Consider the following 72089-nt stretch of genomic DNA (forward strand, 5'->3'; position numbering starts at 1 on the left):
TCACTCACTCGCCCGCCTGCCCCTCCCCTCCTTCCATGTAGGCAAACAGACAGGGAGGCACCAAAACACACGTGAGAGAACGCACACACACACACACACACACACACACACACACACACACACACACACACACACACACACACACACACACACACACACACTAGTGGGTCAAAGTTCAGGCATCTTGGCATGGGTAAATAATTAGAGTGAGTGTGGTACTCTAAATCTCAAAAAGGAAGGGATGATTTAAAGTTCCATAGACGTAGAAGTGTCTTAGAGAAGATATTCATAGTTTGACATTAAACATCACTGTCTATCTGTCTTCCCCTGCCTCTCCTCTTAAACAGAGAAAGAGTTGGAGGGAAGGGAAGGGAAGGGAAGAGGGTGAGAGAAGGTGAGAAGATAGAGGGGGATAAACAATGGATCAAAGAGGAGACTGTCACTGAGAGAAGAAAGAAATAAGAAAGTGAGCGGATTAAGGAGACATTCTGTCTGTTGTGCTGGAATATGCTCGCATACAAAAATACGCTCACACACGTACACATACTCAAACACACACACACGCGCACACACAAACACAGGCATGCACCCCAGCAGGTTTAAAATAGAATAGGAAAACACTGGCCCTAGCTATCAAAAAATTAAATCAGCACCATGGACAGAGAATCAGCTAAGCGAAAACAGAGAACAGAGTGATTACTATAGTAAAGAATCAGCACCACGGACAGTGAATCATTCCACTAAAGAGTGAATCACAGACAGAGAATCACTCAAATAGAAAGTGAATAAATCAAATCAAATCAAATGTTATTGGTCACATACAAGTGTTTAGCAGATGTTATTGCGGGTGTAGCGAAATGCTTGTGCTTCTAGCTCCGACAGTGCAGTAATATCTAACAATTTCACAACATATACCCAATACACACAAATCTAAGTAAGGAATGAATTAAGAATATATACATACAGTGGGGAGAACAAGTATTTGATACACTGATAATTTTGCAGGTTTTCCTACTTACAAAGCATGTAGAGGTCTGTACATTTTATCATAGGTACACTTCAACTGTGAGAGACGGAATCTAAAACAAAAATCCAGAAAATCACATTGTATGATTTTTAAGTAATTAATTTGCATTTTATTGCATGACATAAGTATTTGATACATCAAAAAGCAGAACTTAATATTTGGTACAGAAACCTTTGTTTGCAATTACAGAGATCATACGTTTCCTGTAGGTCTTGACCAGGTTTGCACACACTGCAGCAGGGATTTTGGCCCACTCCTCCAAACAGACCTTCTCCAGATCCTTCAGGTTTCGGGGCTGTTGCTGGGCAATACGGACTTTCAGCTCCCTCCAAAGATTTTCTATTGGGTTCAGGTCTGGAGACTGGCTAGGCCACTCCAGGACCTTGAGATGCTTCTTATGGAGCCACTCCTTAGTTGTCCTGGCTGTGTGTTTCGGGTCGTTGTCATGCTGGAAGACCCAGCCATGACCCATCTTCAATGCTCTTACTGAGGGAAGGAGGTTGTTGGCCAAGATCTTGCGATACATGGCCCTATCCATCCTCCCCTCAATACGGTGCAGTCGTCCTGTCCCCTTTGCAGAAAAGCATCCCCAAAGAATGATGTTTCCACCTCCATGCTTCACGGTTGGGATGGTGTTCTTGGGGTTGTACTCATCCTTCTTCTTTCTCCAAACACGGCGAGTGGAGTTTAGACCAGAAAGCTCTATTTTTGTCTCATCAGACCCCATGACCATCTCCCATTCCTCCTCTGGATCATCCAGATGGTGATTGGCAAACTTCAGACGGGCCTGGACATGCGCTGGCTTGAGCAGTGGGACCTTGCGTGGACTGCAGGATTTTAATCCATGACGGCGTAGTGTGTTACTAATGGTTTTCTTTGAGACTGTGGTCCCAGCTCTCTTCAGGTCATTGACCAGATCCTGCCGTGTAGTTCTGGGCTGATCCCTCACCTTCCTCATGATCATTGATGCCCCACGAGGTGAGATCTTGCATGGAGCCCCAGACCGAGGGTGATTGACCGTCATCTTGAACTTCTTCGATTTTCTAATAATTGCGCCAACAGTTGTTGCCTTCTCACCAACATGCTTGCCTATTGTCCTGTAGCCCATCCCAGCCTTATGCAGGTCTACAAATTTATCCCTGATGTCCTTACACAGCTCTCTGGTCTTGGCCATTTTGGAGAGGTTGGAGTCTGTTTGATTGAGTGTGTGGACAGGTGTCTTTTATACAGGTAACGAGTTCAAACAGGTGCAGTTAATACAAGTAATGAGTGGAGAACAGGAGGGCTTCCTGGCACCACACTCCCAGAGCCCTCACCTCCTCCCTGTAGGTTGTCTCGTCATTGTTGGTAATTAAGCCTACTACTGTTGTGTCGTCTGCAAACTTGATGATTGAGTTGGAGCGAAGTGGAGGTGTTATTTCCTACCTTCACCACCTGGGGGCGGCCAGTCAGGAAGTCCAGGACCCAGTTGAACAGGACAGGGTTCAGACTCAGGGCCTCGAGCTTAATGATGAGCTTGGAGGGTACTATGGTGTTGAATGCTACGCTATAGTCAATGAACATTATTCTTACATAGGTATTCCTCTTGTCCAGATGGGATATGGCAGTGTGCAGAGTGATGGCGATTGCATCGTCTGTGGATCTATTGGGGCGGTAAGCAAATTGAAGTGGGTCTAGGGTGGCATGTAAGGTAGAGGTGATATGATCCTTGACTAGTCTCTCAAAGCCTACTGAATCAGCACCATGGAGAGAGAATCACTCTAATAGAAAGTTAATCAACCTACTGAATCAGCACCATGGACAGAGAATCACTCAAATAGAAAATGAATCAATAAAGAGAGTCACAGATATTTTTTTTTAGCTCAATAGAAAGTGAATCAACCTACTGAATTAGCACCATGGACAGAGAATCACTCCAATAGAAAGTGAATCAACCTACTCAATCAGCACCATGGACAGAGAATCATTCCAATAGAGAGTGAATCAACCTACTGAATCAGCACCATGGACAGAGAATCACTCCAATAGAAAGTGAATCAACCAACTGAATCAGCACCACAGACAGCGAGTCACTACCACTGAAATTAGGATCCAGTGATTTCCAGCCTGCTCCTCTGGCCTCTGCCCTGCCCCTGACTGCCAGACCTAGTTAGCTAGAGGTGACTGGGGAGAGAATAGGAGAGGAGAGCTGAGCCAAGACTGGAGTAGATAACAGCTCATCCACATTGTAGAGTGCTCCAATCTTGTTGTTAACACATCCACAAGGCTATACTAACCCATGAATTCAATAGAATAGGTGCTGTGTCTGAATTCAAAAGGAGACCCCACAACACTCCCTCCCTCTTTCCCCCTTTCTCCTGCATGCAATAAAAGGCTGAAGTAGTAGCAGGTGTCAGCCAATTAAATATATACACCTCCCTGGCTTCTATCCCCCCCTAATGCACAATTTATCAATGGTGCCCTCTTCACTCCTCTCAATTCACATTCAAAGCAGGCTTTATTGGCACCACCGATGTGTTATAACTAATCCTGCTGAGTTAGCCCCGCCCCTTTCCATCTAGCTCACAAAAGGCTCTTTGTTAGTATGACCACACAGTTCAGTCATGTCAGAATTAATGCAGAAACCTTCACTATCAGTCATATCTACAGAATGAGTGAGGAATATCTGAATCTCTCTCTCTCCCTCTCATGTTCTCTCTTTCTCACTCTCCCTGTCAGTAAGGGCTGGGGGTTGGAAAGAGAGAGAGAGACACGAGCTTTGTCATATTTTCATTAAAAAGCTACGCTTCACCGTCTCGTTCTAACTACAGCCCTCTCCCCTAACTAATCCTGACCGCTTACCTCATCCCTCAATCATCCTTCCTTCTCCTCCTCCTCCTCTCCTCTGTTCTGTTCTGTTTGTTGATGAAACTATGACCTCCAGACAAACCCCCAGACTCTATTCTTTAACTCTACTAACATTTACAATGAGCAATGAGGAGGAGGAGGATGGGGAGATAGAGGGGGTAACAGTCTATAAGTGGAGGAGGAGACAGAGAGAGGGGGAGGAGGAGAGATGGAGGGAGATAGATGGACGAGGACAGACAGAGGGAGAGGGTACAGTCCAGTTGTTTCCACTACATTGGGAGCACGTCTCTTCTGCTCCACTGGCTGCTCTGTCCCAATTTACCCAGTGTGACTTTAAACAGTAAACACTGGGGGAGGGGACAGCGACCCCACACAGAGACTGATAGGCCACTGTACAGGGAAACATTATAAGGACACAACGTCCTCGTAAACCACCATATCTATACTGTAGAAACTATAGGCCAGGGACATATGCACTGCCTTACAGATGTAGGATCTTAATTTGAGTCAGTGTGCTACAGCAGGACAATAATCCTGCAGCAACAGGAAATGTGAATTATTATGTGGATTATAATAAATTGACATTTTTGTAGGGGTTGATACATTTTTCTTGGGGGAAAATCAAGTCTGAAAATTCAAAGTGGAAATTACAAACTTCAGAAGCCTTTTTAAACCTCAAAGACACTTCAAGGTTAAAATGTTCTGCATTGCAGGAAAGTTCTCATGCAACAGGGTGATCAAATTAAGATCCTACATCTGTATAAATACCTAATCAGGGGCACAGAAAATAATACTGTACAGAAAAATAATCGAGGGTCACAGTGTCCCTGCAGACCACTATAGACACAGACAAACTGGCTATAGGACACCCCTTCAAAGACTACAGGGACCTTATAAACACCTAGTAACAGACAAAGAGGATAGATACATAAAGCAGACCTATAAATATCAGAGGGAGAGACGTAGAAACAGGGCTACATAATTCATGATGTGTGTTTCATGTGCCTGGTCACATATGGGAGGGCAGTGCTAATGTGAGTCCCTGGAAAGAGCACACACACGCACATGAGCAACAACAGTTGACAACATTTTACATTTTAGTCATTTAGCAGACACTCTTATCCAGAGGGACATATAGAAGCAATTAGGGTTAAGTACCTTGCTCAAGGGCACATCGACAGATTTTTCACCTAGTCGGCTCGGGGATTTGAACCAACCTTTCGGTTACTGGCCCAACGCTCATCCCGCTAGGCTACCTGCCGCTCCACAACACACACACACACACGCACGCACACATAAAATGAAACTATACATACATTTGCAATAGCTGTAGGATGAACAAACCTCATTAAGTATAAACATCCCACGGTCACTGGCCATTGCCCCCTCCTCCTTCTCCTCCTCCTCCTCCTCCTCCTCCTTGTTTTGATTTAGAGAGAGGGAGAGAGATGGCCACATGGTGTGTGTTGCGCTGTGCCCTGGCCTAGTCCATGGCCTGGGGCAGTGGGCTGCATTAGCTGCACTGAGTGAGTTGACTGGTCCCTCCCTATTAGAGCTCTGGTGGCAGAGGAGTGTCTCAACCCAGCCAAGAGGGACAGCTCTCTCTCAATATCTCTTTCTTTCCCCCCCCCCCAAGAAAAACTCATTTTATTGGTCACATACACATATTTAGCAGATGTTATTGTGGGTGTAGCAAAATACTTGTGTTCCTAGCTTGTGTTTCCGCCATCATTTCCTATGACCGAAAAGAGCTCCTGGACATCAGAACAGCTATCACTAACCTCCATTTGGACGAGGACTTCTACTTTAATGAGTCGGAAGCGAAAGACATATTGATTATCCCGGACCAGGTCCAAATCCCTGACACCCGAAGAAGGAGGAGATGGCACTATAGAGACCGGCGCGTGGGCACCCTGATGAGACTACGGCGGCGAGTGAATAAATCACCTCTGCCCTCTGTTCTATTGGTGAATGTACAATCGCTGGAGAACAAACTGGACGAGCTCCGTTCGAGACTATCCTATCAAAAGGATATTAAGAACTGTAGTTTAAGTTGTCAGACCCTTTGCTATGAGACTCGAAATTGAGCTCAGGTGCCTCCTGTTTCCATTGATCATCCTTGAGATGTTTCTACAATTTGATTGGGAAATTAAATTGATTGGACATGATTTGGAAAGGCATACACCTGTCTATATACGGTCCCACAGTTGACAGTGCATGTCAGAGCAAAAACCAAGCCATGAGGTCGAAGGAATCGCCCGTAGAGCTCCCAGACAGGATTGTGTCGAGGCACAGATCTGGGGAAGGGTACCAAAAAATGTCTGCAGCATTAAAGGTCCCCAAGAACACAGTGGCCTCCATCATTCTTAAATGGTAGAAGTTTGTTTCCACCAAGACTATTCCTAGAGCTGGCCGCCCGGCCAAACTGAGCAATCGGGGGAGAAGGGCCTTGGTCAGGGAGGTGACCAAGAACCCGATGGTCACTCTGACAGAGCTCCAGAGTTCCTCTATGGAGATGAATGAACCTTTCAGAAGAACAACCATCTCTGCAGCACTCCACCAATCAGGCCTTCGTGGTAGAGTGGCCAGACGGAAGCCACTCCTCAGTAAAAGGCACATGACAGCCCTCTTGGAGCTTGTTTTTCAGCGGCAGGGACTGGGAGACTAGTCAGGATCGAGGGAAAGATGAAAGGAGCAAAGTACGGAGAGATCCTTGATGAAAACCTGCTCCAGAGCGCTCAGGACCTCAGACTGGGGTGAAGGTTCACCTTCCAACAGGACAACGACCCTAAGCACACAGCCAAGACAACACAGGAGTGGCTTCGGGACAAGTCTCTGAATGTCCTTGAGTGGCCCAACCAGAGCCCGGCCTTGAACCTGATTGAACATCTCTGGAGAGACCTGAAAATAGCTGTGCAGCGACACTCCCCATCCAACCAGACAGAGGTTGAGAGGATCTGCAGAGAAGAATGGGAGAAACTCCCCAAATACAGGTGTGCCAAGCTTGTAGAGTCATACCCAAGAAGACTCAAGGCTGTAATTGCAACAAAGTACTGAGTAAAGGGTCTGAATACTTATGTAAATGTGACATTTCAGTTTTTTTTTTTTTTTTTTTGACCTGTTTTTGCTTTGTCATTATGGGGTATTGTGTGTAGATTGATGAGGGGGGAAAAACAATTTAATACATTTTAGAATAAGGCTGTAACGTAACAAAATGTAGAAAAAGTCAAGGGGTCTGAATACTGTACACCTAGTGTACAAAACATTAGAAACACCTTCCTAATATTGCGGTGCAACCCCGTTTGCCCTCAGAACAGTCTCAATTTGTCGGCGTATGGACTCTACAAGGTGTCGAAAGCGTTCCACAGGGATGCTGGCCAATGTTGACTCCATTGCTTCCCACAGTTGTGTCAAGTGGGCTGGATGTCCTTTGGGTGGTGGACCATTCTTGATACACATGGGAAACTGTTGTGGTGAAAAACCCAGGAGCGTTCCAGTTCTTGACACGGGGTATGGTAGTAGGTGCCTGGCACATACTACCATACCCCGTTCAAAGGCACTTAAATATTTTGTCTTGCCCATTCACCCTCTGAATGGCACACATACACAATCCATGTCTCAATTGTTTCAAGGCTTAAAAATCCTCCCCTTCATCTATACTGATTGAAGTGGATTTAACAGTTTACATTAATAAGGAATCATAGCTTTCACCTGGATTCACCTGGTCAGTCTATTTCATGGAAAGGTGTTCCTAATGTTTTGTACACTCAGTGTACATCTAGCTGTTTTTTCTTTGCATCGGCAGGACAGAGTGGTAGAGTCTGGTAACATCAGATGTGTGTCTCTTTGTTAACAACAGCTGGAGTGCAATCTCTAATATTAAGGAAATCTTGTGGTTCTGCTTGCCTGAGTTAGAATGTAGACCATACTATTTACCAAGAGAGTTTATCTGTATTTTTTGTAGCTGTCTATTTAGCACCACAAACCAATGCTGACTGCACTGAACGAGCTGTATAGGGTCATAAGCAAACAAGAAAATGCTCATCCAGAGGCGGCGCTCCTAGTGGCTAGTGATTTTAATGTAGGAAAACTGAAATCTGTTTTACCTCATTTCTACCATCATTACAGCTGTGCAACTAGAGGAAAAAAACTCTAGATCACCTTTACTCCACACACAGAGACGCATACAAAGCTCTCCCTCGCCCTCCATTTGGCAAATCTGACCATAACTCTGTCCTCCTGATTCCTGCTTACAAGCAAAAACTCAAACAGGAACTACCAATGACGCGCTCAATATGAAAGTGGTCCGATGAAGCATATGCTAAGCTACAGGACTGTTTCGCTAGCACACACTGGAATATGTTCCGGGATTCATCCGATGGCATTGAGAAGTTTACCACATAAGTCACCGCCTTCATTAATAAGTGCATAGACGACATCGTCCCCACAGTGACTGTGCATACATATCCCAAGTAGAAGCCATGGATTACAGGCAACATCCGCACTGAGCTAAAGGCTAGAGCTGCCGCTTTCAAGGAGCGGGACACTAATCTGGACGCTTATAGGAATGCCTTCTATGCTCGCTTCGCGGTAAGCAACACTGAACCATTTGAGTACCAGCTTTTCAAGACGAGTGTATGATCACACTCTCCGTAGCCGAGGTGACTAAGACCTTTAAAGAGGTTAACATTCACAAGGCCACAGGGCCAGACGGATTACCAGGACGCATACTCAGAGCATGCGCTGACATTTTCAACCCCTCCCTGACCCAGTCTGTAATACCTACATGTTTCAAGCAGACCAACATAGTCCCTGTGCCCAAGAACGCCAAGGTAACCTGTCTAAATGACTACCGCCCCGTAGCACTCACGTCGGTAGCCATGAAGTGCTTTGAAAGGCTTGTCATGGTTCACATCAACACCATCATCCCAGAATGGCTACCTGGACTATTTACATTGACCCCCTTTTTATTTATTTATCTTAATTATTTTGCACTGACTCCCTTGCACTGGCTCTATGTACACTCACTAGACTCTACCCACACACTCACACATACTATACTGACACTCCAACACACACACAAATACACACACACACACACTACATACGCTGACACACACAAAACACACACACACATGCATATTGACACGACACACACACTCACACATAGACACACTTTCACATACTTCACACACGCTGCTGCTACTCTGTTTATTATATATCCTGACTGTCTAGTCATTTTTACCCATACCCATGTACATACTGTATTACCTCAACTACCTCATACACCTGCACATTGATTTGGTACTGGTACTCCTTGTATATAGCCCCGTTATTGTTATTTTATTGTTACTATTTCCTTTTTTATTTAGCAAATATTTTTCTTACTTTTTAACACTGCATTGTTGGGAATGGGCTTGTAAGTAAGCATTTCACAGTACAGCCTACACCTGTTGTATTCGGTGCATGTGAACAATAAAATTGTATTTGATTTGACTGCATGTGAGGTTAGAGAGTGGGAGGGTTCACTGTTCAAGGGTCACCAAGGGGCCTGGCTACCAGCTGCTTTGTAATCATCTCTTCTCACCCTGAATTATTGAGAGCTGTCTTGTCTGTGGTTTGGGGTTAAAGAGAACACACACACACCTCAGACACCTTCAATTATTAATCCGCTTACACACACACACACACACACACACACACACACACACACACACACACACACACACACACACACACACACACACACACACACACTGCTTTACGAACCACACGCAAACTAACAAAACCACACACAAACCACAAAATTACACAATGTGCACACAAATCAAATCAAAGTTTATTGGTTGTGTACACAGTTTAGCAGATGTTACAGCAGGTGCAGCAAAATACTTATGTTTCTAGCTCCTAATAATGCAGTAAAATGTCAAACAAGTACACAAATAATCTAAAATGTATTCCCTCCTCCTATGTAATCTCTCATGTCTCTGTCCTCCCCTCCCAGTGCCTTCCCACCCACTCACATCAATCAGCTAGCTGCCATGTTGACATGGCCTCTATGTAGGTTTGAACAACTAATAGACTGCCTGGACAGGGAAATCAATACTGCTGATTGAGTGGTCTTGTAGGAACATGGCACTTGGCTGACCACCAGTGATCTGGATTCATCCCCAATTATGTCTTTGGTCATCCCTGGACAACTGGATTCCCTGCCTCGTTTCAGCTGGGTCTAGATGTCTTGGTCATCCCTGGACATCTGGTTCTGTGGCCATGCCTTGATTCACTGGGTGGATTCCCTGCCTTGCTTCACTGGGTTCCCTGCCTTGTTTTAACTGGGTTCCTACACTTGTCTCATTGTATAATTAGATGTAATCTCTCAGAATGCATTGTACTGTATGGTACATCAAGGTATTTCTATTGTGTACATACTGTAGTATATGTATTGTGGGATATATTATGTGGAATATCTGTCTAGCCCCTGATTAAGACACAAGGTCAAAGAGAGGATGAGAGGATGAGATAGAAAATCACTTTCTTCTACTATGAAGAAAAGGATGAGGCTGAGATGAGGAGGGGGAGGAGGAGGAGGAGGTCTAAGAAGGAGAGAAGGAGAGTGGGGAGGAGAGTGGGGGAAGACTATCTCCAGCGCGACTAGCTGGTTAGTAAATAAGCGTTTCCTCTAACACGATTTCTTAGCAGAGCCTGCTGTAATCTCCCTGGGCTAATCCCTCTTTAGCTAGCCTAAACAAAAGAAGAGAGGAGAGGGGGAGAAATGAGAAATCCCTCTTAACCCAAATCCTATTTCTTAACCCCAAGAAGCCTAACCCTTATAAACCCTAACGCCCTATAGACCGTAGCAGGGCTCTTCATCTATCCTCACTGAGTCTTTACCTATAGACTAATGCCAGACCTCTCTCACTATAGTGACTTGCCAGACCTCTTCCTGAATGAGCTATTATAGATGGGAAGGGGGAGACTGGTGGTATACAGCCTCTGGGTGCAGTTTTAGAATGTATGTTATGTAACACACACACACAAACACACACACACAAACACACACACACACACACACACACACAGAGAGAGCGAGAGAGACAGAGATTCTTTCCTCACTGTTACAGGGAGCCGGGGCCAGGGTTGGAGGGTAAGACAGTGGGCCAGTTATCTGTCAGAGTGATGTGCTCGCAGGGCCTGTCCCATCTCTCCCTGTTACACTGACTGACACTGATACACTGCTGTATCATACACACTACTACCACTTAAACAGAACAGGAGGGAGACAAATACCAGCAAGACTGTGTGTGTGTGTTTGTGTGTGTTTGTGTGTTTGTGTGTGTGTGAGAGAGAGAGAGAGAGAGAGAGAGAGAGAGAGAGAGAGAGAGAGAGAGAGAGAGAGAGAGAGAGAGAGAGAGAGAGAGAGAGAGAGAGAGAGAGAGAGAGAGAGAGAGAGAGAGAGAGAGAGAGAGAGAGAGAGAGAGATTGGGAGATTGGGAGATACTGGGAGAGCAAGAGACAGAGAGGATGCGTGTGTGTGTTTGAGTGTAGTGGGTAAATAGTCAATAATAGCTGACACTTGTCAGCCCTCTGCTCTATACACACAAAGGCCTGTGGTCGGGGCATTGTCTGACTCTGCCTCTCTGCTCTCCCCCTCCCTTGGCCTCTCAAGCAGAGATAATTACCCTCATTGTGCCCCTTGCACGAGGGCGCACACACACACACACACACACACACACACACACACACACACACACGCTTATTTGTGCAAAATAACACACCCGCCCACGTGCATATACTCAGTCTGATTGAGTAAAACATGGCTGCCAGCGCCCCATCTGTTTCTGCCCCCTCCTCCTTCTCTACCCTCCCACCACGCAGGGGCAAACATGAAAGGGGTAAAACTGGGAGACAGACAGAAAGAGAGAGTGAGCGACAGGAAAAAAGAAAGTAAGCGATGTCTCTACAATATCCTCCAGACTTTTGGAGGCAACAGACTGTATTACAGTATTTATTGTACTGTAACAATCTGATCTGTTGCGGAAACATTTTGTACCAATGTACATCATGTACCAAACAATACTCTGCAGTCGCATAGGAATCTATTAACAGCCAGTAACTCTGGTTGTTAATCCACACAGCTGTTTTAAAGGGTGGATGTTTTCATGTTTCAGTAATGTAGTGTGTGACATTGTAAAGGCTGCATGTGATAGTATTGAATGTGTGTTGTTGGTATGGTTGGCTGGCTGATTTTCCCATTGTCATTGATGTTACCCCCTATGGCCCTGCCATGTGCCGCATGGGACGGGCAGCAGTGGAGCACCCCCTCATCTCTGTCCCTGTCCCACCTTGCCTGAGCACCACACTAGCGCAACCACACCACACAACACAGCTCAGCACTGAACAGAGTGTTAATATGCCCTGTGTTAATGTTTAATGAGCTCTCCATGTTCAGGTACTCTGAAAATGGCTTTATTGTGTTACGTGTGTGTGCGTTGGGTGCATGTGTGTGTGTGTGTGTGCCGGTGTGTGTGTGTGTGTAATAGAGAGAAAGGAGGGGGGTTAAGTGGCTTGCTACATTGTGGAAGCGATTGTGTGTGTGTCAGACCATTGTTTACACGATCCACCGCAGTCACAGACAAATGTATGCCATTAATGTATTCCAGCTTTGAGTGCACATACACAGATTTACAAACAGATAGCAGCCTGCCGCACCACTGCTCTCCATGTGGTCTCCCTTTCTCCTTCTCTCATTTCCTTCACTACGTATCTCTGCCTTCTCTTTTTTCTCTCCTAGGCCCTCCTGCATTTGAAAGCCAGTACTCCTCTGTCTCTGGGGTAGATAGTGAGAACAGTTGCTCTAGCGGAGCGCTAGCTACAGACTTTGATAGTAGTTGTTGTGTGTGTGGGACAGAGGGCTACAGGCAGGGCAGCATTGACTGTGTTGATGATTGTAGTGAGGAGATATGAGTGGGAGAGGGCAGTGGGACAGGTAGAGGGTGGCTGCCCCATGTGTTTTTAATTGTCTGCAGAGCCACAATAGCCCCAGTGGGACCAGGGGGGGACCAGGAGGTGTATGTGAGGGGGAGTGACCAGGCTGCCTCCCAGCAGGGTCCCAGGGGTGGTACGGGCTGGGGATCGATCTGTAATGTAGCCTGTAAAGTGACCGAGAGCCTGGTCACATCCATTAGGCCAGGCCAGGGGACAGGAATAAATGCATATCAGCATAACAGGACAGCTAGCCCTAGGGCCCCCTAGAGTTAGCTGGAGACTACACTATCAGTCGGACTAAGCCCAGGACACACTGCAAGGCCACTAGAGTCAGCTAGAGACTATACAGCCAATTCACAAGTCCACCCAACAGACACGTAGAGACATGTACAGCACCAGGTCCCTGACATCACATCCACAGAGCTGCTGAGACAGTCTCTTTAGGATGGGATGCAGGAATGGTTCTGTACATTGTTGGGTGGACTTGTGAACTGGCTGTATAGTCTCTAGCTGACTCTAGTGGCCCTGCAGTGTGTACTGGTCTCCATATTGATGCAAATATAATATTGAAGTGTTCTAAGTGTTCCTGAAAATTTACAGAAATTGCTAGGGGGAAATATCTAGCTAACGGATACTACTTGGGAGCCTAAGATGCTACATTTGAAAACACATATGACCATTTCTTGGATCATAATTAAAAGCTAGGTATCATAATTCCAGGTGTTGACAACAACCTAGATGATAGATATGCAGTGGACAACTGTTCAGTCCAGTGTTAAGTGTATGGTTGTGCTGCAGTGAGGTGTGGTGCTACAGTGCAGAAGAGAGGGTGAGAGAGGAGGAGAGGGTGAGGGGTTAATGTGTGTGCCAGGTGGGCTAGGTGGAGGCGCTGGGCATCTTCCCTGGGCCACCATGTGGCCGTAGCCATCTGTTGCCGCTGCCTCTATTCATCAGACATACTCATTAGCTTTCTGTGGGGAAAGATAGACTGGCTCAATCTGCATGCAAAGATCTCTCTGTGTCACTCTTTATTCTCAACCCCACTCCCCTCTCTCTCTGTCTCTCTCCCATCTCTCCTCTCCTCTTTCCATGCTCCCTCTCCATTGTCTCACTCATCTAACTAAGTGGCTAGTGTATCACAGGCTCTCGTGTGTTATATGGAGTTGGCGAAAGGGACAGGGATGGCATGAGATGGGGGAGGGGGAGGGGGAGGGGGGGAGGGGGGAGGTCAGTCTGCCCCGACCCCTCCCTCCCCAAACCCCACTGTCCTGGCCGGACAGGAAAGTGGGCCAGGCGACACACACACACACACACAGAGTGCCTCTCTAATTTGGTCAGTATGATATGTAATGTGGTCCGCTCCAGATGGAGCCAATCTGTAGCTGAGAATAATGACCTGTTAGAGGTCAGAGCTGTGTGCAGGGCTATGTTATGTCATCAGGCTGCAACCATCACCCCTACGTGACTGATCTATTGGCTAACTGGTTGATTGATTTAGCTGAAATTGATCATATTAGGTGTAAATAACAGTCTATTTTAGTATCATTTTTCCCCCCGTATCCCTCCTAATTATTTTTTTTACTCTCCATCCCTCCTTCCCCAACAGCATTTGTTCCTTCCTGCCTTTTCCTAACCCCCTCTTGTCTGGTTTCTCACCTCTCTTTCACTGTTCCTCCCCCTTCTCTTCTTTCCATGATCTCCCTCATCTAATCCCTTTTAATTCCCAATGCTTCAAATCCCACTAAACCGCTCTATATGTTCATCAGAGAGCAACAGGAAGGGAAAAGAAAGAGAGAGAGAGAGAGAGAAAGAGAGAGAGAGAGAAAGAGAGAGAGAGAGAGAGAGAGAGAGAGAGAGAGAGAGAGAGAGAGAGAGAGAGAGAGAGAGAGAGAGAGAGAAAGAGAGAGCACAAACGTGACAGGTGAGAGAGAACGTGCACACGTGTGTGTGTGTGTGTGTGTGTGTGTGTGTGTGTGTGTGTGTGTGTGTGTGTGTGTGTGTGTGTGTGTGTGTGTGTGTGTGTGGTGTGTGTGTGTGTGTGTGTGTGAGAGAGAGAGAGGGAGAAAAATAAAGAGATGAGGGGAGAGGTAGGCTGGTTGCTAGGTTGCATTAATTATTTATACACAAGCCTTATTAGAATATTAATGCTAAAAGCAATCAGGCAACCCTATGTTAAATTAACTGAGAGGAAGAGAGTGGAGGAGAGAGAGAGGGAAAAAGTGAGAGGGAAAAAGAGAGAGGGAAAGAGAGAGAGGAAAGAGAGAGAGCGGGGTATTTTGGCATTGATTAAGGACTACCTCTTTGGAAATATATCCTAGCACACACATTACAGTAATTGACTCCATCCACACACCATGTCCATAAACATATTAAATCATGTTAAACCATATTATGAACAAAGTCTGTTTGAAATATCTTCAGGGAAGTAGATTTTGGAATTTGAAACACTGATATTAAAACACTTTTGTAATGATAACTCAATTCCTAACAGAGCATTCATCCTGGCTGTCCTTCAGTTACAACCAGCTCAAACACACAACCGCAAATAGACCGATACACATCTTCTTTAGGTCCATCACACACACTCACACAAACTAACACACACATACTATAACACACAACAACACACACATTCTCCTGTGAGAGAGACGCCTGTCATTATTTACCATGACCATCCAATTATTGGGCTGTGCTCAGATAGCCAGATAGCCCGAGAGCTTACACACACAAAATCAATTTCAATTTCCCTGTCTTCATTAGGCCTATCTGAGCAGTATTTAGACCTGGGTTCTCTCTCTCTCTCTCTCTCTCTCTCTCTCTCTCTCTCTCTCTCTCTCTCTCTCTCTCTCTCTCTCTCTCTCTCTCTCTCTCTCTCTCTCTCTCTCTCTCTCTCTCTCTCTCTCTCTCTCTCTCTCTCTCTCTCTCTCTCTCTGCATGCTGGGAGTGTTGGTGCATGCTGGGAATTATATGAGCGAGTGCAAGTGGTGTCTGGAGTTAGATCTTCTGTGTTTTCTTTTTGTTTCCATTTCTTGGTGGTTTCCCTGTCACTTTGGCACGGCTTCAGGTGTGTTACTGAAGCTACTGTCACTGTGGAGGAGTTTCTGGCCACCGTAGGAGAGAAGGTAGGCTATGAAAATGTTGCTTATGCATCGCGGATGAATAAAGTGGTGGTGGTTTTTCTTAAAGAAGAGCGTCTTGTCGATCGGATGGTTGAGCATGGCATACTTCTTAATGGTATGTTTATTCAAGTTACGCCGCTTTTTTCTCCGTCAACAAGGGTTACGATTTCGAATGTACCATCTTTTATTCCCAACGAGCTATTGGAGCGCGAGTTATTGCGGTTTGGGAAGTTTGCAATTTCAATTAAAATTGTCCCGCTGGGTTGCAAACACCTGGCTCTGAAACAGGTTATATCGTTTCGGCGACAGGTGTTTATGTTTTTGGACTCACCGGAGCAGACTTTGGAGTTATCGTTTAAAGTCAAGTATGACAACAGACTGTATATGGCTTATGCTAGTACGGGTAGTCAACAGTGTTTTGAGTGTGGGGATGTTGGCCATAAGCAACATGCTTGCCTGAAAAGGGAGGCGGAGGGCGGAACGCAGGTGGTCCTCGTAACGCCTGGGCCCACTGATGTAGGGAGAGGTGGGCTGACAGTGGTAGAGCAGCCACAAGCACCTGTTGCTGAGGAACAAGTTGTTTGTGTTTAGGGTACTGAGTTGCAGCTTGTACCAGAGGGGAACATAGCGTCTGATGTGCAGCAGAAAAATATTGTTGAAGGTAAGGATGGATCTGGGGAGCCATTTCCCCAGACTGGTGAGGAGATGCCTAGTACGAGTGATGGGGTACAGGAGGTGGTTCAGGTGGAGCTAGTCTCCCAGGCAGTGGAGGAGATGCCCGGTACGAGTGATGGGGTACAGGAGGGGGTTCAGGTGGAGCTAGTCTCCCAGGCAGTGGAGGAGATGCCCGGTACGAGAGATGCAGTGCAAGTGGGGAGTGTTGAGAGGGATGTGGCAGAGGGGAGTCAGGGGTCTGATATCCCTGTTGATATGAAACCAGCTGGCAATTACTCAGTTTATAATCTAGATGAGGTAAATGGGTTCCTGGACCAGACTTTTGGGAAATCTGTTAAATTGGCAGATTCTTTTATGTTGATAAGTTTGTGAGGTCAGCTGTGGTGTTACAGAAGACGGTGGGGTTAGACCAGTTGAGTGTGAAGAAGCGTTTCCGCTTGAGGATATTTGTTACTGCTGTCATGGCAGCAAAAGGTAGTGGGAAACGTGGTAAGGTTAAGAGAAAATTAAAACAATGATGATTATCATGCCTCATTGGGTGCTTTTTTCCTCTGTCTGGTTTCTTTGTGGTTTCTTCAGCGATGTGGCTTTTTGAAGAGCCTCTTTTTTATAACACTGTCATCCAGTCCCATGCTTCAGCCAGCCTACGTTCATGCCTGTTAGGTGTGGGGTGTACCAAGCTGGGTCATCTGATGCGGAGCAGGAGCAGATTGTTGGAGGAGCTGGGAGAAAGAGCGGGGATCTGATCATCTCGCCTACTGAGGAAGGTCATAACTGAGGTCTGCGATTCCTTGCCAGTACTTCATTGGCAGTATGTGACTGATACTTCCAACTCTGATCGGTGGACGGAGGGTCTGGATTATGTGTTCCCTGCACTAAATGTTAGTGCTGCGGTGGGGGCATTAGAGGAGGATGCGGGGATGCTGCTTTCCTTCGATACCCCGGAGCTGGGGGAGTTCAAGGCGTTGGGAAAGAAGGCCATGTACATAATATGTGTAAAAGTGTCCCGTGCTTCTTCCCTGGAAGGGGTAAAATCAATGAGGTGGACGGACGGGTGTGTTTGGTCCAGGTGCCTCCCCAAAAAGCTGTTAGCGGTCTTTATATAAACTGCCTATTGATAAGAGGACAGCTGACCTCCAATGGAGGAGAATACATGGAGCTATAGCCACCAACATGCATCTGGTACACCTGGATCCTATTGTTGGGGAGGGGTGTGCATTCTGTGCTGAGTCACATCTGTTTTTACAGTGTCCCAGGTTGGTCGGGATGATTGACCTGATCACTAGTTGGTTCTCAGCTCTGGGAGAGGTTTTCTCTTCCCAACTGTTTATATTTGGGCCAAAGTACAGGATTAGTCAAAGGGGTGTAGTTCTCTTACTTAACTTTGTGTCAGGGGCAGCTAAATTAGCAATTTGGAAGACACGAAAGAACAGTATTCGGGGACAGGGGTCTGTGGACGTGGTGGGCATGCTGGATGGGATGTTGGCAGCGAGACTGAGGGTTGAGTTTGCCTATTACAAACTGGTTAATAACATTGGGCTGGTTACGAGCATATGGTCATATGGGGTATTCAGAGGTTGTTGTGTTTAGTTACTGAAGAGGAAGATTTGGTTTTGTGTTTTTAATTGATGTTTAACCATGTTTTTGATTTGTTTGAGTGTTTATTGTGTTGTGGATTCCCAAACCCAATAAAGGGTTTTTTAAACTCAAACTCTCTCTCTCTTTCTGTGCTCTGACCTGTCTATGGAAGGGAGGAGTGGGAGAGAAAGAGAGAGGACGGATAGACAGAGAGAAAGAGACAGAGAAAGAGAGGAGAGGAGGTCAGGGTATGTACAGAGCAGGTAGGTTAGAGGGTCTGAAATAGAGAGGTGAACAGAGAGCTGATTGGCTGAACGAGGGGACAGCTTATTAGCGGAACAGGAGCAGGGCAGTCATTCAATGGAACGTCCAGAGTTCACTGACCCATCTGACCCTTTATGTAACCAAGCTAATCATGGATGTTTCTCAGTATTCTGCAATCATGTAAATTGTGTTTGTGTGGCAGTTATATATGTCTGTTTGTGTGTGTATGGTGGAAGTGTGTTTGCGTGTGTGTGTGTGTGTGAGTGCGAGAGATTGCGTTGCTCAGATTGTATGCCACTCCAGGCAGATTATGGATTTGTATGGCAGATGTGGTGTGTTTCAGAGCGATGTCATATTGCACAGAGAGAGATTACTATATTGCTGTGCTGTTATTATGATTAGGTCATTGTCTCCTTTGTTGATTGGGGTGGTCCTGAGTCAAGGTTAAACAATGCTGTCCTGGAGTGCAGTGATATTCAAACCTGGTCCCGCATGGTGATACAGAAGGGTACACATTTTTGTCCCAGCCCATTCTTACATACCTATTCATACCGATTCAGCTAATAAGGGGCTAGATGATTAGTAGGTGTGAATCATTTGTGTTAGTGCTGCGCTAGAAACACTAGTGGGTATTCTGTGCTGTGTAGTGCATTTAACTGTATTGCACTGAGCTCTGTATTGTGTATAATGTGTACTGTGCTGCTGTGTACAATACTGTATACTGTATACTGTGCTGTGCTGTGTAGTACAGTGCCTTCAGAAAGTATTCATACCCTTTGACCTTTTCCACATTTTGTTGTGTTACAGCCTGAATTTAGAATGGATTACGTTGAGATGTTTTGTCACAACACCCCATAATGTCAAAGTGGAATAACATTTTTTGAAATGTTTGCAAATTAATAAAAAATGTAAAGCTGAAATGTCTTGAGTCAATAAGTATTCAACCCCTTTGTTATGGCAAGCCTAAATAAGTTCAGGAGTAAAAATGTGCTTAACAAGTCACATAATAAGTTGCTTGGACTCACTCTGTGTGCAATAATAGTGTTTAACATGATTTCAGAATGACTACCTCATCTCTGTACCCCACACATACAATTATCTGTGAGGTCCCTCAGTCGAGCAGTGAATTTCAAACACAGATTCAACCACAAAGACCAGGGAGGTTTTCCAATGCCTCGCAAAGAAGGGCACCTATTGGTAGATGGGTAAAAAGAAAAGCAGACATTGAATGTCCCTTTGAGCATGGTGAAGTTATTAATTACACTTTTGCTGGTGTTTCAATACACCCAGTCACTACAAAGATACAGGCGTACTTCCTAACTCAGTTGCCAAAGAGGAAAGAAACGCTCAGGGATTTCACCATGAGGCCAATGGTGACTTTAAAACAGTTACAGAATTTATTGGCTGTGATAGGAGAAACTGGGGATGGCTCAAGAACATTGTAGTTACTCCACTATACTAACCTAATTGACAGAGTGAAAAGAAGGAAGCCTGTACAGAATAAAATGCATTATGTCTGCAACAAGGCACTAAAGTAATACTGCAAAATAATGTGGCAAAGCAATTAACTGTTTGTCCTAAATACAAAGTGTTATGCTTGGGGCAAATCCAATACAACACATTACAGAGTACCACTCTCCATATTTTCAAGCATAGTGGTGGCTGCATCATGGTATGGGTATGCTTGTAATCATTAAGGACTGGGGAGTTTTTCAGGATAAAAAATAAACAGAATGGAGCTAAGCACAGGCAAAATCCTAGAGGAAAACCTGGTTTAGTCTGCTTTCCACTAGACACTGGGAGATTAATTCACCTTTCAGCAGGACCATAACCTAAAAAACAAGGCCAAATCTACACTGGAGTTGCTTACCAAGAAGAAAGTGAATGTTCCTAAGTGGCCGAGTTACAGCTTTGACTTAAATCTACCTGAAAATCTATGGCAAGACCTGAAAATGGTAGTCTATCAATGATCAACAACCAATTTGACAGAGCTTGAAGAATTTTGAAAAGAATAATGGGCAAATGTTTCACAATCCAGGTGTGGAAAGCTCTTAGAGACTTACCCAGAAAGACTCACAGCTGTAATCACAGCCGAAGTTGCTTCTACAAAGTACTGACTCAGGGGTGTGAATACTTATGTAAATGTATATTTCTGTACATTTTCAATAAATTTGCAAACATTTCTAAAAACATGTTTTCACTTTGTCATTATTTATTAAAAAATCAATGTAATAAATGTTGAAATGTGGAATAAGTCAAGGGGTATGAACACTTTCTGAAGGCTCTGTATATCTTACTGTGCTGCGCTGTAGTGTTATTTAACTGTGATCTGTGGTGTTATTTAACTGTGATGTGTGGTGTTATTTAACTGTGCTGTGTGGTGTTATTTAACTGTGATGTGTGGTGTTATTTAACTGGGCTGTGTGGTGTTATTTAACTGTGATGTGTGGTGTTATTTAACTGTGCTGTGTGGTGTTATTTAACTGTGATGTGTGGTGTTATTTAACTGTGATGTGTGGTGTTATTTAACTGTGATGTGTGGTGTTATTTAACTGTGCTGTGTGGTGTTATTTAACTGTGCTGTGTGGTGTTATTTAACTGTGACGTGTGGTGTTATTTAACTGTGATTTGTGTGTTTAGCTGACTGAGTTCAGTGAGCAGTTCACCATGTTCACCATCTGATCCTCACTCGCTGTGCTCATCAGCTGACCTTTATATCCCTTGTTACACACAGTAGCAGCCACAGCACAGTAAAATACACACAACAACAACAACAACAACAACACAACAACAAACTCACTGCACAACAGAAAAACTGTACATGGAATCACACTTAAATGTTGTGTAATATGCAATGTATTAGAGTTAATAGAAATAGATACTGTAAAACCATGCTGATAATAAAAATGTTTTACCATGTCTATGTGTTTGTGTGTGTGTGGTGTGTGTGTGGTGTGTGTGTGTGGTGTGTGTGTGTGTGGTGTGTGTGTGGTGTGTGTGCGCGTGTGTGTGTGTGTGTGTGTGTTATGCATGTATATAGAACGCCATCTGCCAGGTCCTGAGGCTGTTCTTGCCCCACTACCCTCCTTGCTTCTCTTTATTTGCGTCTTTCTCTCCTCTCTTTCTCTCCTCTCTGTTCTCTCCTCTCTGTTCTCTCCTCTCTTTCTCTCCTCTCTTTCTCTCCTCTCTGTTCTCTCCTCTCTGTTCTCTCCTCTCTGTTCTCTCCTCTCTTTCTCTCCTCTCTTTCTCTCCTCTCTGTTCTCTCCTCTCTGTTCTCTCCTCTCTGTTCTCTCCTCTCCGTTCTCTCCTTTCTGTTCTCTCCTCTCTTTCTCTCCTCTCTTTCTCTCCTCTCTGTTCTCTCCTCTCTGTTCTCTCCTCTCTTTCTCTCCTCTCTGTTCTCTCCTCTCTGTTCTCTCCTCTCTTTCTCTCCTCTCTGTTCTCTCCTCTATTTCTCTTCTCTCTGTTCTCTCCTGTCTTTCTCTCCTCTCTGTTCTCTCCTCTCTGTTCTCTCCTCTCTGTTCTCTCCTCTCTTTCTCTCCTCTCTGTTCTCTCCTCTCTGTTCTCTCCTCTCTGTTCTCTCCCTCTCCACCTTCCACTTTGTTATTGTCAGAGTTTCACTTCACATCACAGCATTGAAGACGTTTATTGTTATCTGTCGTAATATCCATGATAACTAAGGATATATAATACAGTATTGATGTTATAAATTCACCTAAACACACAAATATAGACATATATATGTATACACACTATATATACAAGAATTAGTTGATTCAGCTATTTCAGCCACACCCGTTGCTGACTGGTGTGTAAAATCGAGCACACAGCCATGCAATCTCCATAGACAAACATTGGCAGTAGAATGGCCTTACTGAAGAGCTCAGTGACTTTCAACGTGGCACGGTCATAGGATGCCACCTTTCCAACAAGTCAATTAGTCACATTTCTGCCCTGCTAGAGCTGCCCCGGTCAACTGTAAGTGCTGTTATTGTGAAGTGGAAACATCTAGAAGCAGCAACAGCTCAGCCGGGAAGTGGTTGGCCACACCAGCTCACAGAACAGGACCGCTGAGTGCTGAAGCACGTAGTGCGTAAAAAATGGTCTATCCTCGGTAGCAACACTCACTACCGAGTTCCAAACTGCCTCTGGAAGCAACGTCAGCACAATAACTTTGTCGAGATCGGTGTGGAAGAACTTAACTGGCCTGCACAGAGCCCTGACCTCAACTCCATCGAACACCTTTGGGATGAATTGCAACGCTGACTGCGAGTCAGGCCTAATCGCCCAACATCAGTGCCCGACCTCACTAATGCTCTTGTGGCTGAATGAAATTAAGTCCCCGCAGCAATGTTACAACATCTAGTGGAAAGCCTTCCCAGAAGACTGGAGACTGTTATAGCAGCAAATGGGGGAGCAACTTCATATTAATGACCATGATTTTGGAATGAGATGTTTGACGAGCAGGTGTCCACATACTTTTGGTCATGTAGTGTATATAACAAAAACAACAAATAAACACACTAACATGTGCGCAGTGCACACACGCACGCACACACACACACACACACACACACACACACACACACACACACACACACAAACACACAAATGAGGTTAGTGAAGATGAATATGGGGGCATGATGCTATTGACATCCAGCGTCTCTAATTGTAGCACTATTCTTCAAGGACAGAGCAGAGGAACAGGGAGGGATATTGGGAGAACGTAGAAATATACCCAATAGAAAGGAAAGTACAGGAGACATACCGTAGAAGTTGGAAAATGTAAAAGGCTCTTTGGCATGTCAAAAAAAGTCACAATGGATCTAAATTAGGATAACAATACAAGAAAAAATTGAAAAGAACAAACAATGGAGTCAATCAATTTAGATGGAGGGATAGATAAAGAAAGAACGATGGATGGAGAGAAACAAGGTTGGGGAGGGAGTGGTGAAGGTGGAGAGAGAGGGAAAGAGAGGGAAGATGTAGGAAGAGAGCAAAGGAGCGCGAGAGAGAAAGAGATGGAGGAAAGAGAGGGGAGATAGAAGAGGAAGAGAGGAGAGAGAAAGATGAATAGAGAGGAGAGTGAAAGAGGGAGGGATGACTGGAGAGAGTTGGAGGAGGGGTGAGTCAGTGATCCAGAACAGTGAGCAGGCAGACAGCAGACAGGAGTTAGAGTTAGGTCAGGTGCAAAGACATACAGAAGGACACGTGTACACACAGACACACACACACACACACACACACACACACACACACACATACACACACACACACACACACACACACACACACACACACAAACACAAACAAACAAACAAACAAACACACACACACACACACACAGATACTCAAAAACAATAGCAACCACATTTAGCTTCATCACTGCTTTTGTTATGTATGCATTGTAAATTGCAGGCATATGGACACATTTATTCACAAACTCACACACAAAAACCCTTACAGAGGGGACTTCATTACAGACAAATAATAACATAACACTTCCTTCTTTTACCACTGTCCTCCCGTTCCAGCCCCTCCCTGTCCCCTGACCCCTCCCGTCCCATCTCTGTCCCGTGTTGTCCTACCTGGGATGATGGAGACGGTGTCTCTCTCCCAGGACACCACGCTGACGTACTCCTGCACGGCGGTGGGAATGAGGCACTTGAACACGGCCACGTTGCCACGCATGGAGCGCTGGTCTGCCACACGCACCGTGTAGGGCTCCCTGAACACTATTATACAGAGAGAGACAAAGTGTTAGGGAGGTCTTTTATTCAGATTACAGTGTTTTCCATAAGTGCTGGCCGACAACATACTCATTGTCAGCCGGCTACTTTTTCCACTTCATTAATTCACTCTAAAAGTCTAAGCCGTTTTACGATACCATGGATCATTTAGCTATTTGATTTTGAGTTTTAGAACCCCTTTAAGTATATAAAAAAAATATATGTAAAGTTTATTTTATAAAATATTGAATTTGGCCTTTACTACTATAGCCCATAGAAACACATTGAATAACACGTTCATAAATGGCTGAAAAAGACAGTCGAAAAAATTATCATAAGGAATAAGGTTTTGAAGTGTCTGTCCTATATCTTTGAAATAGAAGAAAGATCAGGAAACACTTATCTTCCTCTATCCCTTTTACTACAAAACATAGAAACGCGCCATTTTCACATATGTTGATGTTGGGGTGGTGCTGTAGATGATGAATATAAAGTAGACTTTTAAAAATGTTTTCCTTCTTTTAAGTGAACGGAACCAAATCGCATCGGTGAGAGAGCTGTTCATTTGGCTCCCTAATTTGCTTACTGGTAGGCTACTAACGCTTTTTGCCAATTACCTGCAGATAAATTATGAAAACATTAGATGAAGATTTTGAATCCTCACTGCAGGAACAATAGGTAGTGGAGAGAGAGCCTCATTCTGGTCCAAAATATGATAAAAGAAAACAGATTGAAGGTTCAAAAAATTGAATTGGCATGATACTTATATTATGAAATATATTGATATAGGTCTACTGATTTGATTAAAGTGTTGACTACGGAGTAGGTAACTGCTGGTTTCTGTGTACCAAAGCCCATGTTTAACAGCTGCTTCATTCTACAGTCATACCTATAGTTCTATTCATGGATGCCTAACTTTGTATATAATTTTTGGAACATTTTAAACCAATTCCCTGCAATTCTATATTATTTCTTAATACGTTGAAAGAGTAGACTAGACTAGCTTTTCTGACTAGATTACTAATCTACCGCCTTCCCTCAGCGTCCCACCCACAATGATTGACTGACAGGTCTGAAACCCTACCAACTCTGTGACTCACAAACATCCTGCCCCCTCCCCTGACAATCCCTCCCACAATGATTAATTGACAGGCCAAACTGTTAAAGGGATAGTTCACCCAAATTACAAAATTACACATTGGTTTCCGTACCCTAAGTGTGTGGACAGCAGAGCCACTAAAATACATAATTTGAAGAAGCAAAACTGTAAATATGACTTTAATCTCAAGAGAAGACAGGTTTAATGTTAAAAAAGGTTATCTTACTTAGAAAATAGTCCTGATCATATAGGCCTAGGCCTTGACGATGTCCAAAACAACTAACAACACACAGAATTCATACATTTTCAGCCATTTTATTTGTAAAGTCATGTCTTTCTACTCCATACCACAACTAATTTTACCAATCTGGGAGGTAAAGTTGTTCAAGTATTCAATAATTTATCTGTGTATTTAGGATGGAATCAAGGCATTCGAATGTACCAGAGTGTCAGTGTGAAATGTGGATGTGGTGCAGGAATCAGGCGCAGGAAACAGAGGCTTCATCCAACAGACTTTAGTAAATACACAAAAAAACTAACGGGCCTCAACAAGAGCCCGGAAGGCAAAACTTGAAAATTACGCACACAACGCGTAAAACTCTACTCGCCAAAATAGCGCGCACAACAAGTGCGGAAACTCTCTCTTCTCTAATGGAGGAAACAAACACTGCACCTCTGACCGGTGAACAATTACACACAACACAAGACTCAAACAACGAGAACTTATAGGACACATAATAAGCACAAAACAGAAACAGGTGTACCAATAAGACAAAACCAAACAAACATCGAAAACATACAACGGTGGCAGCTAGTACTCCGGGGACGACGACCGCCGAAGCCTGCCCGAACAAGGAGGGGGAGCAGCCTCGGCCGAAACCGTGACACAGAGGCCACCAAAATAGAGCTTGTTCTGCTTTCTTATTTTTTTTCTGGGGTCATTTCCCTCCAGACCACCCCAGTCCGGATCTCCCCGAAACATTGTAAATATAATAACAAATATTTTTATATTTTAGAGTATTTGGTGTGACAATCTTACTTTGGTTTAGGAACAAGTGAATACTAGAGCTGTAGTGGAATATACAGTATGATATGTTTTGGACAGCAGTCAATGTTGTAAGAATCATTAACAGAAACAAGTTAGAAGACAGTTTTGATGTTATATTTTGGATTTCAAAATAATATAAATATACTGAATCTACAACAATAAATTAGCAAACATATTGGGAACAATTCAGATTCTGTTTTTGGCTATTGTTTGAACACATCAATAACACTAATCCTACAGTACATCTGTTTTCATCATTAACTACGCAACCCAATTTCTGAGCAGGATAAACAAAAAATGATTGGCTAGCTTTCACCATGACATCAACATAATACATGATTCTATTGTTTTGTATACAACTCATTATACAATTTTTTACAGAATGTGTGATACTGTTAAAGCACTGTGCTAGAGATAACAACCCAGCTTAATAAAACCATCGGGATGTATTGGTGGTCGTTCACTGTTCATGCATGTTCATGCAATATTTTACACTCTCCTGAATGAGCATGAACTCATTAGTGAAATCAGGAGAAGCTAGGACATATTTGAAGGTTGCTAAGAAACTGCTTTGGAAGCCCCCTCCCTGGTAACAGCAGTGCAGTGTAGAGAACAGGCACCGTTACATTAACATTAGAATCCTACTGCAGTATAACAACACATCAATCTACATTACTGCATCCACTTTACATAGAGAAACAGATAAATACATAAGACATATAAATAGATGTCTAAATTACTGTATGAAACATGGGAACAGTGAATAGATTTTTTAAATCATGCTCTGATGGAAATTGTATCATCTACATTTGAATAATCGCCCACTGTAGCAATGCAGTAAAGAGATCATTCACCAAAATTACAAACTTATATAATATTATGGATATCTAGAAAGTAGGCTTTGTTTATTTACTGTACTGTAGCTACAGTATTGCATAAGCATCTGTGAGTGAGAGTGATACATTGGACCCCATTTAATCATGCTCCAAACACTCTTAACTTTAAACCAAGTTGTAGTAACCCCATTACACGAACCCTTGACCCCAACTCCTTGACCACAACACCCTAATCAGACCACAATAACACCAAGGCATCCTGACCCTAAACCCCAGACCAGAACCTCTGAACCACATCCCTCCTGAATGTAACCTCTCCATAACCATAACTCCCTGACCATACATAACTCCCTGGATATGGGACGGGCTACTATGGTTTTGTAAATGCTAATCCCTTGTCTCCTAGGGGCGGGCTTATGGGTCATGAGGGAATGAAGGCCGCAGCAGCGAGGAGCAAGTGGAGAGGAGCGACCGACCGACTGGCGTGCAGTTCAGTTCACCTCTCTCTCTCTCTCTCTCTCTCTCTCTCTCTCTCTCTCTCTCTCTCTCTCTCTCTCTCTCTCTCTCTCTCTCTCTCTCTCTCTCTCTCTCTCTCTCTCTCTCTCTCTCTCTCTCTCTCTCTCTCTCTCTCTCTCTCTCTCTCTCTCTCTCTCTCTCTCTCTCTCTCTCTCTCTCTCTCCCTCCTCCCTCCTTCCCTCCCGCCCTCCCTGTCTCTCCTAGCTAGTATTAGTATTAGTAGGAGTATGTATTAGTGCAGGTCGGTGTTGGGAGGCAGAATATGAAAACAGATGTTGACAGCAGGAGGGACGGGGGAGGGACTGTCTGCCCTGATGTGAATGATGGACAGAGAGGGAGAGAGGGAGTGAGCGAGGAAGGGAGGCGGAACAACGACAAGAGAGGTTGTGGAGAACCTTCAGTCCAGGAGAACTGTAAAAGTGTCTGCAAGGGGTTGGTCCAGGTGACCACTTAACCAACTGGTTCAACTGAACATCTCACCTCCACTGGGTATATCCAGTATATGATTTTAAATGGATAGAATGGATGGATAGACCCAGAGCCATCTATATCTATATGTACACCCACATCAGCTATATCCTGTGCTGGTTTATAAGAGGTCCACCTTGTTAAAGCACTGGCATGAAGTCTAATCAATGGAGTGCACCAATTAGGTTTCATAATGAGAGATAATGAAAGAAGTGTGCTGCTGCGGCTATATTTAGCATGGTACCAGAGGACGGTGTGAGAGGAGGAAGGAGAGAGGAGGAGGAGAGGGAATGAAGAGAGCGAGAGGACACGTATAGAAATAGAGAGAATAAGATGGAGGGAGAGAGCATCATGCAAGTCAGCTGATGCTTTAGGAATAGCATAGCAACTAGCAGCAGCCGTAACATCTGCATAGATATTAGTGGGAGTGTTTTGTGCTTCTGTGATGTCACATGCTACACATGTACAGTACATACTATGTTTGTGGGCCATACAGATCAAACCAGATGAAGGATAAGGGATCATTTAAGGTTGTGGAGTATAACTAGGGAGGGACACAGGTCAGTGGCCTTAATTCACCATGGCGATGGGGCTAAAGGGTCTGTGGTGTGTAACAGAGTCCAGTGACCATGTGTTTGGGCGAGGCTGTGTCCTCGCCTGTGTTCCCTGTGTGTCTGCCTGTGTGTTACAGATGGTCGGGGGGGCCGGGGGGCAGTCTACAAATAATTTGTAGACTGCAAATTGACTGCAAGAAGCCCAAACAGATATCATATTTGACTAAAACATAATCATTTCAAACCTTACTTACATTTGTATACGATCAGATGTGTTTCGATTTGGGAACAGATTTTTTATTTTAAAATCACTTGGAGCTGATTTCCTTGTGTCAAAAAAACAAAATGATATATACACTACCGGTCAAAAGTTTTAGAACACCTACTCATTCAAGGGTTTTTCTTTATTTTTACTATTTTCTACATTGTAGAATAATAGTGAAGACATCAAAACTATGAAATAACACATATGGAATCATGTAGTAACCAAAAAAGTGTTAAACAAATCAAAATATATTTTATATTGGAGATTCTTCAAATAGCCACCCTTTGCCTTGATGACAGCTTTGCACACTCTTGGCATTCTCTCAACAGGCTTCACCTGGAATGCTTTTCCAACAGTCTTGAAGGAGTTCCCACATATTCTGAGCACTTGTTGGCTGCTTTTCCTTCACTCTGCGGTCCGACTCATCCCGAACCATCTCAATTTGGTTGAGGTCGGGGGATTGTAGAGGCCAGGTCATCTGATGCAGCACACCATCACTCTCCTTCTTGGTAAAATAGCTCTTACACAGCCTGGAGGTGTGTTGGGTCATTGTCCTGTTGAAAAACAAATGATAGTCCCACTAAGCCCAAACCAGATTGGATGACGTATCACGGCAGAATGCTGTGGTAGCCATGCTGGTTAAGTGTGCCTTGAATTCTAAATCAATCACGGACAGTGTCACCAGCAATGCAACCCCACACCATAACACCTCCTCCTCCATGCTTTACGGTGGGAAATACACATGCGGAGATCATCCGTTCACCCACACGGCGGTTGGAACCAAAAATCTCAAATTTGGACTCCAGACCAAAGGACAAATTTCCATGGTCCATTGCTTGTGTTTCTTGGCCCAAGCAAGTCTCTTCTTCTTATTGGTGTCCTTTAGTAGTGGTTTCTTTGCAGCAAATCGACCATGAAGGCCTGATTCACACAGCCTCCTCTGAACAATTGATGTTGAGATGTGTCTGTTAGTTGAACTCTGTGAAGCATTTATTTGGGCTCCAATGTCTGAGGCTGGTAACTATAATGAACTTATCCTCTGCAGCAGAGGTAACTCTGGGTCTTCCATTCCTGTGGAGGTCCTCATGAAAGCCAGTTTCATCGTAGTGCTTGATGGTTTTTGTGACTTGACTGATCTTCATGTCTTAAAGTAATGATGGACTGTCGTTTCTCTTTGCTTATTTGAGCTGTTCTTGCCATAATATGGACTTGGTCTTTTACCAAATAGGGCTATCTTCTGTATACCTTGTCACAACACAACTGATGGCTCAAACACATTAAGAAGGAAAGAAAATCCACAAATTAACTTTTAAGAAGGCACACCTGTTAATTGAAATGCATTCCAGGTGACTACCTCATGAAGCTGGTTGAGAGAATGCCAAAAGTGTGCAAAGCTGTCATCAAGGCAAAGGGTGGCTACTTTGAAGAATCTCAAATATAAAATATATTTTGATTTGTTAACACTTTTTTGGTTACTACATGATTCCATATGTGTTATTTCATAGTTCTGAAGTCTTCACTATTATTCTACAATGTAGAAAATAGTAAAAATAAAGAAAAACCCTTGAATGAGTAGGTGTTGTAAAACTTTTGACCGGTAGTGTATATACATGTTTTGCTCAGAAAACTGGGAGGGCCAAATAAAACCACCCGGGGGACAAATTCGGCAGTTGGGGAACCCTGCTCTAACCTCTATCACTCCCCTCTTAGCATCAGTTCCTTCTGTCCCCCCCCCTCACCAGCTTTGACTCTGATGTTGGGGCTGCGGATCTTGCCAGCCTGGTTCTCTGCGGTGCAGAAGTAGTCGTTGTCGTGGATGTAGGAGTTGAAGGCGGAGGGCGAGAAGGGGTACAGCTGGAGGGTGCCATTGGCATGGACGTGGCGGATGTGGGGCACATCGTAGATGTCATCGCCGGTGGCCAGGTACCAGCGCAGGATGGCGGTGGGGGTGCCGCCCGCCGGACAGGGCAGAGACACCCCCACCGAGCTGGAGTAGGTCAGCCTCTGGAGGGACGCGTTCACAAAGTACAGCCTGGTAGAGCCCACATCCTCGCTGTGTACTGCATGGGGAGAGAGACATCACAGTCAGTAATAGGTAGTGTAGAGAGTAGAACAGTAGAACAGTAGAACAGTAGAACTGTAGAACAGTAGAACAGTAGAACAGTAGAAATGTATAAGCAAAGTGTCACTGTTGTGTAATTACAGATGAGGAACTGCTTGAAAAACACACTGTTGACCACCATATTCAAAACACACATCTGGAAATCTGCTCACGCGTTATTCGATAAATAGTTAAATAAAAGTCATAATAAAAGAGAGACTGAAAAGTAATGACCACATAAACAGATGTACGAGACCAGAAGATGGGGAGGAAAAGGAATGCCCTTCAAATGTGGAACAAAATAATCAGAACAAATGTACAGTTGAAGTCAGAAGTTTACATACACTTAGGTTGGCGTCATTAAAACTTGTTTTTCAACCACTCCACATATTTCTTGTTAACAAACTATAGTTTTGGCAAGTCGGTTAGGACATATACTTTGTGCATGACACAAGTAATTTTTCCAACAATTGATTACAAACAGATTATTTCACATATAATTCACTGTATCACAATTCCAGTGGGTCAGAAGTTTACATACCCTAAGTTGACTGTGCTTTTAAACAGCTTGGAAAATTCCAGAAAATGATGTCATGGCTTTAGAAGCTTCTGATAGGCTAGTTGACATCATTTGAGTCAATTGGAGGTGTACCTGTGGATGTATTTCAAGGCCTACCTTCAAACTCCGTGCCTCTTTGCTTGACATCATGGGAAAATCAAAATAAATCAGCCAAGACCTCAGAAAAATAATTGTAGACCTCCACAAGACTGGTTCATCCTTGGGAGCAATTTCCAAACGTCTGAAGGTACCACGTTCATCTGCACAAACAATAGTACGCAAGTATAAACACCATGGGACCACGCAGCCGTCATACCGCTCAGGAAGGAGACGTGTTCTGTCTCCTAGAGATGAACGTACTTTGGTGCGAAAAGTGCAAATCAATCCCAGAACAACAGCAAAGGACCTTGTGAAGATGCTGGAGGAAACAGGTACAAAAGTATCTATATCCACAGTAAAACGAGTCCTATACCGACATAACCTGAAAGGCCGCTGTCACGATCGTCGTAAGAACCGGACCAAGGCGCAGCGTGATATGCATACATCTTTTAATGAGTACTTATACACTACAACAAAACAACAAAACGATACGTGAAGTCCTAAGGTTAACAAAACACAAACCTCTCCGGAACAAGATCCCACAAAACTATAGTGCCAACAGGCTGCCTAAGTATGGTCCCCAATCAGAGACAACGAGCTACAGCTGTCTCTGATTGGGAACCACCCTGGCCAACATAGAAATACAACGAACTAGAACAGAAACACCTGGCTCAACATTAAAGAGTCCCCAGAGCCAGGGCGTGACAGTACCCCCCCCCCCCCAAAGACGCGGACTGCGACCGCGCCAACTAAACCCAACAGGGGAGGGGCCGGGTGGGCATTCCGCCTCGGAGACGGATCAGGCTCCGGGCGTGACCACCACTCTCTCGCTACCCCCCCGTAGCGCCCCTGGTCTAGTCTGGCCCCGCTGGCCGGAGCTGGACTGGACACCGGTGGAGCGGATTGCTCAGGCTCTGGTGTGGAGCAGCTGACCGGTACCTGACCAGGCACCGGTGGAACAGGCACGGGCTGTGCCGGACTGACGATGCGCACCACTGGCTTGGTGCGGGGAGCAGGAACAGGCCAGACCGGGCTGGCGACGCGCACCACTGGCTTGGTGCGGGGAGCAGGAATGTGCCGGACCGGGCTGACGACGCGCACCACTGGCTTGGTGCGGGGAGCAGGAACGGGCCGGACCGGGCTGACGACGCGCACCACTGGATTGGTGCGGGGAGCAGGAACAGGCCGGACCGGGCTGGCGACGCGCACCACAGGCTTGGTGCGGGGAGCAGGAACAGGCCGGGCCGGGCTGGCGACGCGCACCACAGGCTTGGTGCGGGAAGCAGGAACAGGCCGGAACGGGCTGGCGACGCGCACCACAGGCTTGGTGCGAGGGGCAGGAACAGGCCGGGCCGGGCTGGTGACGCGCACCACAGGCTTGGTGCGAGGGGCAGGAACAGGCCGGGCCGGGCTGGCGACGCGCACCACAGGCTTGGTGCGGGGAGCAGTAACAGGCCGGACCGGGCTGGCGACGCGCACCACAGGCTTGGTGCGAGGGACAGGAACAGGCCGGACCGGGCTGGCGACGCGCACCACAGGCTTGGTGCGAGGGGCAGGAACAGGCCGGGCCGGGCTGGCGACGCGCACCACAGGCTTGGTGCGGGGAGCAGGAACAGGCCGGACCGGGCTGGCGACGCGCACCACAGGCTTGGTGCGGGGAGCAGGAACAGGCCGGACCGGGCTGGCGACGCGCACCACAGGCCTGGTGCGAGGGGCAGGAACAGGCCGGACCGGGCTGGCGACGCGCACCACATGCTTGGTGTGAGGGGCAGGAACAGGCCGGACTGGGCTGGCGACACGCACCACTGCCTTGGTGCGGGCAGCAGGAACGGGCCGGACCGGGCTGGCGACGCGCACCACAGGCTTGGTGCGAGGGACAGGAACAGGCCGGACTGTACTGGGGACACACACCACTGGCCTTGTGCGGGGATCAGGAACGGGCCGGACCGGACTGGTAACACACCCCAGTACCTCTCGCCGTGCCTCTACACTCTCCTTCCCCCTCCTGACCAATGGCCCCCGTAACCTGGTGGCCTCCTCTCCTAGTCCACAAACTCGCCCTGTAGCTGCCTCCAGCAGCCCCGTCGTCCATGCCGTGTGCCCCCCCCAAAAAATGTATTGGGGTTGCCTCTCGCCTGTCCGACGACGACCCGGTTGGCGCCGCTTCTCCTCTCCTGCCTGGGCATCCTCCCTCATCGCCCTCCGGTAGCGGACGGCCTCCTCCTCGGTGATCTTCCCCCAACCGAGGAGGACATCCACTAGAGTAACCTCCTGTTCCTTACCCGGCGTTTGTTCCTGAACACGCTGCTTGGTCCTGTTTTGGTGGGATCTTCTGTCACGATCGTCGTAAGAGACGGACCAAGGCGCAGCGTGATATGCGTACATATTTTAATGAGTACTTATTAACACTAATACAAAACAACAAAACGATACGTGAAGTCCTAAGGTTAACAAAACACAAACCTCTCCGTGACAGAAGATCCCACCAAAACAGGACCAAGCAGCGTTTCCAGGACCAAACGCCGGAGGTAACGTTGGCAGCGTCGCCAGCCCGTCCCGGCCTGTTCCTGCCCCTCGCACCAAGCCTGTGGTGCGCGTCGCCAGCCCGGCCCGGCCTGTTCCTGCCCCTCGCACCAAGCCTGGGGTGCGCGTCGCCAGCCCGGCCCGGCCTGTTCCTGCTCCCCGCACCAAAACTGTGGTGCGCGTTGCCAGCCCGGCCCGGCCTGTTCTTGCTCCCCGCACCAAGCCTGTGGTGCGCGTCGTCAGCCCGGTCCGGCCTGTTCCTGCTCCCCGCACCAAGCCAGTGGTGCGCATCGTCAGCCCAGTCCGGCCCGTTCCTGCTCCCAGCACCAAGCCTGTGGTGCGCGTCGCCAGCCCGGCCCAGCCTGTTCCTGCTCCCAGCACCAAGCCAGTGGTGCGCGTCGTCAGTCCGGTCCGGCCCGTTCCTGCTCCCCGCACCAAGGCAGTGGTGCGCGTCGTCAGCCCGGTCCGGCCAGTTCCTGCTCCCCGCACCAAGCCAGTGGTGCGCGTCGCCAGCCCGGTCCGGCCGGTTCCTGCTCCCCGCACCAAGCCAGTGGTGCGCGTCGTCAGTCCGGCACAGCCCGTGCCTGTTCCACCGGTGCCTGGTCAGCTACCGGTCAGCTGCTCCACACCGGAGCCTAAGCAATTCGCTCCACCGATGTCCAGTCCAGCTCCAGCCAGCGGGGCCAGACCAGACCAGGGGCGCTACGGGGGGGTAGTTAGAGAGTGGTGGTCACGCCCGGCTCCGAGGCGGAATGCCCATCCGGCCCCTCCCCTGTTGGGTTTAGTTGGCGCGGTCGCTGTCCGCGCCTTTGGGGGAGGGTACTGTCACGCCCTAGCTCTGGGGACTCTTATATGTTGAGCCAGGGTGTTAGTTTCTATGTGTAGTGTCTATGTTTTGTTTTCTATGTGTTCTTTTCTAGATCGTGTGTTTCTGTGTTGGCCGGGGTGGTTCCCATTCGGAGGCAGCTGTGTCTTGTTGTCTCTGATTGGGAACCATACTTAGGCAGCCTGTTGTGCACTTGTCATTTGTGGGATCTTGTTCCGGAGAGGTTTGTGTTTTGTTAACCTTAGGACTTCACGTATCGTTTTGTTGTTTTGTATTAGTGTTAATAAGTACTCATTAAAAGATGTACGCATATCACGCTGCGCCTTGGTCCGTCTCTTACGACGATCGTGACAGCCGCTCAGCAAGGAAGAAGCCACTGCTCCAAAACCGCCATAAAAAAGCCAGACTACGGTTTGCAACTACACATGGGGACATGGAGAAATGTCCTCTGGTCTGATGAGACAAAAATAGAACTGTTTGGCCATAATGACCATTGTTATGTTTGGAGGAAAAGGGGGGTTACTTGCAAGCCGAAGAACACCATCCCAACCGTGAAGAACGGGGGTGGCAGCATCATGCTGTGGGGGTGCTTTGCTGCAGGAGGGACTGGTGCACTTCACAAAATAGATGGCATCATGAGGAAGGAAAATGATGTGGATATATTGAAGCAACATCTCAAGACATCAGTCAGGAAGTTAAAGCTTGGTCGCAAATGGGTCTTCCAAATGGACAATGACCCCAAGCATTCTTCCAAAGTTGTGGCAAAATGGCTTAAGGACAACAAAGTCAAGGAATTGGAGTGGCCATCACAAAGCCCTGACCTCAATCCTATAGAACATTTGTGGGCAGAACTGAAAAAGCGTGTGTGAGCAAGGAGGCCTACAAACCTGATTCAGTTACACCCGCTCTTTCAGGAGGAATGGGCCAGCTTGTGGGAAGCTTGTGGAAGGCTACCCGAAACGTTTGACCCAAGTTAAACAATTTAATGTCAATGCTACCAAATACTAATTGAGTGTATGTAAACTTCTGACCCACTGGGAATGTGATGAAAGAAATAAAAGCTGAAATAAGTCATTCTCTCTACTATTATTCTGACATTAAAATAAAGTGGAGATCCTAACTGACCTAAGACAGGGAATTTTTACTAGGATTAAATGTCAGGAATTGTGAAAAACTGAGTTTAAATGTATTTGGCTAAGGTGTATGTAAACTTCTGACTTCAACTGTATGTCAAATGTCCAGCTGCAAACATCAGTCATGTGATGCAGAAAGCCAGGGATTTGGGCTATAGCCTCTGGTGGGTTAGGTGGATGGGGGAGGAGGCCTCTAACTCCACACACACACACACACACACACACACACACACCACACACACACAGACACCACACACACACCACACACACACACACACACCACACACACACACCACACACACACCACACACATACACACCACACACACACACACACACACACACCACACACACACACACACATACACACCACACACACACACACACACACACACCACACACACACCACACACACACACACTCGCAGAGAAAACACATAGATAGGTTATGTGATTGGAATTTGTATGCCAGACGCAGAGTTAAGTCGGTTTAATCTCCTTTCATATTTAACATTTCACGTATACACACCACACAAACACACACACACACCAGGAGTGTTCCTCCTGGGTGCTCAGATTAGGGACACACAACCCCAGCAGAGAGAGAAAGGGAGGGTCCCCACATTTAGGGTCAAGGAGGGGAAGATTAGAAGAGAGAGAAATGACCATGTGATAGATGGACAGATGTGTGGAGGCACAAAATCATCGCCCCATCCTCCAAAATATGTAATACACACACACACACATTCTCTCTTACTCACATTCTGTATCAGCGTTCAGGTTCAACTCAGCATACAGAGTTCAACTCATTCATCTAACCATGATAAATAGCATACGTATGAATGAAGCAAAATTATCTGTAGCCAAAATGTAACTCTTAATGGATCTTCAGAGATCAGAGGAATCACCCCACAAGGAAAATCTCGCTCTAGACTCTTTCTTTTTTGTCCAGCCCCTCCAACACTACCGTCCAAACAATCTGCAGCAGGCTCTCTAGTACCCCTAGGGTAAACACGTATATCCCTTTCATACACAGACCAAAATCCCACTAATTTACCATGCCTGCTATTTTATATATCTGAAAGGGGTAAGGGGTAAAAAAACATGGTAAATTAAAACCCACCTAAAGACCTAGTCATGACTCCTGCATTTTCATAGAACCTGTAACCAAAATACACGGTACTGTGTGAATGGTTCTCTGCTGTTTTGCAGGTAAATTCATCAACACTTCCATTGTTTAACACCTCCCTAATTTGAAATTCCAACAGCCCCCATGGCTTAACAACACCCCCACCCCTCCCAATTTGCCAGTTAACCACTGATATGTATAAAAGGGTATACCTGCAAGAAAGTGGTAAATAAGAGGCTGTTTGAAAGGGGGTCATTGACTTACATTTTCTACAGGTAATATACCACATGTTTTGCCTGAAATAGATATTAGATTATGGGCTCATTATATGTCAATTTGTGTACGCTAGTATGTACCTTATGTTGTTGACATACAGGTTATTTACGTGTGTAGATTCAGATGGTGGTGATAACAACACATCAAACCATGAAGCGTTTTCTCACGGGATCAGCACCATGGACAGAGGCTATACATTAACCCTACAGTAAGATCAGCACCATGGACAGAGGCTATACATTAACACTACAGTAAGATCAGCACCATGGACAGAGGCTATACATTAACACTACAGTAAGATCAGCACCATAGATAGTCTATACATCTCCTCTGGATAACGATGTTATGTTAACTGAGGGCAGCATGCTACAGATGGTAAATATGAACTCTAGACGTCCATCTGATGGTGGGCTACTGAATCCAGGTCAGACATGCTCCCCCACCCCATGCACCATGCCCCCCCCCCCCCCCCCCCCCCCCCCCTGCAGATTACTGATAATGGCCCCCGAGCATAAAGCCCATATTAAAGATTGCAATATCTATAATCTCCCAATGGGGGGACAGGACTAAAGTGGAGGGGTGGAGGGGTGGAGGGGGCTAAAGGCTGGGGGTCACCCTGAGAGCTTAAGGGGGCTGGGAAGCAGGACCACATCTCTTTAGATTAGGGGCCTGGGGGGTGAGGAGGCTGGGGGGGCAGGGGGTACTGTATTGGGCAGGGTAGAGTGGTGAGTGGATGTGAGACAGGGGGATCAGCGAGCCCACTCAAAGGCTGTCAGAAACAGACACACACACCACACACATGACAAACACACATACACACATGCTCTGAGCAGCACTTAGGATAAACTCACACTGGGAGGAGAAAGAGGGGTTGCCATGGTGGCACTGACATGTGACTAAAAAAAGACATACACAACATACTCGTGTGAATGTAGTGTGAATACAGTTTATGTGTATTTTGAGTGGGTGAACTGGGGGTGAGTGACTTACATGTTCCATCCAAGTCAATGGGAGGAGAAACCAAAGAGGCAACCAGTGGCTAAAATGGTCAACTCTATTTTGTGGAATCAGTGACTGCTTTTAAGACAAACTAGTCTGGATGGAACCAATCATACATTCAAAACATTCTAATTTATCCCATTTGAATGTGCATTGACTGTCAGCCATTACTGTACTATGTCATGCTAACACATCAACCAATGCCCTTTCAGTCAAATTCAGTCCAAAGCATCAAACCAACTGATCTGAGTTCAGCATTGACCTGTCGAGCTGGGAGTTCAGTCCAAAGCCGCTAAGAAAACACGATGAGAAAAAACAATCGAAAAGATAGACAGCAAAACATCCACGTCCCCTTATTTATTGTGGGGTGTTTTCATTGCAGTGCATTGGAGCCTGCTAATGGTGTTGGTAGAGCTGAGCCCTGGTTGGCTGGTTAGCTGGCTGCAGGAGTGAATATGCGCAGAACACACTGAGCCACTATTTTATGCAGCCTGCTAGAGAACGAGACATGAATATGTATGTTGAGAGGCAGAAGCCATCGCCTATGCAATACTTCATTATGCATAATGCAGCTGGCCTCCGCCTCGCCGGTGTGCGTGAGCACGCACAAACAGACACACTCACTCCACACACCCAAATACACATACACATACACACACAATCGTATTGTGTGTTAAACATGATCCACACACTGATGAGCTGGTAAACAAATGCCAACATCCCCACCACCCTCATCCACTTAATACACAAACTCTCACACCCTGCACTCCCTGAACCCAACCAAATGCATAACGCTTTCTTCTCTTCTCCATCTTCCCCCCTTTTCTCTATCTCTCCCTCATTCTCTCTTTAACCCTCTGCTCATGTGCATACACATCAAGGCTCCCTCTCTCTCTCAACCCCCATCCTCCTCTCTTTCTCTCTGTCACACATCATGGAGCGCCTCTTCCAATGGAGACAGATGTAGGATCATTTTCAGCCAGACTGAAACTCCACTTCCTCCTTTCCTTCCCTCCATCTCCCTGTGCTCTTCTCATTCCCCTCCATTCCCTCCATCTATCCATCTATCCATCTCTCACCTTCCGAACGCTAGCTAGCTCAGATCTTGGTGAGTCTCATAGAGACTTTTGAAGTTGTGTGCCAACATGTTTGCATTTAGAACAGAGCGAATCAAATATTTTTATTTGTGTGTGTGTGTGTGTGTGTGTGTGTGTGTGTGTGTGTGTGTGTGTGTGTGTGTGTGTGTGTGTGTGTGTGTGTGTGTGTGCGTGTGTGTGTGTGTGTGTGTGAGAGAGGAGCAGGGGGAGGGTAAGTACATAAAAATTAAAAAGGAGAGACAGGGAGATGGAGGTAGGTGTAAGCAGGGCCGGCTCCAGGCATAAGCTAGCTATTATGCTAACCTTATTTAGCTAGCTAATGTTGTATGCTGTTGCTACACAGTACTCAGAAGATTAGCAAGCTGGCTAGGCTATGGCTGGATCTGGAGCTGGATTTGTCATAAGCATTTAGGGAAAACTTCGCCACAGATGGATAGGGGAAACCAGTATCTTTGACTTTGCCATCTATTGTTCTCTCAAAAGTTTTGGCATGTTCCATAAATTGTGGCTGTGAAGCTGCCATAGAAATAGAAAGAATAAGATGAAGCTCCGGTAAATGGATAGCCTAACTAGAGACGTGTTTTTTTCTACATTGTAATAGACACGGTGCACCTTTGGTAGGCTGTGCTACAGCAACGCCAAGTCAGCCCGTGCTCATGCCATGGTTCTGACAGCTAGGGGAAGTGAAATGATAGGCTACAATGACTTTGCTCATGATGCACGCCGCAAAGGATATGTAACAACACCATGAGCACATTGGACACGAAACCACAATACAAATGTAACAACAGCACCAAATAGATAAACGTTAGTGGAATGTTCTTTCGTGGGTGCCTTTTCATTATAGGATAGACACTTGTGATTTCTAGCTGCACCATTCAAAGTAGTGGAGCGTGGCCAAAACCATTCATCTTGGGGCGACAGGGGGAGAAGGGTTCCAAAATGCAATCATATCACACACAATTGTACCTTTATTTAACTAGGCAAGTCAGTTAAGAACAAATTCTTATTTACAATGACGGCCTACCCCGGCCAAATTGTGCGCCCTCTATGGGACTCCCAATCACGGCCGGATTGCGATACAGCCTGGAATCAAACCAGGGTCTGTAGTAACACCTCTAGCACTGAGATGCAGTGCCTTAGACCATTGCGCCACTCGGGAGCCCGTTTATAAAATGGTCATATATATTTTTTAATACAGACTAGCTAAACAAAACTGAAACTTCACTAATTAATCCAATGGGTTATGATAATTTGCTGATAAAAAACTGGAGGCGCAAAAACATAACTTTGCACCCCCTATTTTTATTTGCTCCATGGCTCAGGTGGCCAAGTGTAGGCTAGGGAGAAAAGCTGTTAGGCTCAGCCAAAGATTATCTATTATATTGCTGAGCTCAGTCGTGACTCACGAAGAGGAAGAACTTTGCAGGTGTTTCTGATGAATAAACAATACCATGCTAGTGGGTGGTAACATTAAAATAAAACCCAGCCCTGAAAAGAAACATAGACTGAAAGTCATATCATAGGGGAAACACACAGCATTGCCACGGAAATTATCCAAAGTTACCACTTCGGATTTCCCACTTCAACCCCAAATATATCATACTTTGACTAAAACTATGACTTATTGACTTAAATCGTTGTGCAACATCATGGATAAGCAATGGGCATCGTCTATCAGCTGAAAAGAAAAAAAATCCACTCTTGTGGGTGTTTAAAACTAAAAAATATTTCCACCCTATGGCAAAATGGGTAGAATTGCAGGAAATAAGCTGTAAAACTGCAAAAATGTTCTCTCTGCCCATGGCAAAAAAAGGCCAGGCACCACACCTTAATATGGATTTGTGTTTCTCATAATCCTATCACAATCAACATTTACCAGTTGAATGTAGACTTAAATTAAACACTTTTTGGTATATATATATCTATTTTTAATATTTTATTACAATATGCTAATGAGGCGATAACTGTCCTGGGTGTAAATGTACGAATAATCCTTAGGGGTCTGGGATAAGGTGGTTGGTGTGGGGTGGGGAGTAGTGAGTGCTGTGCTGGGGGGTTGTTGGGGGTTACATCTCATCAAGGCAGGGGTTTTGCCCCCCCTGCTTTCTGTACACCCTATACCCCCCTCCCCCCCGCCAGGACCATGCTGCGTCAGTGAAAAAGTGCGCTTCTTCAGCTGTCCCCTGGGACCCGTTCCCCCTCACATCAAAGCAGCCAGTTTCTCTCTTAATGTGAATATCAAATCTGTGGATCACAAGTCCCAGCACAGTCTGCATAAAACCGCCCCTCCCCCAGCCTTTAATTCTGCCTAGTGATGAGAGAGGGAGGGAGGAGTGTGTGTGAGTGAGAGAGTAACCGAGAGCGAGTGAGAGAACATACCTTCGACAAAAACAACGACCTGCTAGCCGAGTTCTAGCATTAGAATTCCCTCAAATACAGTAAGAACCAAGGTGATAAAAGACGCGACAGGGGGCCTCTCAACTTAGACACCTCACCTGTCCTCGGTCAGAACGCATGTTGTTGACTGTCCTCGGTCAGAACGCATGTTGTTGACATTTCATATCCCTGTTTTTCCAACATATCTATTCGTTATCCATTTTAATAATCTAATGCATTTTTGCCGACATAATTTATCCAATTCTGGTACGTTGTAGCCTAAGGATGGGTTGAGAGAAGAGCGAGAGGATGCGGAGAGACAGACGAATAGGAAAGCAAATGGGAAATGCTAAGGGGGATCCTTGGGACGTCCAACTTTGATGTCACCCCATTGAAGTTTAAGTTAAGGTAAGGGTTAGGGTTAGGAACAATGTGCCATGATCCTATCGCTGAAAGTTCCATGGCTCCGCTCCTTGCGCTCTGAGATCCCCTGCGCTCCCCTGCCAGCCTGACAACTGCAACGCGCCGCTTTTACACCAGCAGCAGTAAAGTTCAGCCTACATCTGACAACATTATTACATAGGTAGACCTAACCTTTCGAGTTCCTTACTAGAGGCAAGGGCAACTCCGGCCAAGGCCATATAAATCGTGTTGTACCCCCATGAAGTCTATTGAAAAAGTTTGCGGGATGATTTTTTACGGGAGGGAAGTTTGAAGGATTCATTGGGCTCAAAACGAAAACAATAATAAAATAAATATTCTAACAGTAGGCCTTTTTACCTTTTAACGTGTAGATTAAGATTATTTGACTCCTTATTGAACCGAGGGCATCCAGCACAGACTCAAGGAGTCAGAATTAATCTAAATTACTCTAACAAATAATCGACATATAACAATGTTTGTTTGTGTTTATACGAATACAATCTGACCCTTCACATTTGAATTAAGTGGGAGTAGGCCTATGCTAAGTTTACGATAAAGGCTGTGCATTTTATTATTTCAGTATTATTACATAAAAAAAAAAAAAATGATTAAAAAAAAAAAGAGCAGGGACTATGGGCAATTATCTTGGCACGCTTCTGTCCTGTGACCTGCCTTGCTGCTCTGTCATTGGGTGATGCGGCAGATCCCAGCGCTAATTGCGCAGCTGTGGGGAGAAGGCAGCTGGGGATTTAGGCTAAAATAGAGAGAGACCAATTTTGCATATTTCTATTTTATATGAGGGAGGAGGACAGGAGAGGGAGGGAGGGGTAGAGGGTGACAGTTGGAGCTTATGACGGGGGAGGGAATGCCTTATGACCACATATATTTCGATTTATTCAACTCAATTTCGAAATGCAATTGAGGGGACAATTTAATTATTTTTATTATATTTTAATTTCATAATTAATATTTTTTCAATAGACCTATACATCTTAAAAATGACACTGAAATTACAAAATGCTCTACAACAAATACAGCATTTCTGAAATGATTACATAATTAATTGGTCATCATTCTAGGCAATCATTAATACAAATCTGTGTATCAGTGTTAGATTATCATAAATTATATTTGGAAAAATAAACGTACAAAAAAAACTTTTTTAAAAATCCATTCAAATAAATTCCATATTGACAAAATTGTTAATGCCCATCTTCCGTAATGAAATATAGCGCTAATGGTCGTAAAAATATGCTATTTCGTTTAGCGTCATTGGTTGTAGGCCTAAAAAATATTGAGTGATTTGCAACACTTAAAGATCTAGCAAATTCATATTAATTAATTTTACTGCCATTTGGACTAAAATAGGTTTGAGTGTCTCTTCTTAAATTTGTTTTTCTTTGATTTATGTAATTGAACAATTTGTGGCTGTGAATAATTAGCTTGACAATTGAATTGGGTGTATTTGCGTTGTAAATGGACCAAGTAGGTATGGAATAGAATATTCAACTAAAATGGGATGTTTACTTTCTTTTAAATACTAAATATTAAAGTGAACCATTTAACAATAAAAATTGCACCCAATATATTGTTACAATGAAATTATAACCACATTGAAATCGCAACTTCGTAGCAAACAGGCCCAACGCAGGGCAGAGAGGGAGGGGTGTCCCCCCTTTCACACACACACACACACACACACTCACACACAAACACGCACGCGCGCGCACACACACAGCAGCCAGGGTTCAGGTGGGCTATTAGAGGGAAACAAGCCTGGGCTTGTCCACATCCACCCACGCATCTGGGGTCTTCTTTGGTCAAATAAATTAGATCGAATTAAATAGATTTAAAAGACTATTGGATGCTGGTCTGAGATCATTTGTGCCTATACCTTATTTCATTTTTAATTTTAATTGCTATGCATTCAGAGGGACATCCAAATGCTTGAATGTAAATAGACCCATTTATGAAAATACGAAATTTCAACGTTCATGTGCACAGGACTTATTTCAAAAAAATTATAACACGAAACAGCCTAAATACAAGTAGACTCCAATGTAAGTATGTATCTAGGCTACATGAGTTTGCCCTTTCAGTATTGACAAACGTCCGACAGGCCTACATATCGAGTCATAAGAAAAAAACGTATCTGACCATCCTCCAGACCAATTTATGAAATCATAACTCATAAACATACATACATAACTTAAAACAGGCAGGCTAAACAGAATACATAGATGCTGTTTAGTTTCTGTGTTATTTTCAAATCAGATTTGTTCAGGATTATTATAATACACTGTAATAGCAAGAGAGATCAGCTTGGTAATAGGGTCGGGGATTTTCAACCATATTGAACAAGCCTTTGAAATTTGAGAATTTTCCCCTTCAAAATAGAAAGCACTTTATAAGAGAAATCATATAGGCCTAACCAAAATTAAACTCATAATGTCCACAAAATAAAAGAGGACATTTTGAAAAGGTAATTGTATTTTCATTATGTGGTAATTCATTTGGGTGCATCATTTATGTGGAAGAAGCTCTTCATTTGTTACTTATTTTTTCAACATGGCAACTAGCCTACTCATCGCCAGACAGGGACTCTTGCCAAAAATCTCATCATGATCACCTCCCAAAAATCCCCACAGCACCCCTCCAGAACATTATGCCTCTGTCCACAGCCAAGCGCTCAAAACACATTCACAGACAGACCCACAAAACGACACCAATAAGTAAAATAACCACATAAATTATATATAAAAAAAGATTAACACTGAAATAAATGATAAGCATAGATTTTAACAAATACTTCGCACTGCATGTGCCAGTGCCCATTCAAGTTTTGACCGCCCAAAAAGTCGACAATTCAGGCATTTCAAGCCCTTTCTTCATTTCTCTCTCTCTCCCACCTCGTTCGTTCTTCCTATCCAGCCATTTTACATATTCATAACTCTCGTTGGTATAATGCGAAAACAAACCGTGCTATCAGCACCATCTGCGGCATCATGAACCGGTGCACACCGCCACACAGCCATCAACAAAAAAATGTAGGCTACTTCACAACTAAAACACCTCTACCTGTACGGTTACAATGATATGGATTTTGTAGACAAAGTCATTTACACCATTTTCAAACACAATCTCTCCTAATTTCATGGCTTCCAATGATAGGCTACATCAATTCCGTTGTTTTTTTCCTGCTACATCTCCATGTTTCTTTACAATTATTGGTAAATATTACAGTACTAATTTTGATCATGATACAATAAGTGAGACACTCACTGGATTTAATTAAAAGAGGTAATACATAAAAACAGTGTTTCTTACCTTCCTGGAGAGAGTACAGCAGGAGTAAAGTTACAAGCCACATGCCATAAATAGCAGGTATATTTTTCAGGAATGTTTGGCAATCCTGGCGAGTATGCGGCGCAGTCTTTGGCCAGGCGAGTCTCCGTGCTGGACTGGCGACTATGCTCCCCGGCGGTCTCTCCAGTCCTGCTGCCCAGATTACCATCGCGGGGAAATGAGAAGCGCCTGTGAGACCCGCCCACGTGCCCTCCCCTCTATGTGACTATCATAAACGCGAAGACTCCCTCGGTATTCTCATGAGACACCGCGGAACGATGGTTACGCGTCAAATGGAACCACCCAGCCGGCCGAAGGTTGAGTTGAGTTGAGGAGTGGACATTCTGTCATTTATCAATGGAAAGGAGGGAGTGTGCACCGGTTTGACGCCGACAGGTGGATGTCTACTGTCTCAGACTCTGACACGCAGGTGAGCGCGCCCACCTGTGTGCCACACGGACTGAACTGCCCTTTTCTCTGGCTATGGATGGATCTACTCCAGATACCATTGGAGACTTTGAAACCAAATCACTATAATCAACAATATTACTTGTCTATTATTTATGGATTCACTCGCTGAGGGATTGTTGTATATATGACTAATGAGTCGCATTAGTGACTTAAAATGAAAGCACTTCTTTCTCCTCTTTCCTCTCCCCGACAACGGAATACGCGCGCAAATTCATGCATGTGTAAACGCTCTCTCTCGCGCGCGCGCTCGCGAGCACGCACGCACACAAACAGAGGGAGAGAGCAAGAGAGCGATGGAGAGACTTGAAAGATCCCTCTTGAGATCAGGATTTGCTGTCCTCTGTTTGGGTGAGCCAACTGAAAGTTTACACACAGACCAATAGCCTACATTTTTCTTTATTTAGTTTTTAGTTTTTCACCTTATCACCCCAACCCCATATATGGACTTGTTTGTATACAGTACATCCACATTATTGATTACACTGAACTCTTGTTATTGTAGGACCAATATGCTCATATGACAGATGACCAATGAAGGATACTCTAGTCTAAAAGGCTCAGTGGCCAATGACCCCCACTCAGGGTTGGACTGGAAACCTCATGTAATGTTCTCTGTTGAAATGAATACAGGTGCAGAGGAGGTGCAGTAGAGTCTTCAATAAGGTGCATGCCTACAGCTGGAGCTGTGTGTGTGTGTGTGTGGGTGTATGCGTGTGTGAAAATAAGAGTGTGTGTGTGACCTGAGATGTTCTAAAAGTGTTACAAAATGTGAGTGTGTGACTGACTGTGCCTTACAGAGTATTTTTCTCAGAGAGAGAGAGAGTGAGAGAGAGAGAGAGAGAGAGAGAGTGTGTTCTTGTCAGCTCCTGGATCCTCCATGATTACTTATTTACTCAGGAATAATTAGCCGAGCACAGAGCAGTCTCACTGATGAATATGCTTTGTCAGCCTGTCCCATAAGCCTGTCTGCACTGTGAGCGGCCATCGTTGCTGTGGCCTGCTTTTTCCACACCTGCATCTGTCTCCATATAATCCCCACCTCAGTTTAAACCTGACAATAACACCAGACCCGAAGCTGCACTCCACTAACGTCTGTCAGAGAGATTAATCATTCAACTTGATCCCACCTCATCAAACCAGCTTCTCCTAGCTACACTAGTAGTCCCGTGTAGCTCAGTTTGTAGATTATGGCGCTTGCAACGCCAGGGTTGTGGGTTCAATTCCCACGGGGGGCCAGTATAAAAAAATTAATAAAATACAAATAATGTATGCACTCACTAACTGTAAGTTGCTCTGGATAAGAGTGTCTGCTAAATGACTAAAATGTAAAAAAATGTACACTTCCCCTATATCTACACAAATTCCCTCTGCTCCAAAACCTGCCACACTCTCACATACAGTAGGCCTAATCTCATTCCCAGGCTAATTCCACATGGGTGGAAGTGTCTGGTGAACAAGGTTTAGCAAGGCCTACACTATACAGCAACATCATCAATGAATCAGTATGGACATAGCCTCTGCCGAGTTCCCAACAACAGGATGTTTCGGTTTTCAGGGGAAATGGAAAGAGAGCATGTGAAGCGACTTCCAGTCTTGGATGTTAACATATACAGTACCAGTCAAAAGTTTGGACACACCTACTCATTCAAGGGTTTTTCTTTATTTTCTACATTGTAGAATTCAATTCAATTTTATTTTATATAGCCCTTCTTACATCAGCTAATATCTCGAAGTGCTGTACAGAAACCCAGCCTAAAACCCCAAACAGCTAGTAATGCAGGTGTAGAAGCACGGTGGCTAGGAAAAACTCCCTAGAAAGGCAAAACCTAGGAAGAAACCTAGAGAGGAACCAGGCTATGAGGGGTGGCCAGTCCTCTTCTGGCTGTGCCGGGTGGAGATTATAACAGAACCATGCCAAGATGTTCAAAAATGTTCATAAGTGACAAGCATGGTCAAATAATAATCAGGAATAAATCTCAGTTGGCTTTTCATAGCCGATCATTAAGAGTTGAAAACAGCAGGTCTGGGACAGGTAGGGGTTCCATAACCGCAGGCAGAACAGTTGAAACTGGAATAGCAGCAAGGCCAGGCGGACTGGGGACAGCAAGGAGTCACCACGGCCGGTAGTCCCGACGTATGGTCCTAGGGCTCAGGTCTCTCAGTTGGCTTTTCATAGCCGATCATTAAGAGTTGAAAACAGCAGGTCTGGGACAGGTAGGGGTTTCGTAGCCGCAGGCAGAACAGCTGAAACTGGAATAGCAGCAAGGCCAGGCGGACTGGGGACAGCAAGGTGTCATCATGCCCGGTAGTCCTGACGTATGGTCCTAGGGCTCAGGTTCTCAGAGAGAAAGAGAGAACGAGAGAATTAGAGAGAGCATACTTAAATTCACACAGGACACTGGATAAGACAGGAGAAGTACTCCAGGTATAACCAACTAACCCCAGCCCCCCGACACATAAACTACTGCAGCATAAATACTGGAGGCTGAGACAGGAGCGGTCCGGAGACACTGTGGCCCCATCCGAAGAAACCCCCGGACAGGGCCAAACAGGAAGGATATAACCCCACCCACTCCGCCAAAGCACAGCCCCCGCACCACTAGAGGGATATCCCCAACCACCAACTTACAATCCTGAGACAAGGCCGAGTATAGCCCACAGAGGTCTCCACCACAGCACAAACCAAGGGGGGGGCGCCAACCCAGACAGGAAGATCACGTCAGTAACTCAACCCACTCAAGTGACGCACCCCTCCCAGGGACGGCATGAAAGAGCACCAGCAAGCCAGTGACTCAGCCCCTGCAACAGGGTTAGAGGCAGAGAACCCCAGTGGAGAGGGGAACCGGCCTGGCAGAGACAGCAAGGGCTGTTCGTTGCTCCAGCCTTTCCGTTCACCTTCACACTCCTGGGCCAGACTACACTCAATCATATGACCTACTGAAGAGATAAGTCTTCAGTAAAGACTTAAAGGTTGAGACCGAGTCTGCGTCTCTCACATGGGTAGGCAGACTGTTCCATAAAAATGGAGATCTATAGGAGAAAGCCCTGCCTCCCGCTGTTTGCTTAGAAATTCTAGGGACAATTAGGAGGCCTGCGTCTTGTGACCGTAGCGTACGTATTGGTATGTACGGCAGGACCAACTCGGAAAGATAGGTAGGAGCAAGCCCATGTAACGCTTTATAGGTTAACAGTAAAACCTTGAAATCAGCCCTTGCCTTAACAGGAAGCCAGTGTAGGGAAGCTAGCACTGGAGTAATATGATCAAATTTCTTGGTTCTAGTCAGGATTCTAGCAGCCGTATTTAGCACTAACTGAAGTTTATTTAGTGCTTTATCCGGGTAGCCGGAAAATAGAGCATTGCAGTAGTCTAACCTAGAAGTAACAAATGCATGGATTAATTTTTCTGCATCATTTTTGGACAGAAAATTTCTGATTTTTGCAATGTTACGTAGATGGAAAAAAGCTGTCCTTGAAACAATCTTGATATGTTCGTCAAAAGAGAGATCAGGGTCAAGAGTAACGCCTAGGTCCTTCACAGTTTTATTTGAGACGACTTTACAACCATCAAGATTAATTGTCAGATTTAACAGAAGATCTCTTTGTTTCTTGGGACCTAGAACAAGCATCTCTGTTTTGTCCGAGTTTAAAAGTAAAAAGTTTTCAGCCATCCACTTCCTTATGTCTGAAACACAGGCTTCTAGCGAGGGCAATTTTGGGGCTTCACCATGCTTCATTGAAATGTACAGCTGTGTGTCATCCGCATAGCAGTGAAAGTTAACATTATGTTTTCGAATAACATCCCCAAGAGGTAAAATATATAGTGAAAACAATAGTGGTCCTAAAACGGAACCTTGAGGAACACCGAAATGTACAGTTGATTTGTCAGAGGACAGACCATTCACAGAGACAAACTGATATCTTTCCGACAGGTAGGATCTAAACCAGGCCAGAACTTGTCCGTGTAGACCAATTTGGGTTTCCAGTCTCTCCAAAAGAATGTGGTGATCGATGGTGTCAAAGGCAGCCCTAAGGTCTAGTAGCACGAGGACAGATGCAGAGCCTCGGTCTGACGCCATTAAAAGGTCATTTACCACCTTCACAAGTGCAGTCTCAGTGCTATGATGGGGTCTAAAACCAGACTGAAGCATTTCGTATACATTGTTTGTCTTCAGAAAGTCAGTGAGTTGCTGCGCAACAGCTTTTTCTAAAATTTTTGAGAGGAATGGAAGATTCGATATAGGCCGATAGTTTTTTATATTTTCCGGGTCAAGGTTTGGCTTTTTCAAGAGAGGCTTTATCACTGCCACTTTTAGTGAGTTTGGTACACATCCGGTGGATAGAGAGCTGTTTATTATGTTCAACATAGGAGGGCCAAGCACAGGAAGCAGCTCCTTCAGCAGTTTAGTAGGAATAGGATCCAGTATGCAGCTTGAAGGTTTAGAGGCCATGATTATTTTCATCATTGTGTCAAGAGATATAGTACTAAAACACTTAAGTGTCTCTCCCGATCCCAGGCCCTCGCAGAGCTGTGCAGATCCAGGACAGCTAAGCCCTGGAGGAATACGCAGATTCAAAGAGGAGTCCGTAATTTGCTTTCTAATGGTCATGATCTTTTCCTCAAAGAAGTTCATGAATTTATCACTGCTGAAGTGAAAGCCATCCTCTCTTGGGGAATGCTGCTTTTTAGTTAGCTTTGCAACAGTATCAAAAAGAAATTTTGGATTGTTCTTATTTTCCTCGATTAAGTTGGAAAAGTAGGATGATCGAGCAGCAGTGAGGGCTCTTCGGTACTGCACGGTACTGTCTTTCCAAGCTAGTCGGAAGACTTCCAGTTTGGTGTGGCGCCATTTCCGTTCCAATTTCCTGGAAGCTTGCTTCAAAGCTCGGGTATTTTCTGTATACCAGGGAGCTAGTTTCTTATGACAAATGTTTTTCGTTTTTAGGGGTGCAACTGCATCTAGGGTATTGCGCAAGGTTAAATTGAGTTCCTCAGTTAAGTGGTTAACTGATTTTTGTCCTCTGACGTCCTTGGGTAGGCAGAAGGAGTCTGGAAGGGCATCAATGAATTTTTGTGTTGTCTGAGAATTTATAGCACGACTTTTGATGCTCCTTGGTTGGGGTCTGAGCAGATTATTTGTTGCGATTGCAAACGTAATAAAATGGTGGTCCGATAGTCCAGGATTTTGTGGAAAAACAGTAAGATCTACAACATTTATTCCATGGGACAAAACTAGGTCCAGAGTATGACTGTGGCAGTGAGTAGGTCCAGAGAGATGTTGGACAAAACCCACTGAGTCGATAATGGCTCCGAAAGACTTTTGGAGTGGGTCTGTGGACTTCTCCATGTGAATATTAAAATCACCAAAAATTAGAATATGATCTGCTATGACTACAAGGTCTGATAGGAATTCAGGAAACTCAGAGAGGAACGCTGTATATGGCCCAGGAGGCCTGTAAACAGTAGCTATAAAAAGTGATTGAGTAGGCTGCATAGATTTCATGACTAGAAGCTCAAAAGATGAAAACGCCATTTTTTTTTTTGTAAATTGAAATTTGCTATCGTAAATGTTAGCAACACCTCCGCCTTTGCGGGATGCACGGGGAATATGGTCACTAGTGTAACCAGGAGGTGAGGCCTCATTTAACACAGCAAATTCATCAGGCTTAAGCCATGTTTCAGTCAGGCCAATCACATCAAGATTATGATCAGTGATTAGTTCATTGACTATGACTGCCTTTGAAGTGAGGGATCTAACATTAAGTAACCCTATTTTGAGATGTGAGGTATCACGATCTCTTTCAATAATGGCAGGAATGGAGGAGGTCTTTATCCTAATAAGATTGCTAGGGTGAACACCGCCATGTTTAGTTTTGCCCAACCTAGATCGAGGCACAGACACAGTCTCAATGGGTATGGCTGAGCTGACTACACTGACTGTGCTATTGGCAGACTCCACTAAGCTGGCAGGTTGGCTAACAGCCTGCTGCCTGGCCTGCACCCTATTTCACTGTGGGGCTAGAGGAGTTAGAGCCCTATCTATGTTGGTAGATAAGAGGAGAGCACCCCTCCAGCTAGGATGGAGTCCGTCACTCCTCAGCAGGTCAGGCTTGGTCCTGTTTGTGGGTGAGTCCCAGAAAGAGGGCCAATTATCCACAAATGTTATCTTTTGGGAGGGGCAGAAAACAGTTTTCAACCAGCGATTAAGTGCTGAGACTCTGCTGTAGAGCTATAATAGAATAATAGTGAAGACATCAAAACTATGAAATAACACATATGGAATCATGTAGTAACCAAAAAAGTGTTAAACTAATCAAAATATATGTTATATTTGAGATTCTTCAAAGTAGCCACCCTTTGCCTTGATGACAGCTTTGCACACTCTTGGCATTCTCGCAACCAGCTTCATGAGGTAGTCACCTGGAATGCATTTCAATTAACAGGTGTGCCTTGTTATAAGTTAATTTGTGGAATTTCTTTCCTTCTTAATGCGTTTGAGCCAATCAGTTGTGTTGTGACAAGGTAGGGGGGGCATACAGAAGATAGCCCTATTTGGTAAAAGACCAAAGCCATATTATGGCAAGAACAGCTGAAATAAGCAAAGAGAAACGACTTTAAGACATCGTCAGTCAATCCGGAAAATTTCAAGAACTTTGAAAGTTTCTTCAAGTCCAGTCGCAAAAACCATTAAGCGCTATGATGAAACTGCCTCTCATGAGGACTGCCACAGCAAAGGAAGACCCAGAGTTACCTCTGCTGCAGAGGATAAGCTCATTAGAGTTAACTGCACCTCAGATTACAGCCCAAATAAATGCTTCACAGAGTTCAAGTAACAGACACATCTCAACTGTAAGGTTTGGTGTGAGGTGTGACCCAGGTGCGGTGCAAGATAGACAGTAGGCAGTAGGCAGAGATGGTGAAACAAGGATCTTTATTGGTGGTCCCAAAACCAGGATACAAAATAACGGACTTGTCACAATAAAATAAGGGAGGAGCAAATTGGTCTCCAAAAACAGGCTGACAGCAAACATACCAAATACTAACTACAACTTAAAACAACAATGAAACAGGGGGAACACTTCTCAAGTACCTGTACGTAAGTCTCACGATCAGACACTGATTAGTACTGTTTGGCATCGAGAAACTAGCAGAGAAAACAGAGCAAGGGAACACAGGGAAGTGAGGGCATAAATACACAGGTGAACAGGTAGACACAGGTGACACCAATAGGATAATGATTAGTCCAGACTGTGAGTGAGGAGGTGCCTAAGGTTGTCAGAGGATGACACCTAGTGGGTCGCTCCGGAACTGCGACCCCCTCCTGTAACACTCAACCTCAACTGTTCAGAGGAGACTGTGTGAATCAGGCCTTCATGGTCGAATTGCTGCAAAGAAACCACTACTAAAGGACACCAATAATAAGAAGAGACTTGCTTGTGCCAAGAAACACGAACAATGGACATTAGACCAGTGGAAATCTGTCCTTTGGTCTGATGAGTCCAAATTTGAGATTTTTGGTTCCAACCGCTGTGTCTTTCTGAGACGCAGAGTAGGTGAACGGATGATCTCCGCATGTGTGGTTCCCACCATGAAGCATGGAGGAGGAGGTGTGTCAAAAATCACCTGACCTCAACCCAATTGAGATGGTTTGGGATGAGTTGGACCGCAGAGTGAAGGAAAAGCAGCCAACAAGTGCTCAGCAAATGTGGGAACTCCTTCAAGATTGTTGGAAAAGCATTCCTCATGAAGCTGGTTGAGAGAATGCCAAGAGTATGCAAAGCTGTCATCAAGGCAAAGGGTGGCTACTTTGATGAATCTCAAATATAAAATATATTTTGATTTGTTTAACACTTTTTTGGTTACTACATGATTCCATATGTGCTATTTCATAGTTTTGATGTCTTCACTATTATTCTACAATGTAGAAAATAGTAAAAATAAAGAAAAACCCTTGAATGAGTAGGTGTGTCCAAACTTTTGACTGGGACTGTACCTCAGTGTTAACAAGGCGACACTCCATCTTAACTCCTCCTCCACATTTACTGGATTGGTTGAACAGTGCAGAAGAGAATCTCCAGGGATAGTTTTTTTTGTTCTAGTCAAGACCAGTGTGTTTGGGATCTAGTTTCAGGCTTTTCTTTTATGTCTGCTAATTTAGGTTAGTATGGATATAATACACTCTGTTGGCCTAAAGGTAAAACAAAGAAGCTATTTTCCCCAATAACTCATTTAACCGGACTTCAGTTAATTGTTTTCCTGAACAAAATCTGCTATATATATATATATATATATATATTGTTAAGGTTTGCACATTTGCATTGTATGAAATGGTGACCTTATTTATAAATCCCTGTAGATTTAACCTGAAATTAGACGAGCTGTTACTAGGCCAAATGTTTCTCAACAGAATAGCTGTTACTAGGCCAAATGTTGCTCAACAGAATAGGCGAATAGTCTTCTTCCCAGTGCATTCAAATGGAACCCCCCTAGGGGTCAAAGTGGGATAGCCAATAGCAATACACCCAGGCTAGTCAGTGGTTGAACTGTCGCCAAAATTGGTTGCTTTTTAAAGAAAATGTAGAAATGATTTAAATGCCAATGTGTCTACCTGTCTCAGGTCGAGTCTCTAGCCTTGTTGTGAAAGGAGTGGGGGAGGGGAGACTTATTTGAATGTTTTCAACTCAGGTTCGTTCGTTGTGATTGGCAATTTTACTCAACTTGTACTTATTACAATTTGGAATACGCATAACTTGCTTCTTGGGACTGGCATCCATCAGCTTGGGGTTTCTAGTTGGTGGCAGTGCCTGGCCCTGGTACCCGAGAGATCCTCTTTGAGACAATTCGTTTTGAATTAATGCGTTATTGCTCCCACCCTGTGGTTGGAATCTCTATTGCACCTGGACCATAATCTCTGTTGTTTTTACATCAATATGCATTGCTCTGGTTCAAATTGATAAATAAACCATATGCTGAATTGAGGACCAGTATTATGTGTCCAGAGGGCTAAATACCATTCTGGAGTAGGCCTATACCACTTAAACCACTTGGATTTACCTTGCCTCAATACTCAGCCTCACCAAAGAAACAAACAATGGCAAAAATATGTATTATTCATGATAATTGTATATTATTGTAATGTGACAGTCACCACACATCACTCTTCATATTTGTCCTCCATTAGTAAAATAAAAATATATAGTGATCCCTCATCTTGTCAAGGTATTGATGTCATAGGGATGTCCTTGGGCCCAATCATGGCTGTCTCTGGTCAATGTCTGGAACAAAGAATATAAGAACACATTTAGACATCGATCATAGCTCAGATGACCAGTCAGGGTATAATGTATCTAAACTTTAAAGCCTATTAGATAGGCTATGTTGGTCTAATTGTCTCAGTCAAATCACCATTACATTACCTTGTTTCAAGGTTCAGCAGTGTTCACAGGCCTGTAGACAGGACAAAAACAAGACAAACCACTGAACCATGGACAGAGTGTGAGACAGCGTGTGTATGTTTATACTGTATGTGTGGAACATTTGTACGGGAGGTGTTTCTTTTCATATTTAATGTTTAAGTTAATGTTTCCTGTTTTAGCACTGATGAGTTCAATGATTGTGTATTTTCTTACTTTGCATGACCTTTCCAACAGCTGAGCTTCTTACCTATGTCAGCACAAAGGATCACAGTCAGACACTAACAGTGAAAACAGACAAAGCTTACACATCATAACCAACCCACTGAACAGCTTTACTACTGCTCCATCTCCCCTTCACGAATGTCATTTTAAATGCAGAACGATAGCACTTTTCACTTAGATTGTTCACTACACCAACAGTCTCTCAAATGCTTGTGAACCACTTAGTAAATAATTCAACAGCTACTTCACAAAGGCTTCTTTACAGTTCCATTGTATCCTTATTAGAGGAGATTACACATTTTAACATTTGCCTTACAAGCTAATTCATGTTGGAGACATGTTAGGCATGTATCTGAGTCAGAATAAGTACCCATTGGGTATGGGCATGCTCGAGGTTCGTTCCTGACATGTCTTTGGTCTGGAGGACACTACTCACTGAAGATGATAGCAATACCCAGGAAGAAGAACACAGCAGCAAAGATGAGCCCTCCTCTTCTAAGTAAGGGATAGTCTGAGAGGAAATCAGACACAAATAACTCATAGCACATTATATTATTCAAGCTAACTTAATTTTCCACATGAACATTACTAACCAAACACATATACCATGAAACACTCCAGACTTACCATAGTTAAAGTCGTAGTCTGAGATGTCATGTGATGTTTCTGAGGGAAAGGCAGAAGAAAATACCTCTCATTCAAATGAATACTTGAAGAACATTTAAAAAGAAGAATGAGTACCAATTGTTGAATGACAGTTTCTGTAAATAAATGCTAAAATATCATAATGAATAAGAAATATAGATATCCTTGATGTTTATTTAGTGTATAACAGGCTCAATTGAAGTAATTATAGAAATGGAAGAAAGTGGATTCAGTCTTACCTCCACCCATAGTGTCTGTGTGTGTCAGGAGCTTCAGTCGGACTGAGTTGAGACTCTACTGAGATAGGCAGTGTGAAGTAGAGCTATTACAACAACAGCAAAAAAAACGTAGAATTGACCCTGTTCTCTCCTGTGCATTCACAGGCACACAGACACATACTCGCGTGCACACACACACAAGCACACATGCACGCATACACACAAACACACACACACACCAGACACATTAACAGGTCAGGTGCATAGCCATATATTCAGAGTGATCTTTTTATCTGACAAGGTCATCAACAATCCTTTAAATAGAGTAAATATATATAATAATAGACCATTGATAAACTCTCTGAAGGCCAGTCCCAGATAGACAGAGACATCCAGGCTAGACTAGACACTAATACATGTCTACTGCGGCTGTCTGTGCTCTCTGACACACTTTGTTCAATGTTTTATTTTGAACAGTATCTCAAAAAGCTGGATAATGTGAAGTACAGTATTGCTCCACTACCTACAGTGAGGGAAAAAAGTATTTGATCCCCTGCTGATTTTGTACGTTTGCCCACTGACAAAGAAATGATCAGTCTATAATCTTAATGGTAGGTTTATTTGAACAGTGAGAGACAGAATAACAACAACAAAAATTCAGAAAAACACATGTCAAAAATGTTATAAATTGATTTGCATTTTAATGAGGTAAATAAGTATTTGACCCCTCTGCAAAACATGGCCTAGTACTTGGTGGCAAAACCCTTGTTGGCAATCACAGAGGTCAGACGTTTCTTGTAGTTGGCCACCAGGTTTGCACACGTCTCAGGAGGGATTTTGTCCCATTCCTTTTTGCAGATCTTCTCCAAGTCATTAAGATTTCAAGGCTGATGTTTGGCAACTCGAATCTTCAGTTCCCTCCACAGAATTTCTATGGAATTAAGGTCTGAAGACTGGCTAGGCCACTCCAGGACCTTAATGTGCCTCTTCTTGAGCCACTCCTTTGTTGCCTTGGCCATGTGTTTTGGGTCATTGTCATGCTGGAATACCCACCCACGACCCAATTTCAATGCCCTGGCTGAGGGAAGGAGGTTCTCACCCAAGATTTGACGGTACATGGCCCCGTCCATCGTCCCTTTGATGCGGTGAAGTTGTCCTGTCCCCTTAGCAGAAAAACACCCCCAAAGCATAATGTTTCCACCTCCATGTTTGACTGTGGGGATGGTGTTCTTGGGGTCATAGGCAGCATTCCTCCTCCTCCAAACACGGTGAGTTGAGTTGATGCCAAAGAGCTCCATTTTGGTCTCATCTGACCACAACACTTTCACCCAGTTCTCCTCTGAATCATTCAGATGTTCATTGGCAAACTTCAGACGGGCATGTATATGTGCATTCTTGAGCAGGGGGACCTTGCGGGCGCTGCAGGATTTCAGCCCTTCACAGCGTAGTGTGTTACCAATTGTTTTCTTGTGACTATGGTCCCAGCTGCCTTGAGATCATTGACAAGATCCTCCTGTGTAGTTCTGGGCTGATTCCTCACCATTCTCATGATCATTGCAACTCCACGAGGTGAGATCTTGCATGGAGCCCCAGGCCGAGGGAGATTGACAGTTCTTTTGTGTTTCTTCCATTTGCGAATAATCGCACCAACTATTGTCACCTTCTCACCAAGCTGCTTGGCGATGGTCTTGTAGCCCATTCCAGCCTTGTGTAGGTCTACAATCTTGTTCCTGACATCCTTGGAGAGCTCTTTGGTCTTGGCCATGGTGGAGAGTTTGGAATCTGATTGATTGATTGCTTCTGTGGACAGGTGTCTTTTATACAGGTAACAAACTGAGATTAGGAGCACTCCCTTTAAGAGTGTGCTCCTAATCTCAGCTTGTTACCTGTATAAAAGACACCTGGGAGCCAGAAATCTTTCTGATTGCGAGGGGTCAAATACTTATTTCCCTCATTAAAATGCAAATCAATTTATAACATTTTTGACATGCGTTTTTCTGGATTTTGTTGTTGTTATTCTGTCTCTCACTGTTCAAATAAACCTACCATTAAAATTATAGACTGATCATTTCGTTGTCAGTGGGCAAACGTACAAAATTAGCAGGGGATCAAATACTTTTTTCCCTCACTGTAGCTCAGGGAGTTAGCTCTGGGTGAGTGAGTAGTTACATTTTAATCTGATGTGAGGTAGGGGTCATTTAAGGGTATCTTGATAACTTCTCATGTGATCAGACTGGAAGTCAGGGGTTGAGAAGCCCGATGGCAAAGGCACGCTGTTCACCGGGTTAATAGCTTAGGTCAAACACCAGTGTTAAAGTTGACTTCTAATACTGACTGAGTCATTGAAAATGTAGAAAACACAGTCAAACTCTGAGTTAAACTTTTAAGGCCACAATGATTACTATGAAGAAATGTGTGTTTGGGACATCTATGATAAGATGACACAAATTATCTGTCTAATGTCTCCTGGACAACGGACTTGAACTAGTTTAGTAATTGCCACCAATGGAAAGTTAAAGGTTAGAGAATGAGGATAAGATACAATAAGAATGTACCCTTCAATCGGTTAAGCATGATGCAGTTGTACAGACCATAGAGCCAGATACCAGAGGTTGACCTTGAAGGAAAGAGTAACAGCAGTGCAAATACATCAATATCATCTGAGATAAGAGCAGAGGACTAGGGCACAGAGCTGAAGAACAACTCTCCAGGAATGAGAAAACCATTTGGATGTTTGGTCATGTAGAAAATAAAAGTTCCCTTTCTGTGTTTCTTTTGTATAACGTGTTATTTTATGCACATACACACAAGAATCACATGCACTCACTCACTCACACGCAACGCAACGCAACACACACACACACACACACACACACACACACACACACACACACACACACAGTCTTGTATAACTAACCTTGTGTGACACACAATTCAGTCCCATTCAAAATCCTATTTTCCCTAACCCCTAACCCCTAACTCTAAACCTAACCCTTACAATTACCCTAACCTTAACCCTAACCTTACCCCGAAAACCTAACCTTAACACTAACCCTAACCCCTAACTCTAACCCTAAACCTAAGTGTAACCCTAACGCTAATTCTAACCTTAACCCTAAACCCCACATAAATAGCATTTGACATTGTGGGGACTAACAAAATGTCCCCAGTTGCTCAAAAAACAAAAGGTTTACTATTCTTGTAAACACACACACACACACACACACACACACACACACGCACGCACACACACACACACACACGCACACGCACACGCACACACACACACACACACACACACACACACACACACACACACACACACACACACACACACACACACACACACACACACACACACACACACACCATTACAACTGAAGCTGTGTTAATTCCTGTGCTAATTGATGTTAAGGAAACAGCTTAACAGCAAACAACTCCCCTCCTTTAGTTTGTCATTGAGGCCTGTTGGAGGGTTAACAGATGACTTATTCACAGGCCTACATCCCCATCAACCATCAGCTCCCATTAATCTCAACTACACTCAAGTACTGAGGTCACTGGAAAATCCATAGTAATACATTCAAACTCAAATAATGACAAAATAAATCTTCATTTCAATTGACACAGTCATAGAGATGGAAACGCAGAATCGATAATTCACGTGTATTAAACCAAAAAGTGTACCTAAGTTGAAAAGCATCAAGGAATCATCATTGCCATAACGTAATAAGTGTTACGTTAAAGTTATTTTTTTCATTATCAATATTTCACATCCTTCAACTCTCCAGAACAACAACATTTGGGGAAATGACAATGAAAAGTGGAATCAACAGTCTTCACAGTAGTGATCAATTAGAGGATATTTCAACTATTGAATCTGAATCAGGTGAATTACTATCAGAACCAAAATGTATCAACCAAAGATTCTAATGTTTCTATTAAGAATTGTACACCTCTGATTGTAAATTCACAGATTTAGTAATTTTTAAAAGATATTAGAACTCCTCTTTACTCAACTGAGGACGCTGGATTGCTGGGAGCCCACATCCCTCTCCATGAACTCAAAAGGGCATTGGATAACATGAATAAAGGCAAATCACCTGGTTGGGACGGTATTCCTCCTGAGGTCTGTTTAAGATTTTGGAACAAGTTAGGTCACTGTTACTTGAAATGATTAATACAGCTGTTCACAAAGGTTCATTTGGAAGGGATGTAAATACAGCACTAATTTAGCTTTTATTAAAAAAAAAAGGTAATGACGGCACCCAGTGCTCTCACTATCGCCCTCTGTCTTTGATAAACATAGATATTAAACTATTTTCTAAAATTCTGTCGTCCCGTCTCGAAACCTACTTGCCCAAATTGGTACATCTGAATCAAAGCCTGTTTGTTAAAACACGATTATCCTCAGATAACCTCCATCGTCTATTGCATATCTTACATTCTTCATCAGAAACTAAAGATCCTTGGGCAGTTCTATCTCTCAACGTAGAAAACGTTTTTGATAGACTAGAATGGTTATATCTTTGGTCGGTTTTGGAACATATGGGACTTGGCTCCAATTTCATCAATATGATTAAAGTACTATATGCCAATCCCCCAGCCATAGTAATAACAGGCAATACATGCTCTATTCCATTAAGAATAACAAGAAGTTGCAGGCAAGGTGATCCCATCTCACCTCTGCTATTTTTATTGTCTATGGAGCCCCTGGCCCAGGCAATTCAACAATCAAAGGAAATTACACCAATATCTCTAAATTCTACGGATCACGTCATCTCATTATACGCCGACAATATCTTATTTTATCTAGACAATGCATTTGGATTTCCAGGCACTAACATTTCATCCCATCCTAAATTGGTTTAGACATGAATTTTTGTCGATATCATGGACAGTAATGGTTTGAGAACATTCCAAGATTTAAAAGACACATACACATTACTATGCACATCTTATTTTCTATATTTACAGCTTAGGTCATCTATGCTGGCCTATGGAGTCCCTTGGGAAAGCCAACAACCAAACCATTTGATATTTGGCATTTTATTAGGATCCCCATTAGCTGTTGCAAAAGCAGCAGCTACTATTCCTGGGGTCCACACAAAACATGACATAATACAGAACATTAATAGACAAGAACAGCTCAAGGACAGAACTACATATTTTTTAAAGGTGCACGTAGCCTACATATCAATACATACACACAAACTATCTAGGTCAAATAGGGGAGAGGCGTTGTGCTGTGAGTTGTTGCTTTATCTGTGTTTTGAAACCAGGTTTGCTGTTTATTTGAGCAATATTAGATGGAACGGAGTTCCATGCAATAATAAGTCGCTCTGGATAAGAGCGTCTGCTAAATGACTAAAATGTAAATGTAAATGTAACAATGGCTCTATATAATACTGTACGCTTTCTTGAATTTATTCTGGATTTGGGGACTGTGAAAAGACCCCTGTTGGCATGTCTGGCGGGGTAAGTGTGTGTGTCAGAGCTGTGTGTAAACTGACTATGCAAACAATTTGGGATTTTCAACACATTAATGTTTCTCATAAAAAGAAGAAGTGATGCAGTCAGTCTCTCCTCAACTCTTAGCCAATAGAGACTGGCATGCATCAGCCTTCTGATTACAATGAAGAGCAAGACGTGCCACTCTGTTTTGGGCCAGCTGCAGCTTAACTAGGTCTTTCCTTGCAGCACTGGACCACACGACTGGACAATAATCAAGATTAGAGAAAACTAGAACCTGCAGAACTTGATTTTTGGAGTGTGGTGTCAAAAAAGCAGAGCATCTCTTTATTACGGACAGACCTCTCCCCATCTTTACAACCATTGAAACTATATGTTTTGACCATGATAGTTTACAATCTAAGGTAACGCCAAGTAATTTAGTCTCCTCAACTTGTTCAACAGCCACACCATTCATTATCATATTCAGCTGAGGTCTAGAACATAGGGAATGATTTGTACCAAATACAATGCTCTTAGTTTTAGAGATGTTCAGGACCAGTTTATTAGTGGCCACCCATTCCAAAACAGACTGCAACTCTTTGTTAAGGGTTTCAGTGACTTCATTAGCTGTGGTTGCTGATGCGTATATGGTTGAATCATCAGCATACATGGACACACATGCTTTGTTTAATGCCAGTGGCAGGGCATTGGTAAAAATAGAAAAGAGTAGGGGGCCTAGAGAGCTGCCCTGTGGTACACCACACTTTACATGTTTGACATTAGAGATAGATAGCTCTGAATCCATGATATGGCAGAGGTTGAAAAGCAATTACACATACGTTTTTTCCAGAACAGGCTATGGTCAATAATATCAAAGGCTGCACTGAAATCTAACAGTACAGCTCCCACAATCTTCTTATTATCAATATCTTTCAACCAATCATCAGTCATTTGTGTCAGTGCAGTACATGTTGAGTGCCCTTCCCTATAAGCATGCTGAAAGTCTGTTGTTAATTTGTTTACAGAGAAATAGCATTGTACTTGGTCAAACACAATTTTTCCAACAGTTTGCTAAGAGCTGGCAGCAACCTCATAGGTCTGCTGTTAGAACCAGTAAAGGCCGCTTTACCATTCTTGGGTAGCGGAATTACTTTGGCTTCCCTCCAGGCCTGAGGACAAAGACTTTCCTCTAGGCTCAGATTAAATATATGACATATAGGAGTGGATATAGAGTCAGCTACCATCCTCAGTAGCTTTCCATCTATGTTGTCAATGCCTGGAGGTTTGTCATTATTGATCGATAACAATAATCTTTCCACCTCTCCCACACTAACTTTACAAAATTAAAACTTGCAATGCTTTTCTTTCATTATTTGTTTTTTTATGCATGAATACGATGGCTCACTGTTCATTGTTGGCATTTCCTGCCTAAGTTTGCCCACTTTGCCAATGAAGTAATCATTAAAATAATTGGCAACATCAAATGGTTTTGTGATGAATAAGCCATCTGATTCAATGAAAGATGGAGTTGAATTTGTCTTTCTGGCCATAATTCCATTTAAAGTACTCCAACGTTTTTTTTCCATCATTCTTTATATCATTGATCTTGGCTTCATAATACAGTTTCTTCTTCTTTTTGTTGAGTTTAGTCACATAATTTCTCATTTTGTCAGTCAACCAGTCAGATGTGCAGCCAGACTTATTAGCCACTCCTTTTGCCCCATCTCTTTCAACCATACAGTTTTTCAATTCCTCATCAATTCATGGAGCCTTAACAGTTCTAACAGCCAGTTTCCTAACAGGTGCATGTTTATCAATAATTGGAAGAAGAAATTTCATAAATTCATCAAGTGCAGCGTCTGGATGCTCCTTATTAATCACATCAGACCAACATATATTTTGTACATTATCCACATATGAGTCACAGCTAAATCTTTTATATGATCTCTTACACACTATTTTAGGCCCATCTGTTGGAATTTTGGATTTCCTGGATCTATCCACTATATTGTGATCACTGCATCCAATGGGTACGGATACAGCTTTAGAACAAAGTTCTACAGTATTAGTCAAAATGTGATCGATACACGTGGATTATCTTGTTCCTGTAGTGTTTGTAAACACCCTGGTAGGTTGATTAATAACCTGAACCAGATTACAGGCACTGGTTACAGTGAGAAGCTTCCTCTTGAGCGGACAGCTTGATGAAAACCAGTCAATATTCAGGTCCCCAAGAAAGTTGACCTCTCTGTTTACATCACATACACTATCAAGCATTTCACACATATTATTTAGATACTGACTGTTCGCACTTGGCGGCCTATAGCAACACCCCAAAAGAAAAGGCTTTAGATGTGGCACGTGAACCTGCAACCACAACACTTCAATAACACTTGACATAATATCTTCTCTGAGCATTACAGGGATATGGCTCTGAATATATACAGCAACACCTCCCCCATAAGCAGTTCTGTCTCTTCTATAGATGTTATATTCTTGTATTACTACTGCTGTATCATCAAATGAATTATCTAAGTGAGTCTCAGAAATTGCTAATATATGAATGTTATCTGATGTTAGCAAGTTATTGATTTCATGAACCTTATTTCTAAGGCTACATATATTAATATGGGCTATTTTCAGCCCTTTCCTGGGTTGCTTATCAGAGATAGACATAATACTGAAAATAGCAAACAAAGCAAGAGAACCAAAAATACATTCAGCAGTCCATTAATCAATTGGTGTGTGTGTGTGTGTGCTGCGGGGTTGAAGCTACGAACCCATAGGCTTGGCTCTCTCATCCCTTCCAGGCTTCTGGGAGGGAGGGTGGACAATGAGCCTGTCATAGCGGATGTAAGCAATGTCCCCACGCGCTCTGGCAGCTTTCATGGCTGGGATAAGTTCTTTCCTCTTCTGGCGCACAGCTTCAGGATAGTCCTCGTTGAGAAAGATATACGTTCCTCTCAAGTACTTGGCTCTTTCCAGAGCAGCTACCTTGTCCTTGAACCTCAGGAACTTGACCACTATCGGCCTGGGCCTGTCACCTGGGCCAGTGGTGGGTTTTCCAGTCCTTTGGGCGCGCTCCACCTCAATCTTCCTATGGTCCATCTTCAATTTCTCAGAGATCATTTCCCTCACTTTGTCCTCAGACTCCGTCCAGGTCTCATGTGGAGATTCTGCAATTCCGTCTACAACCATGTTGTTACGCCTTGATTGTCCCTCAAGATTTATCCGTAATTGTTATAATGGATTCACACACAGAACTGATGTCCTCTCTCAATGACTTACAGATTGCTGTAATCTTGCCGTTCTCCTGTTTCAACTCATCGAGCTGACCCTGGGAGAACTGCAAACTGTTCTTTAGGTCCTGGACCTCTCTTTTATTAGTCGAATCCACTAGTATTTGGACAAAGCACTTCAAGCTATTTTCTTGTAGTTGTAACAACTGCTTATAGAACTCTTTTTGTTTGTTTAAATGATCCTTCACGTGTGATAGAGACACCACTGTCCTCGACAACGGTACTCCGACCGGCTTTGGTCTTTGTCATGGTAGAAGCTAGTAACGTAGGTTAAGCTGTTACTCCTCGCAGTTCCAGACAGGGCAGGTCACAGGGAAGATTGAAAATAACAAACAATATCCAATGATGTGATTTATAAATAAATTATCTGGGCTCCCGGAAGGTCTGATCTCTATAATATATAAACAACTTTTGGATATAAATATTCAATGCTTTGCATCTATTATGTTACTTAACGATGATACAGTGCCTTCAGAAAGTATTCACACCCTTTGACTTATTCCACATTTTGGTGTATTATAGCCTGAATTCAAAATCTATTAAATTGTTTTGTTTTTCTCACCCATCTATACATTTTTGCTTAAATTTTTATACGATCACGTGTGAGAATACCTGGGAACAGATTTTTTAAATTAAAATCACTTGGAGCTGATTTCCTGGTGTTTTTACAGTCTTTTATGTCTCAAAAAAAACAAAATAACCTAAAAACAATAAAACCACCCACGGGTCAAGTTCGACCACCAGTTGGGAACCCTGCTGTACAGGCTTCCTTCTTTTCACTCTGTCAATTAGGTTAGTATTGTGGTGTAACTACAATGTTGTTGATCCATCCTCAGTTTTCTACTATCACAGCCATTAAACTCTGTAACTGTTTTAAAGTCACCATATGCCTCATGGTGAAATCCCTGAGCGGTTTCCTTCCTCTCCGGCAACTGAGTTAGGAAGGTCGCCTGTATCTTTGTAGTGACTGGGTGTAGTGATACACCATCCAAAGTGTAATTAATAACTTCACCATACTCAAAGGGATATTCAATGTAAGCTTTTTTTTTACCCGTCTACCAATAGGTGCCCTTCTTTGCAAGGCATTGGAAAACCTCCCTGGTTTTTGTGGTTGAATCTGTGTTTGAAATTCACTGCTCAACTGAGGGACCTTATAGTTAATTGTATGTGTCGGTTACAGATATGAGGTAGTCATTCAAAAATCATGTTAAACACTATTATTGCACACAGAGCGAGTACATGCAACTTATTATGTGACTTGTTAAGCACATTTTTACTCCTGAACTTATTTAGGCTAGTCATAACAAAGTGATTGAACACCTTGAAAGCGTTTAATTCATTTGTAAAAATATCCAAAAACATCATTGCACTTTGACATTATGGGGTATTGTGTGAAGACCAGTGACAACAAATCTACATTTAATCAATTTTAAATTCAGGCTGTAACAACAAAATGTGGAAAAAGTCAAGGGGTGTGAATACTTTCTAAAGGCACTGTAGTCTCTCAATCAACCAGAGACGATTACTGCTAGCATTTAGCTGTCACGCCCTGACTCTGGGGACTCGTATTTGTTGAGTCAGGGTGTATATTTTCTGTGTGGTATGTTCTATGTTGTATTTTCTAGGTTTAGATCTAGATCGTCTAGATCTATGTTGGCCAGTATGGTTCCCAATCAGAGGCAGCTGTCGCTCGTTGTCTCTGATTGGGGTCCATACTTAGGCAGCATATTGGCACTAGTGGGTTGTGGGATCTTGTGCCGTGTTAGGTATGTTTGTTTTGTGTACCTTGGACTTCACGTTTCGTTTGTTGTTTTGTCATTGTGTTTATTCGGAAAAATAAACATGTACGCATATCACGCTGCGCCTTGGTCCGTCCCGTCTGTAAGCGAACGTGACGTTAGCACTGCTGCAAAAAAAAATGTGGCTCTTAGATGGCAATCACCTCACTCTTTCCCAATTCACCAGTGGATATAGTTACTATTAGAAGTTATAACATTAGAATTATCGACAGCGAGAATGAATGGTGCTAGTCAAAGAACAATTGAGGCCTGGAAAAATATGCTTCACTCTGCAAAGAATAATCTCGGCTAAAGCCCAACACTTAAGTGATAATGCCCTTGAAGCCGTTGTTTGGAGGATATATTGGCACGGGTGTTGTTAGGCCCGTGACTAAGTCGAGGACCGGCAAGCCGTGTCAATATGTCCTCCAAACATCGGCTTTGAGGGCATTATCACTTTTATACAACGGATTACCAACATATGAAAATAATGATTTACATATTTTCATTAAAAACGTTATTTTGATGAATTTGTTCATACTATTTCATCCTTCCACAAGATATGGTCCCGACACAAATCTAGGGTTGCTACCCAAGACGGCTGGTCGTTCGTTCTATCGGTTCGGTTGCTAGAGACGCGACCCAGTCATTCAGTCTTTTTGTTCTGTATGTTCCTTTGCCATACTGACTGGCAACGTTCTTATCCCTTGCTTGGTAGCTAGCCAACTACGGCTAACTTACAGTCACATAAAAAAGTGCAGCCAGAATAAAAGCAAAGTAGCCACATTTGCATTTGTTTAAGCTGTTTTCTAGTGACATTTATTTGGATACATCCAAAACAATGAGCTACTGAGGCGTGATTTCGCCTGGCATAGAACATTTGCTTACTTATAATAATAATAATAATATGCCATTTAGCTTACTTGTCACGACATTGTTGTTCAGAGGAGCTAGCCAACAACACAGCTAACACAATTACTTCAAACTGAAGCTGGAAAGACTGCAAACTAGCTGCACTTCATTTCGTTTGACCTGTTTTCAATTTACATTTCTTTGTATATATCCATAAAAATGATGGCAGCTGATTCATGATTTCAACTGGTTGAGAAACGCTGCCTGCCTCTGTCTCATCTCGACTCCCGACACGTTCATTACTATGGGACAGCTGGAGATAGAATTTGAATATTGAAACAATGTTGCAAATGTCAGAGCGACAGACAGCAAGGTTTATACAAATCTCCGCTGTTGAAAACGAAATGTTAGTCTAAAAGAAAAGTGAGACAATGTCTAGATGCTTTTTATAGTGGAGATCAAGTTTATAAATTGCTTGGCTGGGCTGATGAGGCAATGGATTGCGCAGTCAGATGGAACAGAGTAAATTGGCATTTTAACGTCAAAGATTTAGCCGGTGGTAAATTGTGGAATAGACACCGGCTGAAATTCAGTTTTAACCAATCAGCATTCAGGATTAGACCCACACGTTGAATAAATACAAATAAAGAATCCATAAGGCACAACAGACAAACAAACAAACATATACACACACACACACATATATATATATATATATATATATATATATATATATATATATATATATATGTATATATATATATATATATATATACAGTGAGGGAAAAAAGGCCCAACAGACAGTTGAAGTCGGAAGTTTACATACACCTCAGCCAAATACATTTAAACTCAGTTTTTCACAACTCCTGACATTTAATCCTAGTACAAATTCCCTGTCTTAGGTCAGTTAGGATCACCACTTTATTTTAAGAAAGTGAAATGTCAGAATAATAGTAGAGAGAATGATTTATTTCAGCTTTTATTTCTTTCATCACATTCCCAGTGGGTCAGAAGTTTACATACACTCAATTAGTATTTGGTAGCATTGCCTTTAAATTGTTTAACTTGGGTCAAACATTTCGGGTAGCCTTCCACAAGCTTCCCACAATAAGTTGGGTGAATTTTGGCCCATTCCTCCTGACAGAGCTGGTGTAACTGAGTCAGGTTTGTAGGCCTCCTTGCTCGCACACGCTTTTTCAGTTCTGCCCACACATTTTCTATAGGATTGAGGTCAGGGCTTTGTGATGGCCACTCCAATACCTTGACTTTGTTGTCCTTAAGCCATTTTGCCACAACTTTGGAAGTATGCTTGGGGTCATTGTCCATTTGCGACCAAGCTTTAACTTACTGACTGATGTCTTGAGATGTTGCTTCAATATATCCACATAATTTTCCTTCCTCATGATGCCATCTATTTTGTGAAGTGCACCAGTCCCTCCTGCAGCAAAGCACCCCCACAACATGATGCTGCCACCCCCGTGCTTCACAGTTGGGATGGTGTTCTTCGGCTTGCAAGCAACCCCCTTTTTCCACCAAACATAACGATGGTCATTATGGCCAAACAGTTCTATTTTTGTTTCATCAGACCAGAGGACATTTCTCCAAAAAGTACGATCTTTGTCCCCATGTGCAGTTGCAAACCGTAGTCTGGCTTTTTTTATGGCGGTTTTGGAGCAGTGGCTTCTTCCTTGCTGAGCTCCCTTTCAGGTTATGTCGATATAGGACTTGTTTTACTGTGGATATAGATACTTTTGTACATGTTTCCTCCAGCATCTTCACAAGGTCCTTTGCTGTTGTTCTGGGATTGATTTGCACTTTTCGCACCAAAGTACGTTCATCTCTAGGAGACAGAACGCGTCTCCTTCCTGAGTGGTATGACGGCTGCGTTGTCCCATGGTGTTTATACTTGTGTACTATTGTTTGTACAGATGAACGTGGTACCTTCAGGCGTTTGGAAATTGCTCCCAAGGATGAACTAGACTTGTGGAGGTCTACAATTTTTTTTCTGAGGTCTTGGCTGATTTCTTTTGATTTTCCCATGATGTCAAGCAAAGAGGCACTGAGTTTGAAGGTAGGCCTTGAAATACATCCAAAGGTAAAAATACATCCAATTGACTCAAATTATGTAAATTAGCCAATCAAAAGCTTCTAAAGCCATGACATAATTTTCTGGAATTGTCCAAGCTGTTTAAAGGCACAGTCAACTTAGTGTGTGTAAACTTCTGACCCACTGGAATTGTGATACAGTGAATTATAAGTGAAATAATCTGTCTGTAAACAATTGTTGGAAAAATTACTTGTGTCATGCACAAAGTAGATGTCCTAACCGACTTGCCAAAACTATAGTTTGTTAACAAGAAATGTGTGGAGTGTTTAAAAACGAGTTTTAATGACTCCAACTTAAGTGTATGTAAACTTCCGACTTCAATTGTGTATATACAGTGGGGAGAACAAGTATTTGATACACTGCCAATTTTGCAGGTTTTCCTACTTACAAAGCATGTAGAGGTCTGTAATTTCTTATCATAGGTACACTTCAACTGTGAGAGACGGAATCTAAAACAAAAATCCAGAAAATCACATTGTATGATTTTTAAGTAATTAATTTGCATTTTATTGCATGACATAAGTATTTGATACATCAGAAAAGCAGAACTTAATATTTGGTACAGAAACCTTTGTTTGCAATTACAGAGATCATACGTTTCCTGTAGGTCTTGACCAGGTTTGCACACACTGCGGCAGGGATTTTGGCCCACTCTTCCATACAGACCTTCTCCAGATCCTTCAGGTTTCGGGGCTGTCGCTGGGCAATACGGACTTTCAGCTCCCTCCAAAGATGTTCTATTGGGTTCAGGTCTGGAGACTGGCTTGGCCACTCCAGGACCTTGAGATGCTTCTTATGGAGCCACTCCTTAGTTGCCCTGGCTGTGTGTTTCTGGTCGTTGTCATGCTGGAAGACCCGGCCACGACCCATCTTCAATGCTCTTACTGAGGGAAGGAGGTTGTTGGCCAAGATCTCGCGATACATGGCCCCATCCATCGTCACCTCAATACGGAGCAGTCATCCTGTCCCCTTTGCAGAAAAGCATCCCCAAATAATGATGTTTCCACCTCCATGCTTCACGGTTGGGATGGTGTTCTTGGGGTTGTACTCATCCTTCTTCTTCCTCCAAACACGGTGAGTGGAGTTTAGACCAAAAAGCTCTATTTTTGTCTCATCAGACCAAATGACCTTCTCCCATTCCTCCTCTGGATCATCCAGATGGTCACTGGCAGACTTCAGACGGGCCTGGACATGCGCTGGCTTGAGCAGGGGGACCTTGCGTGCGCTGCAGGATTTCAATCCATGACGGCGTATTGTGTTACTAATGGTTTTCTTTGAGACTGTGGTCCCAGCTCTCTTCAGGTCATTGACCAGGTACTGCTGTGTAGTTCTGGGCTGATCCCTCACCTTCCTCATGATCATTGATGCCCCACGAGGTGAGATCTTGCATGGAGCCCCAGACCGAGGGTGATTGACCGTCATCTTGAACTTCTTCCATTTTCTAATAATTGCGCCAACAGTTGTTGCCTTCTCACCAAGCTGCTTGCCTATTGTCCTGTAGCCCATCCCAGCCTTGTGCAGGTCTACAATTTTATCCCTGATGTCCTTACACAGCTCTCTGGTCTTGGCCATTGTGGAGAGGTTGGAGTCTGTTTGATTGAGTGTGTGGACAGGTGTCTTTTATACAGGTAACGAGTTCAAACATGTGCAGTTAATACAGGTAATGAGTGGAGAACAGGAGGGCTTCTTAAAGAAAAACTAACAGGTCTGTGAGAGCCGGAATTCTTACTGGTTG

At 43.9% G+C, this 72089-nt stretch overlaps 1 protein-coding gene across 1 annotated transcript; it reads right to left on the reverse strand.

Annotated features, from left to right (window-relative positions):
* Positions 1-23169: 23169 nt before the first annotated feature.
* Positions 23170-46023, reverse strand: LOC311143109 (cell adhesion molecule DSCAML1-like; the record flags this gene model as incomplete). Its single annotated transcript, XM_084178909.1, has 4 exons — positions 45877-46023; positions 30747-31067; positions 24081-24227; positions 23170-23174 (listed from the first exon to the last, which is right to left on the reverse strand). The coding sequence occupies exons 1-4, from the start codon at positions 45917-45919 to the stop codon at positions 23170-23172; spliced, it is 516 nt and encodes a 171-aa protein (XP_084035035.1). The 5' UTR covers positions 45920-46023.
* Positions 46024-72089: the final 26066 nt, after the last annotated feature.

This window comes from Coregonus lavaretus (assembly GCF_964263955.1).
Source record: "Coregonus lavaretus genome assembly, chromosome: 15".
Taxonomy (NCBI): domain Eukaryota; kingdom Metazoa; phylum Chordata; class Actinopteri; order Salmoniformes; family Salmonidae; genus Coregonus; species Coregonus lavaretus.